General features: G+C 40.2%; 1 long non-coding RNA gene and 1 pseudogene across 1 annotated transcript; one reads left to right on the top strand and one right to left on the bottom strand.

Annotated features, from left to right (window-relative positions):
* The first annotated feature begins 4,794 nt into the window (after positions 1-4,794).
* LOC145516443 (casein kinase I pseudogene) lies at positions 4,795-5,446 on the top strand (annotated as a pseudogene).
* A 14,731-nt stretch (positions 5,447-20,177) lies between these two features.
* On the bottom strand, positions 20,178-33,267 carry LOC145538894 (uncharacterized). The gene is made up of 3 exons (XR_014077315.1): positions 32,884-33,267; positions 30,096-30,183; positions 20,178-24,000 (listed from the first exon to the last, which is right to left on the bottom strand). It is a non-coding gene; the product is annotated as an uncharacterized LOC145538894 (long non-coding RNA).
* Positions 33,268-72,089: the final 38,822 nt, after the last annotated feature.

Genomic DNA, 72,089 nt, shown 5'->3' on the forward strand with positions numbered 1-72,089 from the left:
CGGTCTTATATATAAAACAGAAACTGAATCAATAATTAAAAACTTTTTCACAAGAAGAAATTTCAGGACTAGATGATCTTATCAATGAATTGTACTAAAAATTCAATGATGAAATTATATCAGATCTATACAACCTCTTCTAGAGAACAGAAAACAATAGACTACACCTGTATTTCTTTTATGAGAACAGTGTAACTTGATATTAACTCTGACAAAGACATTACAATAAAGGAAAACTATAAAACTATACCCCCCATAAAATAAATGCAAAAATACTCTACAAAAAAAATGGTAATCCAAGTAAAGTTACATTTAAAAACAATAGAAATCATAAAAAATTGAGGTTTTGTTAAGCCCGCATATGTTGGTCAATGTAGTTCATCACATTAATGGAAAGAAAGAGATGAATCAATATCATCATCCTGTGGTTCAGTCGCTAAGTCATGTCCGACTCTTTGAGACCCTATGGACCATCACCTGCCAGGTTCCTCTGTCCATGGGATTCTCCAGGCAAGAATACTGGAGTGGGTAGCCATTTCCTTCTCCAGGGGATCGGCCCGACCCAGGGATCGAACTCAGATCTCCTGCATTGCAGGAGAACTCTTTTACTGACTGAGCCTCCAGGGAAACCCAATCATCATCCTAATAGATACAAAAAGTGCATATAAAAAATTAAAAAAAAAAAAAAAGCAGAAAAACACATCTCCCAGCAGTCTAGTAATAGAAGGATATGTCCATATCTAATAAGTGGCATCTGTATATACCTCCATCAAATATCAAACTTAATTATAAAACATTAACAATCTTGCTCCTTTGAGATCCAGAGGAAACAAGGATCACTTGAATTTGATATTGTTCTTGAGGCCCTTACTCGTGCAATATGGCAAGAGAAAGAAATAAAATACATTTATAAATAAAATATATCTTACAAAAATATGAGAATTAGAAGACATTATTTGTACACATATGCTTAGTAAGTAGAAAAGATGAACCTACAAATAAATTATTAGAATTTATGTGTGCTTAGTAGGAATGCTGAATAAAAAGTCATTTGCATTACAATAAATCAGTAAAAGCTTAGTGAGAAAAATATTATAAATTTATCACAGTACAGTACTATATTATGTTAGTTGGGTACCTAGACTAACATTGTTGGACTTACAAACAAATTAAATGTATAAACATGCTCTTGCAACGGAACTCATTCATATGTAGGGGACTTACTGTACCAAGTTCTCTTCATCACTAAGAGTAAAATGACAGATCACAAAACAGCAGAAGATATTTGCAACATATGAAAACAAAATAGCACTCAGAATATATAAAGAACTTCTACAAATCAATTAAAAGCAACCAAATAGATAAATAGGAAAGTCACATGAAAAAAGTCACCAAAAAAAGAAGTCACATGAATATTCAAATGGCCAAGAAACCTTATTAATCTACAAGGAGACAAAAATTAAAACCCCAATGTGATACAAATATATACCTACATGAATTTTGAAATTATAAAGACTCACAAGTGAAAAGGATGTGGAGCAACTGGAACTCTGGTGGTGATGCAAATCAATTCAACCTCTTTGGAAAAAAGATTGAATTACCTAGTAAATTTGAAGGGTGACATATCATAAAACACAGCATTTTCACTCCTTGTAATGTACCCTAATGCTGATTGATGCCTATTATATGTCAGGAACTCTCCCAGGAGTTTTGTAAACCTTAATCCTAATACTTCCTATGAACCTATGAACTCTAATACTTCCTATGTTCCTTCATAGGAACCATGAATAATTCCTATGGTATTATTTTTCCCATATTTGGAGCAACTAATAACTAGCTTAAAGTTACATTGCTAACAGCAATAGAGGGGAGATTCCAACTTAAATCAACCCAAATTCAGACCTCAAGAATGAGCATATACTTCATTCCTTTGGTATGTATGTAATTATATGAAATAGTCACTATCCTAACAAACTGTATGTATGTCTCTGTCTTTTCTTAAGCATCTAGAGCTGCACACAGGAGAACTGTCTCTTGGTTTTCAGGTGAAACAGAGAAGCAGAGCCAAGAAGTTGAGGCCTTTCTGATCAGCCCTCAGCAATGTAATGGACGTTGGGGAATAAATATTATCTTTTCTTCATCTGGAGTAGATAACTTTAAGCTTGTTCCACATTATCTCTCTGAAGTCCTCAACAAAACTGAGTCCTGGCCTCCTGCTTTTCTCCCATCCCTGTCTCACTTCCTGCTCTCCTACTGGGCCTAACTGGGATCAACTTCTAAATAAACCACTTGCCCTGGGGTTCTTCTCTCCAAGTCTGTGTTGGAATTCAACTCAAAAAGCCAACCTTACATAAAGATAGTAACCAACTTCTTATATGGCGGCATTAATATCTTAAATTGCTGTGAATCATTTGATATTGATATTGTATATGCATGTGTCCATGTTAAGTTGCTCCACTATGTCTGACTCTTTGTGACCTTTTGGACCATAACCCACCAGACTCCTCTGTCTATGGAATTCTCTGGGAATAAATACTGGAGTGGGTTGCCATTTCCTCCTCCAGGGGATCTTCTGGACCCAGGAATTGAAGCTACCTTTCTTATGTCTCCTGCATTGGCAGGTAGGTTCTTTACCACTAGTGCCACCTGGGAAGCACTTAATGATATCAGGAACCACATTATTCATTAGGCATTGAAGGAATCAATCATTAATGACATTACGTCCCTTCTTTCCTAAAATATTCCTCCAGAAGTTTGCCAAATGTCTAAAATTTCTACTACTAAAATTTATTATTTTGGCATTAAAGGAATAGTTTTCAAATTACTGAAAGTAACACAGATCTTATAGCAGGAACGAATACAACTTTGTAAAACAACTATACTTCAGTTTAAAAAAAAGCAGAACCCCTATATATAATTAACAGAAAAATCAGGATTCTCTCTTGAAAAAGAATATGGGGGTTTCTGGATTTCATGCACTGGACTTTCACTCCCTTAATATTCCTCTAAAGAACATGTAAGCTCTAGTTTATAAAGTCAGAATAGCTCTGAGTTTTGCATTTAAATTCTCAAGAAATTTTTTTTCATGTCATGACATTTTTCATGTCACTTGTTAAACACAAAATTCCAAAGAAAGAGGAGAGAACTTTGACCACTGTGTTAATGGCATTTAACCAGGAGCTTTGTTCTTCCTCTGTAATGAATAATCCTGCAGAATCATTAACCAGTTATAGATAAAAAAACAACAACAACAAAAAAAGTGGCTCAGACTGGTAAAGAATCGGCTGCAATGCAGGAGACCCATGTTGGATCCCTAGGTCAAGAAGATCCCTTGGAAAAAGGAATGGCTAGCCAGTCCAGTATTCTTGCCTGGAGAATCCCATGGACAGAGGAGCCTGGTGGGTTATATCCATGGGGTCGCAAACAGTTGGACACGACTGGGTGACTAAGAGGGTTAAGAAACATGTCCCGATAACACGGGTGATAACGCAGGAGCTGAGATTTGTTTCTATTGTCTGTTATTTCAAAGTTCATATATTTTATATAATTCATTACAAGAAAGCCAGCTATTAGTGAAACCATGGGAAAAACAAGCAAAGTTACTGTTTTTATTAGAGTAATTGAGCAAAGATGGATCCAGAATGTTTCCACCAAGGAAAATGCTCCATGAAGTGAGAGTGAATATCCACAGGCATCCCTCCTCCTGTCTCTACCTCAGTCTCATGCTAGAAAGATTTCAAAGGCAAGTGATGAGAGCACAATAAGTTACATTTTCAGGTGTCTGCATTCGCCTGGTCTATGCATACCCATTCTGTACATCTTATCTACACCAGTCACTTGATCCTTAACATAACTTTCCCTGGTTGCAGTGTTTTGAATGAAAAGGCAAGAAGCAACAGAAAAAGCAGAGAGAGAAGTGGAAATACTAATTGCTACAGTCCAGGCAAGAGGCACTGATGGCTTGGATGTGAATGTGAAAATGGAGACAAAGGGGAAGAATTGAGATCTAATTTGGACCGAGAATTGAGAAGACATGATGATGAACTGGGTGGTAGTTGAGGCAAGGAAACACGGGTGATGTCAAGCTTCTGATTTAGTCAAGGAGGTGTATGACCATGTGGATGGGAAGGCCGAGATGAGTAGGTTAGGAAAAGAAAAGGTGAGGAGAGGTGAAAATCAGAGTTCTGTTGGTTTTTTTTTCCAGATGCCCCCAGCATGCAGGTAAAGACATCAGACAGTTGGCAGCAACTGCAGAGAAAGGAAGGTTAAGAGAGAGTTTGTTGTTAAGATGGATGATATCTAACCAGCAGAGGAGGGTAAATTGATAATGTGGGGGGAAAGGAAGTAATTGCTTGAGAAAAGCCTCTCAGGAGAAGTTGAGGGTTAGAGCAGCCAAAAGACAGGTGAGTTGAGGGAGTTACTTGTAGGTAAAAAGGCAAGATTATGAGCCTAAAATGAGGAGAGGCAGGTGAAGGTGACATCTGAGAACTCAGAAACCTAGAGGTGTGGAAAATCACTTTAAAAGCAGCAGAGCATTAACACTCGAGGAACTGGTTCTTCATCCTCTGGAGTTTTAATGGTTGTACCTAACTTTAGAGTTGGAAAAAAATGGATATGGGAATTTTGGAGAACTATAGTTAGGGAAAAATTTGTATACAAATGAATATGTGGCCATTAAATTGGAGCCCAGAGCACCACAGCTACATTTGACTGTATTCCAATTTCTACAAGCAGTTAGGATCTGGAGATGGTATACCTCAAGTTTATTATTTTGGCCCTTGTGGTAAATACAACACTATGGTGATGGAACTGCTGGGCCCTATTTTGGAAGATTGTTTGATTTGTGCGACAGAACATTTTCTCTTAAAAGGGTTCTCATGATAGCTATCCAACTGATTTCTCATGTGGAATATGTCCATTCAAAGAACTCGATACACAGAGATGTAAAACCTGAGAACTTCTTAACAGGTTGTCCAGGAAACAAAACCCAGCAAGTTATTCATTTTATAGATTTTGGTTTGGCAAAGGAATATATTGATCCAGAGACAAAGAAACATATACTATACAAAGAACACAAAAGTCTTACAGGAACAGCTAGATATATGAGCATAAACACACATTTAGGGAAAGAACGAAGTAGAAGGGATGACTTAGAAGCTTTAGGTCACATGCTCATGTATTTTCTGAGAGGCAGTCTTCCTTGGCAAGGTTTAAAGGCTGACACATTAAAAGAGAGGTATCAGAAAATTGGAGATACAAATGAGCCACACCAAGAGAAGTGTAATGTGAAAATTTTCCAGAAGAAATGGCAATGTAGCTTCGTTATATAAGAAGGCTAGATTTTTTAAAAAAACCAAATTATGACTACCTAAGAAAACTTTTTATTGACTTGTTTGATCGAAAAGGATATATGTTTTATCATGAATATGACTGGATTGGTAAATAGTTGCCTACTCTAGTGGGTGCATTCAGCAAGATCCTACTCTGTATATCAAACAGAGGAGCACATCCACACGGAGATAAGATACAATCCAAAAAGCAGGTTTGCTGTCCTTTTAGGTATGTAATGTCTTAATTTATTTCTGTATTATTTTCTCACTGTTTATAAGTGTATTTGGTGTTTTATCATGCCCAGATGACAGTTTTATATGTGCGTGCATTTGTGCATGTGTTTGCACATGTGCGTATACATACTTTTATATATATACTGAATGATTGAAATACGTATCCTTTTCTTCTATAAAACAGACTGTATACAGACATATTAAGGATAAAAATGCACATATTTTCAATAGATAGGCTATTTTCCCTAATGTTCACATTAAAATTGTTTAACCATAAATCTTGATTAGTGGTGTTAGTATAAACTTTGAGAATATTGTTCTGTTAGAATGGAAGTGTTTGGATACCCTGTTGTAATGAATTGTAATAGTAGTTGTTCTTTCTAACTGTAGTCTAGTTTAGTGTAATAAATTATCTACTGAGTTCTGTTATTTGAAAGCTACTGCCCTCCACATTGCAGAAATGCAGAAGTAAGGAAAAACATATACCCTGTGAGAAATGACTTTGTAATGAGTGGTTAAGAGCTCGCTAAGCCTCTGGAATCAATCAGACCTGGATATGCAAGGTTACTCATTCACTCAAAACCTCAGTTCTCATCTATAAAATAGAAATAATGTGTGTTAATTCCTAGCATATAGTAAGCTTTCATTAAGTCTCAACTTTTGTGGCTGGTGTTCCTGTTATCATTATTACAATAAATTCACAAATAACTACATAACAATGCAGAATAAACTCTACCATGGGAGATACATTAATAAAATGCCATGAAGTATCATTGGAATGTGTAGGATCTATAAAGATTTTATGCGAAGGTGGTTTTTGAGAGGAGCATGAAGAAAAAATGGAATTTTTAAAGGCAGGCTAAAGAATAAGAGAATTCTGGAGAGAGTGAGCATTAAAAAAATATAAAGCAAAAGTTTAAAAATGTGGAATATGTTTCAGGAGAAATAAGCAGTTGGTTTGGAGCAGAGAGCAGGGTCAAGACAAGATATAGAAGATTCATTGAAGAGTTTGTATTTCCTGGGTAAGATAAATTGGAAGCTCTTGAATTTTTGAGCAACATTTTCACTCTCTTCATTTTGTATAAAGAAACCTTACTGAATCCATATTTGAAACATAATTATTGCTGTCATCTTGAATTAAACATGATTGCAGCCATGAAATTAAAAGACGCTTACTCCTTGGAAGGAAGGTTATGGCCAACCTAGATAGCATATTTAAAAGCAGAGACATTACTTTGCCAACAAAAGTCCGTCTAGTCAAGGCTATGGTTTTTCCAGTGGTCATGTATGGATGTGAGAGTTGGACGGTGAAGAAAGCTGAGCACCGCAGAATTGATGCTTTTGAACTGTGGTGTTGGAGAAGACTCTTGAGAGTCCCTTGGACTGCAAGGAGATCCAATCAGTCCATCCTAAAAGAGATCAATCCTGGGTGTTCATTGGAAGGACTGATGTTGAAGCTGAAACTCCAATACTTTGGCCACCTCATGTGAAGAGTTGACTCATTGGAAAAGACCCTAATGCTGGGTGGGATTGGGGGCAGGAGGAGAAGGGGACGACAGAGGATGAGATGGTTGGATGGCATCACTGACTCGATGGACATGGGTTTGGGTAGACTCCAGGAGTTGGTGATGGACAGAGAGGCCTGGTGTGCTGCAATTCATGGGGTCACAAAGAGTCGGACACGACTAAGCGACTGAACTGAACTGAACTGAATTAAACAGTATCTTTAGAATTTTTGGTTATAACCCTTTTTGGAGAGGGGTAGTGTGCTATATTTTTTGTAGCCCCTCAGGGTTGAGGTGGATGTTAAAAAAATGAAATCAAAGAAGAAACACAACTTACTAAAAATCATAGTCAAATAAAATGCCACATTTAGGAAGTATTTATAATACTATGCTTTAAAGTATAGACAATTTAAAAAAGATTAGTTTTATAATTTTGCCTTAGAAAAACTGGGCAGTAAAGGGTCTTATACATAAATTACTTCAAGTATAAATTAAAAGACATTTATAGCTTGAGTACTCTGATAAGATGCTGTATGTGGAAAGAAATGGGAGAAGTGAAGACTTGGAGTATGTGTTTTATAAATCAGTTAATTTCTCAAATGTATGTAGAACAAGACCAGTAATTCATGTTCTATGAAGATCTCCACTTGAGCTATTAGGTATTGTAATAAATGAAGCTCTTCTTTTACTGTTGAATTAAATTATTCTTGAAATAAATTTAAATATTTTAAAGTTTAAAATAAAGAAAGAAAGAAAAGCAGCAGAGCACATATCCTAGGGTTTGCCGTAGAATGGCTCCGTAGTCTGAGAACTCACTTGAAATTTGCAGTCAATTTAAAAGTGGTTTGGTTTTTCTCACAAGCCCAGATTAATTGGATGCATGTTTGGAACAACTGGACCATTGACCCTTACATAGAAGCGTGGAGGAACTGAACTCAAGGTGTCATTCAGAAGTGATTGAAATGATGCATATTTTGGTGCGGATTTGTGGATGATAAAGAAAGGGGAATTGAAACGAGGGAAGAGGGCAGGACACAAGATTTAAAAGAATTACATACATATGTACCCCAATGTTCACTGCAGCACTATTTACAATAGCCAGGACATGGAACCAACATTTTGTAGCTGTCTATCTACAAATGGGTTAATAAAGAAATCATGGTACATATATACAATGGAATATTACTCAGCCATAAAAAAACAACGAATTTGAGTCCACTGTAGTGAAATGGATGAAACTGGATCCTGTTATACAGAGTGAAGTAACTCAAAAAGAGAAAAACAAATATTGCGTATTAGCACATATATGTGGAATCTAGGAAAATGATATTGATGAACCTATTTGCAGGGAAGGAATGCAGATGATGTAGTAGAGAATGGACTGTGGACACAGTTGGAGAAGGAGATAGTGGGACAAACGGAGAAAATAGAATCGACATATATACACTACCACGTGCAAAATACATAGCTGATGAGAAGTTGCTATATAACACTGGGATCCAAGCCTGGCACTCTGTGATGACCTAAAATGGTAGGATGGGGGAAGGGAGGAAGGCTCAAGAAGGAAGGGACACGCGTATAGTTATGATGGATTCATGTTGTTGTACGGCAGAAACCAACAGAACATTGTAAAGTGATTTTCCTCCAATTAAAAAATAAAATAAAATAAAAAAAGAATGACATAGCCTGAGGACACAACATATACTGATTAGAACCAAATAGGTGCAAGATGGCAGACCAGCTGACTTCCACTAGACCTTTAGCCTTAGGATAAGCTCAACTTAACACATCAACAAACCAAATGGCACATCCATCAGCAACATGACAGTTCTGAGGCCAAATATCAAAGATCAAAAAGTGGTCAGTGACCCAATTTCTGGAAACCCCTACCTCTTCCCCCAAATTGCTGGAATAACCATTGCACTCATCAGTCTATGAAATTATCCAGCTCATAAAAACTAACCACACCATATTTTGAGGTTGCTCTTGCCTTCTGAGATAGCCAACACCCTGCCTTTGGGGAGTGTTTCTCTCTAAATAAATCTGCTTACCTATCACTTTATCTCTCATTAAATTCTTTCTGCAATGGGACATCAAGAAACTGAGTTTCATTAAGTCCTGAAACCAAGTGTGTGATCTTAGTTAAAAGGCGATGGGTTCAAGTCCCAAACTGAGTTACATGGTTTCAGTAAGTCCATGCATTGGAAATCCAAATGAGACTTAAGAACTGCTAGCGGAGTTAATTAGGATAAGTGAGCTGGAAGACTAGGAAGCAACAGAGTGAAAAGGGATCGCAGCTCTGCTCTAAGACATGGTGACCTGATAGTGGGAGGTGTAATTCTGGGAAGGAGGTGTTGAGTGGGAGAAGAGGCACTCTACCACTGCTGCATGGGCCAGCAACCCAAGGCTGAGGCTACGAAGGATGGTGGCCAGGGTATCATGAACAAGGAGACATTGGGAGAGGGGGACTACTCCATCCATTCCTCTGGCTTTCCCATCCCACCTCCTCCTCCAGTCTTCTTATTACATGATACTCAAACCTCTTTCCTTCTGAAACCACATCATGAATATCCTCATGAATGAAATCCTACCAAAGCTTTGCCTCTCCCTGGATTTCCGGACTTTCTCACCGGCTTCATTTCTCTGGATTTGCCACAAAATCACACATTCTCTCCTCCTGAAGTTCCCCAGTGACACTGACCTCCTCACTGTTCCCAAATGTACCCTCTATTCTTCAACATTCTGAACTCAACCCATCTTTCTATTAGATGCAGAAGCCTGAAGAAGCATCTACTTCCACAGGCCTGCTTTTGAGATGAGTGGCCTCTGTGTTCTTTGATCTACATTAGCAAAGTGCACATATTAGGATGTGTATGAGCAAGATTACATAGATTTGTACACAGTTCACTTCTCCATGTTCATTATGACTGCAGAAAGCACTCAGCACAGGTCCTATCTGATTTATAGGTATAGATTTGAAAGACTTTAGTATTTCCAGACAAACAATCCTGAAGAATTAACAAATCCAGGTACCCTGTGGCCTGGCATGGCCCCAGCTATATGAGAAGGCCACACCAGTCAAGGCCCTTGATCATATGAGGAGGGGGAGCATCTCTTATATAGACCTCTGGAATTAAGTCAGAATGAGAGAACAACTAGGTCGTGAGTTGTTATATACAAATAAAGAGAAATAGAAGTCTAACTGGACGTAAATAGCAACTGATAACAAATATGTCAACTTTGATTTCCTGGGAAACATTATACTTTTTATATGCCGTTTATTGTTTGCTCCAAAATGCACACTTAAAGACATTCTTAAAGGGAATTTTTTTGTGTAGTCTGAACAATGTAAAACTGAATATGTTCTATTTTTGAACCCCTACACATAGCTGCAACAGGAAAAAGCTTTCACATTAATCAGTAGGAGTCTTCCAGATTCTACAAGAAACTTGGTTGCTCTTTCTATGGACTGTTTTTTATAGCCCACAGCTTACTAGTTATGTGGGATACGAGAATGGTGGTCCACACCCTGACAAAACATCACAATGCTGGCAGCAAGAACTCTCATGTCTCAAGTCCGTCTTCACCTATTGTAATGAGACAGTGATGCAGCTTTTCTCAGTGCATGGGGGCCAAACCCATTGAACTTGGTACATCCTCTTGTCCTTGCCTGCTGTGTCTGAGGTACTAGCTAGACTTATGCTGTTTATCAGAACTTAACCCTTGGTATTAACTATGAGCAAACTCAGTGAGATGGCCAGGGAAGCCTGGCATGCTGCAGTTCATGGGGTCACAAAGAATCGGACATGACTTAGCGATTAAACAACAACCACCCTTGGTATCAACAACCTAAGGAATCCTGAGAGCCCCCTCCTCACATTAGTATGGAATTCTCATTCATTCTGAGCAGAGGAACCAATACCACCTCCAAATGGCACAGTGTGATCAAACTCTGAACTTTATCTCTCTCCATCAAAAAAAAAAAAGGCAAAAGCAAACATGTGTAGCTTCATGGATCAGAAATGGGTCAGAAACACCGTCAGAAGTTTGGGGCCTGAAACTGAAAGCTGCAACCACAGGCCAGTAGACTTCAGAGATAGAAATAGACTGGTATTCTCTTACACTCAGTATGTGTTGGAGGGCTAGAGCCAGGCTTACTGCTTAACTCTAGCCCTGTGATGAGGGGCTGCTGAGCCTGGTGTAAAAGCCACACCTGGGTGAGTCAGCTACTTGGCAATCACATGCATCTTGCCAGGACCTGGACAAGCCAGGTTGCCTTAGGAATCTGATTTTATAAACTGATGATGTAACCCCAGGGAAGGAACCCCAAGCTATGCCTGTGGCAACTGTGGCCCATATGAAGCCACGGACAGTGAAAGTGATAACAAAACTGCTACAATAGTGAATAAACAGAAAAAACTAAAATTTGCTATTCAAGATGCGTTTCCCACCTAAAGTTCAGAGCACACAACAGAAATTAATACTAATCAAGGAAACAACTATTAGAATGTTCACTCCTGACTAATGAAGTAGTGAGTGAGTGAAGTCTCTCAGTCATGTCCGACTCTTTGAGATCCCATGGACTGTAGCCTACTAGGCCCCTCCGTCCATGGGAATTTCCAGGCAAGAATACTGGAGTGGGTTGCCATTTCCTTCTCCAGGGGATCTTCCTGACCCAGGGATTGAACCCAGGTCTTCAACATTGTAGGCAGATGTTTTACCGTCTGAGCCACCAGGGAAGTCTAAAATAGCTACCATGTTTATATCTTTGGAGAGCTAAAGGAAGGTGGGTCAGCACTAAAAAACAAGTACTTAGAAGGAAAACACGGGGAACATGTGTACATTAAAAGAAACAAACAAAAACAGTTTGAAATCTTAGAAATGACAGATGTGTTAGCTGCTCAGCCATGTCTGACTCTTTGCAACTTCATGGACTATAGCCTGCCAGGCTCCTCTGTCCATGGAATTCTCCAGGCAAGAATGCTGGAGGGGTTGCCCTTTCCTTCTCCAGGAATCAAACCTGGGTCTCCTCCATTGCAGGTGGCTTCTTTACTATCTGAGCCACCAAGGAAACCCAATACAGACACTGACATTTTAAAAAACTTTTGAAGGATAGGACAGACATTACTCAACTCTTTCTTTCTTTGGAAGAGAATGGAGTAAATAAGAAGATAAAACTAAATAGCTCCTGTCTAGAACACAGGGCAGAGAGAGAGACAACTGAAAATATTAATTCATAGTTGAAAAGCCTGCTGATTAATTTCCAGATAGGAGGAAGAACTAAATAACAGAATCATTAGAAATTAGTCTATTCATACTGGGGTGAAACTGAATAATATCAAAGGTAAAAAGAAAGCTTAAAAAATTACCAGAGAAGACAGACCAACAAAAAGCTGATAATTAGATGATAGATTTTAAAATTAGTAGTAACAGATGCCCGAAGACAATGAAATAACTTTTGTCTTAAAATCATAACTTGAAATCTAGAATTCTGTGTGTTGAGTAGAAAGCATTAGTCAGAAAGGAAATCTTTGAATAGGAAAAAGGAAAATACATCAAGATAAGATATTTAAAATTGATAGCTAAAATACATAAATTCAGGAAAACCTAATCTTGGATAAAGGCCCCCACTGGCTCAGCAGATAGACAATCCGCCTGCTATGCAGGAGACACAGGTTCAATCCCTGGGTCAGGAAGATCCCCTGGAGGAGGAAAAAGCAACCCACTCCATTATTCTTGCCTGGAAAATCCCATGGACAGAGGAGCCGAGTGGGCTATGGTCCAAAAGGTTGAAAGAAGTCAGACACGACTGAGCATGCACAAGTCCTATCTTGGAAAAGATGGAAAACACAAGAAAAGCTGGACAGAATTGGGAAGTAGCTTCCATTTCTTTAAGCCCCACCCCCACCTAAGAACACAGGAACATCTGACAAATCTTCATTACCTCTTACTTGACTTTGATTTGATAATTGCCCCCCTCACCTTAGTGTAAAAGTATTATAATAGGCAAATCCACATTCAAATGAACCAGACAATAACTGGGAATTAAACTGTAATCTGGAGAAAGGTACAGAGGGAAATTTGAAAGGATTTCTTTTATAGACCCAGAAGAAAGTTGTGTAATATATGTAGCAAAAGGGGTTATTTTGATTTTCAGTACTTGCAAAAGGCAGATTGGCTCACCAACTTCATGTCTGGAAGAAAATCTCAGGGCTCAGGATTAGGAAAATCCACTTTCCTTATTCTGAGGCTCTATGCAGGATTTGGGGCCTTCCCTGGTGGCTCAGATAGTAAAGAATCCTCTTGCAATGCAGGAGACCCTGGTTTGATCCCTTGGTAGGGAAGATCTCTTGGAGAAGGGAATGGCTATCCACTCCAGTATTCTTGCCTGGAGAATCCCATGAACAGAGGAGCCTGGTGGGCTACAGTTCATGCAGTTGTAAAGAGTCAGACATGACTGAGAAACTAAGCACACACATGCAGAATTCAGAGAAATCCAAACAGCTTATTTTAGAGATTTCTTTCAGGGATCACCCAGAAGCGCAGTGGAGAGCATCAAATCTATACCCAGCTAAGTTATCATTCAATAATAGGGGTAAAACTTAGACATTTTCAAAAGTGCAAAGTAATTTACCATTCAGAACCGTTTTCTTAAAATGGGGTGGGAAATACCTAGAGAGACAGAAGAAACACTAGTAAGCTAAACAACTATAAACGTGCTTATAAAATCTAATGGATTATTACAGGTAAGAAAAGTAATAGCTAGAATCTTTTCTTCTTAAAGAAGGAGTAAAATTAAAATATTATGCAGTAATAAGACACATGGGAACAGGAGATTTAGAGGGTAGTAAAAGCACTTAAAGATTCTTATTTTGTTTAGAGAATGCACAATGTGAAGACCAGATTGTGAACTTAACAAAATCAATTCTTATATGACGGTGATTTCTAAAAGGTTTCACATTTGTGTGTGCTCAGTTGTGGCAGACTCTTTGTGATCCCACGGGCTGTAGCCTGCCAGGCTCCTCTGTCCATGGAATTTTACAGGTAGGAATACTGGAGTGTGTTGCCATTACCTCCTTCAGGGGATCTTCCCAACCCAGGGATCAAACCCATGTCACTTGTACCCACTGCACTACCTGAGAAGTTTGATTCAAAACTAAATAAATAAGACTAATTGTATTGAGTTTAATACAGGACAAGTTTTCAATTTTATTTTTCTATGATCATGAGTTGATTAACAGAAAAGTAGCTGGAAGAATAGCAAGAGCGTTGGGAACTTCAGGGATCCCTATTTATCAATTTATTTGACGGGATATATTATGGGCTTCCCTCATAGCTCAGTTGGTAAAGAATCCACCTGCAATTCAGGAGACCCTGCTTCGATTCCTGGGTCGGGAAGATCCTCTGGAGAAGGAAAGTCTACCCACTCCAGTATTCTGGCCTAGAAAAGTAGCTGGAAGAATAGCAAGAGTATTGGGGTCTTCGGGGATCCCTATTTATTAGTTTATTTGATAGAATATATTATACCCTATTTTTGTGCCCAAAGGTGGATGTGATCACAATTGTTTAAAGATAAAAGAAGCAAGCTTAAAGACAGTGGGGAGGGGAGTTTTGGAGATTTGGGGAGCAAGAAGAATAAGTTGTCTCAGAAAGAGGGAGAAAAGACCGATGACAGATTCCTGGCAACCTGGCTAGACAGGTTGAAGAGTCCACCTGACAATGGAGAGAACAAAGTGAAAATACTGCTAAATATCATGGGTGTGTGCTCTGCTCTGGTCCTGTTCAACTGCTTGCATTTTGCCACTAACTAAGCAGATTTTTTAACCACAGCTTAGGTTTCAAGAACAGGTATACTATTGGGAGAAATGGACAAGAACAGTGAGATTATGGAGGTATGATATGATAGTTAATAGCCTGAAGGGCTCCATTGTTGAACTAGAGAAAATCGACTGGGATACCAAGAGGTGGTGGTGAGGGAATAAGAGGCTCACAATCAAGACTTTGAAGGAAATGCTGCTGTTGACAATGATCAATTCTAGAATTTAAGCATGGGAGTGAGCTTCTGAAGTGACTTGATAGAAAAGAGCATCAGTAGGAAGGTGTAGGAGTGAAGGGGACCCTGGGTGTAGGGTGCATTGGTCCACATGAATGTTGAAGTCACCAAATATGGTGACAGAACTGATGGAGAAAATGCAGGAAGCCAGATACTAAACTTTTCCAGGAATAATAGGGAGCACTTTAGTTATGAAGAGGGCAGAAGATTTTAGGTAATGAGCTTCAAAGTTGGGGGAAGTGGTTAGTGAAGAAGGAGGAACGGTAGTCATGAAGTCATAATAAGGAACAAGAAGACAGATTTTCCACTTCTAGTCTTGAGGTAAAGGAGTGTGGAAAAAGTGGCTATACTTCAGATGGCAGCTAAAACACTATCCTTAAGGAAAAAATTATTTTCAGTTAGAAAGTAAATGACTGACTGAGAGGAGAGAGATGTCGTTCTAACCACAGTCTCTATAGGACGCAATTGGAAGACTTGGGGAAGCTGGAAAGACCTCTAATGACCACCAGGTTGGATGTGGGGTGAGACCTGAGGCTGCAGACCATTATGAAATCAATAATAATATTCTGTTAGGAGTATTTGGGTCAGTTGTTCTAATGATGGTGTCTTTTGAGAAACTAGGCTACATTGTACAGGATATCATGAGCAGAGGAGGTGTTTGGGTGAATTAGTGGAAACCAGGGTAGAGCCCATGTTGAGGAGGCAGAAGCAGGGAGAGCATGTGGCAGTCATTATAGACTCAGTCCTCAGCTAAAGGGACTGACAGAGGCCTAGAGGGTCACAAATGCCAGCGCAGCTGACTTGGCAAGAAGAATGATGAGCGTGTGATAGATACAAAGCATGCAATTACCTGCTGTGTATATTCCTCAGAATCTAGGATAATATTAACTAGGTCAAGAGTTTGATGTTTGTCATATAGAAATCTTACTTTCCCTTGGGAGACATAATCAGCCCTGAGGTCTTTAGCTTCACATCTTCTTTAAGTTACGTCACGAGTGGTATGACTGATGCCCAGTCTAAAAGTTGCTTTTATTCCAGTGCCGTCACTTAAGCTATGGCCCCTTACCTCCTTTCAGTCGCTGCTGGGAAATGATGGAAGGCCAGAATAATTGGGAGCCACAAGATAACCCTGGATGAGTCAATAAGCATGCAATACCTCAAGGCCAACAAATGATCAATTCATGGAATCATTGGGTAGATTTTACTGTGGGCTTCACACATCTAAGCTATAAGAAATCCATTTGTAGAATACTCTGGATTACTACTAATACCTCACTTCACATCTTAAACCACTGATCTGAACTACCCTGGCACAAGAAATCATGTATGCATTCATCAGTTCAACACATCTCCATGCATGTCATTTTTCACTAGTAAGTCAAAAACTGTGACATACATGGGGAATGTTTTCAAAGAGCTCAAAGTTAAGATGGGGGACAAGTTATCCTATCATCTTTCTAGTGCTGCAAAGAAAGAACATCAGAGCCTTTGCAGTGACCTAGAATGTGAGGCGCAGACAATCTGAAAACTGCATGGCTGGAGACAGCAAACCAATGTCAATTGTTCATTTAAAGGCTTATTTCCTCACTCTCAGTTGAATTGACTAACAGGAAATCTCTCCATATTTTTCCTTATCTTCTCTGTGCCCATTAAATATGTAAAAGTTCGTTTAGAATGTGTGCTCTCTGAACTTGCATGCTGCTGAGAACACATCCAAACCCCTGGAACATTCCAGACACTTTTGCTGACCTGGCTAGAGAGCTCATAGTCTCTAAAGTACGTCATATGAAGCAAAACTTATGCTCAGTGATTTCGTTTATCATTTTGCTCAGTTCCTAGAGATTGAACATGCATATCAAATTAACAGAGATGCTTAAGATTTGATGAATTCCTCCTTCCTTTGGTTGACTTTTTTTTTTTCCAAAAAGACATAACATGTGTGAGACTTTTTATTCTTAGCTCTCCAAATCACTGTCTTACAGCTTTTGCGTTTTCCTGTCTAATCCTTTCACTGGATTTAGGAAGGTGTCACTTATTTGGTTGAAATGCTAATAATTATCTTGCATGATGCAGATTTCATGATGTGTTAAAAATTTCTCTTTGACCTGTCAACAGCTCTCTACGTCTTTTGACATCAGCTGCAGTGCATGGCGCACAATGAGTATGTATATGGAATTCTCTCTCTTTCTCTGCTCCCCTCTCCTCTTCTCTCTGACATATACATGCACGCATGTATGCATCAAAGCTAACATAAGCATGGACATATTTTTGTGACAGATAATTACACAAGAAATTGTGCAAGTCTCTTTGAAACTGGAAACAAAGGAAACAATTGAGAGAGTAGCAGAGAAAGGATGTTGATCATTTGTATATGATATGATCTAGGAAGGAAAGAGATAACAACATCAAACAAGAAAGTGTAAATGTTTTCAACACATCTGTGTTAGGGTAATCAATGCAGGGTTTGGGGAAATCAATGCAGAAGAGTGGGTTGTTGTTGGTTAGTCGCTAAGTCCTGTCTGACTCTTTGAGACCTCGTGGACTGTAGCCCACCAAGCTCCTCTGTCCATGGGATTTTCCCAAGCAAGAATACTGGAGTGGGTTACCATTCCCTTCTCCAGGGGATCTTCCCAAGCCAGGAATCAAACCCTTATTTCCTGATTTGAAGGTAGATTCTTTGCCACTGATCCACCAGGGAAGCCTTAGAAGAGTGGGTGCCCTGGCGTTAACAGCTGAGGAAACAATAGGAGGGGTTAGTTGGCATCGCCTGCTATCCAGTGAGGATGATTGTTAGGAGAAGCCTGCCTGACAGGGCTTGTACTAGCAGGAGTGGGGCACGGAAAGCCTGCAGTTGAGGCAGCCATAAAGACTCAGCTCCAGCCATCAGGGGCTCCTCATTCTGCCACCCTTTGATGACACCTGACAGGGAGTAGGGGGAAAGGGAGCCTCCTGGTACTCAGAGAGAGAGAAAAGGATCCACAGTGACAGGGGTGATGCTAAGCACACTTCCTCTGCTCAGGGATGGTGTTCTATTGTAAAAGTTAGTTATTTATTAATACTATATTACCCTGATCTGGCTCTAAGAAGATTATGATGTACTTGGTGCATTCAGATGGAATAACACGCCAGGTTACGGTCACCTGAAGAAGCAAGTTTACAAAAGAGAATTCCTGCCTCTCTCCACTATACTCAGAGAATCAGATCTGCTAGTAACGCTAGCCATTTCAATAGCATGAAACGCCTAATACCCAAACACATTAGTCTTCTGGTCTCCCATTTGGTACATCCAAACTCAGGATAGAAATAATAGATGTTCCCAGCATAGTGCTGTCTTATTTCCAGCTGCATTACTTAGTACAAAGACATACCATCTGGCTATTCATACACACACTCACTCACGGTCCCATCACTTAAGTTATTTCCCTGGTTACTGAAAATAAGACCCAGGGCACTAGAAACTCTACAATAGCTAGAAAAATACTGAGTATATATTGAAACTGTTTCACCTCTGTTAAAAAAAAAAAAACAAAACAGATTCCTGAAAGTAACCTCCCCTGTGTTCGAAAATTAGTTCAAAGCCTGAGAAGACCCTAAAAGTGATTTTTCTCTTTGTACCTAAGAAGTTTGCACTCCCTAGGAAGAAATTGGCTTTAGGTTGGCAACATGTTAAGGGGTGATAGAAAGGTTATTTGTTCATTGCTTCACTTTTCTGCCATAAATGCATTAATTTTGAAGACGTGCCAAATCTCACTTTGAATCAAAACAGCAAAGACTGAATTAAAACAAACTGAAGCCAGAAATGTTATAGCTGCATCCAGTCCTGGGATCAGAGTGAAAAAATAAAGAACCTTCATTTGGGGTAATCTTCCCCGTACCAAAGAATGGGAGCAGGGGTGAAAACCTCAGGAGGGTCCTTCTGGCTAATGAGTCTAGATGAGCAATTTTCAAAGTAGGTTCCATCTGTTAATAGTCATGCCAACAGAAGTTACATAAGAAAAGGGAACCATATTCAGACAGGTTTGAGAAATGTAACATTCTATGATATTAAAATTAATTACTTTAATTGAGAACTGTGTGAATCCCTGAGAGAATGACATGGTACACATAAAATTGTTCAAATTCATTTGACAATGGAGTCCTTTTCTTTAATTTTTTATAATTACTTTAATTGAGAACTGTGTGAATCCCTGAGAGAATGACATGGTACACATAAAATTGTTCAAATTCATTTGACAATGGAGTCTTTTTCTTTAATTTTTTATAAAACCTTTAGGAAGGAAAAATGTTCCCTGAAACGTATTTTGAAAAATAACTGTAATCTGATTCTTCTCAGATCCCCAATATGTGTGTTAAAAGACTGCTTTTCAGAGACAACCAAGATACAGAAACCAGAACTGTTTGTAGAGCTAAAGGTAATGCTATCAGAATCAACTTCTCAGAATAGCTGAGACATAAGCATTTTGAAAGATGTCATTTCCTATTGTAGGATTTTTTTCACTTAAAGAAGATCCTTTAACACTTCTCATAAAGTCAGTTTACTATTGATGAACTTTGAACTTTTTCAGTTTTTGCTTGTCTGAGTATCTTTATCTCTCAGAAGGTACACTCCAGGTTACAGTCACCTGCAGAAGCAAATTTATAAGAGGATTCTTGACTTTCTCTACTATTATTAAGAACTATTAGAATTGAAGAATCTCCTTCAATTCTAAATAATAGCCTTGCTGAGTAGAATATACTGTGTTGCAGGTTTTCTTTCAGTACATTAAATATATTATGCCATTTCCTTCTAGCCTGTTTTTAGGAGTTTCTCTTTATCTTTAATTTTTGCCATTTTAATTATGATATGTCTTACTGTGGGTCTCTTTGGGGTCATCTTGTTTGGAAATCTCTATGCTTTCTGTACCTTGATATATGTTTCCTTCCTACAATTTTGGCAGTTTTCATCCATAATTTTATCAAATACATTTTCTACCCCTTTCTATTTCTCTTCTTCTGGAAGGGCTATAATGCCAATGTTAGATATCCTAGGTATTGTCCAAATGATCCCTTAAACAGTTTTTATTTTTTAATTTATTTTTCTTTTTGCTGTTCTAAGTGGGTGATTTCTAATTTTCTGTCCCCCAGATTGTTTCTATATTCTTCTGTAGTACCTAACCTGCTGATAATTCCCTCTGGATATTTTTCTTTTTTTAATTTCAGTTATTGTATTGTTCATCTCTAACTGGTTCTTTTTTATATTTCTAGTTCTCTGTTAATATTTTCACTGTGTTCATCTGCTCTTTTTCCCAATTCAGTTAACATTCTTCTTACTATTGCTTTGAACTCTCCATCAGGTAGGTTATCTCTTTTTCATTAGACTTTTTTTAAGGGTCCTTTCCTTTTTCTTTCATTTGAAACATATTCTCACCTATTTTCTCATTTAGTTTAACTTCCTCTGTCTTTATGAAATTGGGTGAAGCAGTTACCTGTCCTAATCTTGAGTGCATGTCTTTGTATGAGAGCATCCTCATGCAGTGTGGATGCACCCAGTGACTTTGGTGGGAGTCACTTTGAATCTGAAGTGAGCACAGGCTATATCTTCCCTTGAGAAGTGCTGGCAGTCACCACCTTGATAAGAGGTAGGGCTGGAGTTGAAGGGGCTAGAGACAGAGTCAGTTTCATGCTGGGGCTTCTCCTAGGTTCAATGACTGTCACTGCTCTACTGGAAAAAGGGTCAGGACCCAGTGGGCTGAAGCTGAAGCCCTTAGGGAGTTGGATTTCTCCCATGTATGTGATGATGGTTTCTGCCTTGCTGAAGTCGTAGTAGGGATCTGAGGGCTAGGGCCTGCACTTCTGTTTTAGTTTTACTTATTCCCCCTTTGTGCATGCCTTGGTTAGAGTCTGGGTCAGTGCTGCATGCTAAGCTGGCCCTGCCCCTTCCCAACTCTGCACAGGGACATTCCTGCTGGCAATGACTACTTCAGCCTCCACCCTAGTGGAAGAGCAGCACTGGAGCCAGACAGGCTGAAGAAGGGGCCCAGTGCAAGCCTAGGGGCATGCGGGGCCAGTCCTGGCTAGCCAGCCAGAGCCCCAGGCAGTTTTCAATCAGCTGCCTCTGTGCAGTAACCAGGAGTAAGCAAGACTGGGCACATGCTTCTTAAGTCCGGAGTCTCTCCTTTGTATCATCCTTCAGTAAACCCCATTGATTTTCAAACTGGCTAAAGTAGTTTTTCTTCTTGGTGTTGGACCTCAAGCCTGAGGTGCCTAGTATGTGGTTTGAACCTCTGGCTCCCCAAGGAGGATCAAGTCTGGGATATCCCCTTCTTCTTCTATGCACCCACTAGTGGTGCAGACCCCAATCATAATGCTTCTCCTCCCTTCCTAACAGACTCCATGTGGATCTTTCTTTACAGTCCTGGTTGTAGAAGACTTGTTTTGCTAGTTCCCAGGTCAACATCAGTGACAGTCCCTCTATATACAGTTGTAGTTTTGATGTGTTCTTGAGAAGAGGTAAGCCCAAAATCCTCCTACTCTGCCATCTTGATTGCAAATATTTTGAATGAATTAAAATATTGACAGCAGATCAGCTTCATTCTAAAACAAATCTGCATCAGCATCAGAGTTATCAGGAAGTGCCTTGTGCACGTAGGCAGTCCTGTGTGCCTCTGGGTGTTGAATTCCCCATATTCATCAAGCTCTCCTCAGGAATAGCTGAGAGCCTATCACCCTCAGATGAAGAACCCTCAGACTACTTCAGCAGGTGGGAAACCCACACTTGCTCAGAGCTCTGCCCCTACCTACCAAACCTTGCTTTGTCTGGTATCTCCTCAATCCTGTCCTCCTCTCCCCCCACACTCCCTACCATGGGCCTTGCAGTCATTGCTACATGTGCTTCCCAATCTCAAGTCTTCCTAAATCAATGGTGTATCCAGTCACAAAGAGTAAGCTAAGAACAGTCAGTTTAGTCGCTCAGTCACGTTCAACTCTTTGCAATCCTGTGGACTACAGCACGCCAGGCTTCCCTGTCCATCACCAATTCCCAGAACTTACTCAAATTCATGTCCATCGAGTTGGTGATGCCATCCAACCATCTTATCCTCTGTCGTCCCCTTCTCCTCCCTCCTTCAATCTTTCCCAGCATCAGAGTCTTTTGCAATGAGTCACTTATTCGCATCAGGTGGCCAAAGTGCTGGAGTTTCAGCTCCAGCATCAGTTCTTCCAATGAATATTCAGGACTGATTTCCCTTAGGATTGACTGATTGGATCTCCTTGCAGTCCAAGGACCTCTCAAGAGTCTTCTCCTACACCACGGTTCAAAAACGTCAATTCTTTGGCTCTCAGCTTTCTTTATAGTAAAACTCTCACATCCATACATGACTACAGGAAAAACCATAGCTTTGACTAGATGGACCTTTGTTGGCGAAGTAATGTCTCTGCTTTTTAATAGGCTGTCTACTTTGGTCATAGTTTTTCTTCCAAGGAGTAAGCGTCTTTTAATTTCGTGGATGCAGTCACCATCTGCAGTGATTTTGGAGCCCCCAAAAATAAAGTCTCTCATTGTTTCCACTGTTTCCCCGTCTATTTGCCATGAAGTGATGGGACCAGATGCCATGATCTTAGTTTTCTGAATGTTGAGCTTTAAGCCAACTTTTTCACTCTCCTCTTTCACTTTCGTCAAGAGGCTCTTTAGTTCTTCATCACTTTCTGACATAAGAGTGGTGTCATCTGCTTATCTGAGATTATTGATATTTCTCCTAGCAATCTTGATTCCAGCTTGTGCTTCATCCAGCCCAGCATTTCTCATGATGTACTCTGTATATAAGTTAAATAAGCACGGTGACAATATATGGTTTTGACATACTCCCTTCCCAATTTGGAACCAGTCTGTTGTTCCATGTTCAGTTCTAATTGTTGCTTCTTGACCTGCATACAGATTTCTCAGGAGGCAGGTCAGGTGGTCTGGTATTCCCATCTCTTTAAGAATTTTCCACAGCTTGTTGTGATCCATATAGTCAAAGGCTTTAGCGTAGTCAATAAAGCAGAAATAGATGTTTTTCTGAAACTCTCTTGCTTTTTCAATGATACAGCAGATGTTGGCAGTTTGATCTCTGGTTCCTCTGCCTTTTCTAAATCCATCTTGAACATCTGGAAGTTCATGGTTCACATACTGTTGAAGCCTGGCTTGGAGAATTTTGAACATTACTTTGCTAGTGTGTGTGATGGGTGCAACTGTGTGGCAGTCTGAGCATTCTTTGGCATTGCCTTTCTTTGGGATTGGAATTAAAACTGACCTTTTCCAGTCCTGTGGCCACTGCTGAGTTTTGCAAATTTTGCTGGCATATTGAGTGCAAGCAAGCTAAGGACATTGCATTGTATTTTTAATTTTAGAAAAATAGAGGATTTAGAGAATATTAATTTTCATTGTTTATAAAAATCTGAGGCTTAGTAGGTAAAGATATGTGATGAAAATATCTTTAGAACATTCTTTCCTGAAGCCTCAGTGACTTTCACTCTTGGAAGGCCTGCACGGAAATTTCCTTTATAGGCCTGCAAATGCCCCTCCTTCTCTTCAGCACCTGTGATTGACCAGCTACTGGTAATGGACAAAGGGCTTCAAAATCTCATAACACATGGGCAGCAGATGAGAAGCATGTGGAATGCTTTAGAATGCTTTGCTTGGAACTCTAATTTCACTTGAAATTATGTTTGCTTGTTCTTTGTACTTCTGTTGAGACATTTCTCGGGGTCCTGAATGAGGCTGGGGCTCTTCATGGAGGCTCTTAATCCAGTTCGAAGAGAGTCACCTCCGGGCCTGCATTAGTGGGCAACTGAAGACCCTCACCTTTTGGCAAGTGCTATAACGAAGGATGTGGCATGTTCATATCGTTTAGCAATGCAACTGTAAGGAATAAAGGCACAATATAATAATAAAGGTTGGCATAATAAATATAAAAATAAATATAAAATTAAAAATCATGTAACTTCTTTTCTATCTCTTGCTATCTGAATATATATTTTGCTATAATAAAAATAATCAGAGTAAGGTACACAGAGAGAATATGAAACATTTTGGCAGATCTCAAGATAGAAGTGAATCTCTGCAATCTGTAAAAATAATGGATTTTTGGATTTGGAGATTTGGTCATTTTTCCAGAATTTATATGCCCCGTACTTTATGTGCCAGGCTTTATTGGGTGCAAAAGAAAAGAATTAGACAAAGGTTGGCCCTCATTCACTGTCCAATCTAAGAAGAGAGAAGGATGTAAATATGAAATCACAACATATTATTAAGAAGGGTTATATAGAAAATGTGGTGAGAACACAGCACAAAATGAAGGAGTGAGAAAGTTAGCATTGAGTGATGGGTAAGAATTCCTGAAAATGTGAGCTTTTAAATACAGCAGAAAGAGTCCTTAGCATTTCATAAGGCTGAGGGAAGGCAGATGCACCTCCGAGAGTGCAGAGAATATAGGTCATGGGGTGAGAAATGATGGAGAAAAGGGAAGGAAGGCAACCGAAGAAAAAGTGTACAATAAAACCAGCTTCCCACAGAGCAGCTGGAGTGAATTCTGCCAGGAGCCTGGAAATGATGAGGAACACACACTGTGAAATGAGGGAGCCAGGGTATTTGTACAGTCCTGGGCTACATGCTGCTGGAGTGTGTCGTGGAGCCTGGGCTACCAGTGGAAGGGCAGAAAAGTCTTTGGCTTGGCTTTGGAGAATTCTTGCAGCCTGAAACAGGCAGGAGGCCCCAAATATTTTGGCAGTGTGAAATCAGGTTCTGCTACAGAGGGATGTTGGAGGAACAGTTCCAAAGACTTCATCAGATGATCCAGATGAAAGAGTCAACTAGCGAGAATGTGGAAAAAGAGAAGGAGGTGGTGACAAAAAGTCTAACTGAAGTGGGTAGTGCTTGTATAGCCAGAGACTCCAGAGAAAGAAGCAAGTTTAAAGAAATGAAAAGATGAGTGAAGTTTTGGACTTTTGTGACTATGCTAAAACTGAATGGTTATGTCTAGTAATCAATTTGAATGATGAAATGGCAGCTGAGGTCTTAAGTTTTTACAAAGTCACAGAGCCCAAAATGAGAAGAGAAGAAGAAAGTCAAAAACATTCATACTAGTATTTCTATTGTCAAACAAAATTTTCTGTAGTAGCTCCGTGACTGAACAGAGATAGACACATATTAAGCAGAGAAATCGTGGCTCACTGGTAAAGAAACTGCCTGCAATGAAGGAGACCTGGTTTCGATCCCTGAGTTGGGAAGATCCTCTAGAGAAGGGAAAGGCTACCCACTCCAGTATTCTAGCTTGGAGAATTCCATGGATTGGGTAGTCCATGGGGTTACAAAGAGTCGGACATGACTGAGCGACTTTTAGTTTCACTTTCAAGCAGAGAAAAAAAAAAATAACAAGATTGAGCAGCATGCCATAGAGCATCACTCTACATCATGGAGATGTTTGTTGGACTGACAGGAAATGAAGCTGTTCTGATTTCAAGAGGAAGAGAAGCTGTTCTGATTCCAAAGCTGTTCTACTTTTAAATTTGTTTTCTGGGAGATTCATGTTACGTTGCTAATCAACAGTCCTGTTTTGACAGTTTTCATTTCCTATAAATATAAATCCCAAAAAGAATGTCCAATGTTTCCTGACTCAAATCCAGAAGGAGCAGGTGTGTTCACTGGGTGAGTCATGCCATTAGCAGCCAAGACTGGGACATGGCTGCAGAGGCCCTTAAGGGAATAAAAGCAAGCTCAGAGGAGGGCCAGGCTTCTGGAATCACAGTTGTTTGGAATTTGGGGATTCTGATAGGCGTGGTTCTCATTTTTCATTTCTGCTGAAAGCAGTAGCATCATCTGATGTTCCAAGGAAAATTTCTACATAAATAGATGAATATGATTTTTATCTATTCATCTGTTGATAGATATAAACTGTTTCCATGATTGACTATGGATTAAAAAAAAAAACATGAGATACAGACAATGAAAAATTACTCTGTTTTAAAAGGAAAGAAATTCTACCACATGTGACCACATGAATGAACCTCGAGGACATTGTGATAAGTGAGATAAGCCAAACACAGGATGAGTATTTTATGAGTCCCCTTATATGAGAAGCAGAGTGGCATAGTGGTTGCCACGGAATGGAGGAGGGGGAATGGGTTGTTACTGTTAGATGGATATAAAATATCTGTTATGCAAGATGAATGAGCCCTAGCCATCCACTGTGCAACACTGTGTGTGTGATTAATAATACTGTACCATGCCCTTAAACATCTATTAAATGGGTAGATCTTATTTTAGCTGTTTTTACCATAATCAAATAAAATAAATAGATGAATCAGTAGATCAATCTCAAAACGTTTCTCATTTCCTTTAAATTCACAAGATACATGTGCACTGAGATGATGTCCTTACCAATTTCCCAAGTCAAAATACCCACTTTACCCAAAGCATCTCAGAGGAAGCTCTTTCATAAAGTAACACATACATATAACTATATTAAGTACACTTCACTTCATTCTAAATAAATACACTGACAATTAAATTAGTTATCATAATGATGAAACACATGTAATATCACATGTTTTATTTGAAGGTCTCCTTCTCAAAACAGTGATGCAATACGGTCAAAATATTGAATACATTTGGAGATAATAGAAGTTTCTGGTGCTAAGTTCCATATTCATCAATCTTGTAAATCACAAAGTCTTGTTTAGACAATTAAAACAGAGGTGCTACAGTGGTAGACCTAGAAATGGAAAGAGGAATTTTGTACTCCTTTCTCAAATTATTTTTTTCATTAATAAGAACATACTCATATAACAGGAAAATAGGCTGTACATCCTAATTTAGAAAACTGTTAGAGTTATATTCTGTCATTTTAATATTGTTAAATCTGACTAAAATGCTAAATAAAATAGGAGATCTTTTTAAAACTACCACTAAAACCCCACTTAGAGGCAACACCACAGTAAGGATCTATGCTACATGAAACACTGAGTCATGTTTGTGGGAAGTACAAATGTGGTTTCATGTTCAGAGGATCGTATTAGTCATCACTCTTCTGGATTCTCTCCTACCTCCTGAATAATTTTTCTTCCCCTGTCCCTCGGCCCTGCCTTTCCCACAGGGTCCCTGGCACCAGGCACATGACACGTGAGGCTACTGGGCTGATGGCCCCTGTGCAGCAGCTGTTCTTGCCTCAAAGAAAAGGAGGCCATAGGTTGCATCAGGATGGATGAGTGCAAGTCACTCTAAAACAGCAGAGCTGATGTCATTCTCCCCGCAAAAAAAGTCCCTGGAGACATAGTAAGATGACAGCAGCTTTCAGAGGATGATATGACAGACAGTTTTCCCTGTCCACATGTCCCTGTTATACATCAGAAAGCAAGCTTGTTCATCCAGATGGACTCAGGATATAGAAAATGATAATCATTCATTCCAATTATTCCTAGCTCTTTTTACTGTGTGACTGCGGCTTTCACTCATTCTTTTTCTTCTATGTGCATGTCACTCTAAGAGAATCTCTGAGACTAGTTGACCTTTAATGAAGATCTTAGAAAGCTGTATTAGATATCAATATCATTATTATACAATAATGTGCATCATAATGTATCATTTATGGTAATCAAACTGTTCATGAAAAGCTGCAAACTAAACGGTTATATGACTTTTGTTGGGAGATTGTTCTATTGCTCAGAAAATATTCATTTCCTTTGTCATTTCCAATCTGCCCCTGGAAGATGGATATTCTTGTCCCATGAGTGATGGAATGACTTGCTCGGTTTATTGAGATGAGAGTGTGAGAGTGGAGGTAGATTCTCCTGGCTGTGCAAAGACATAAACATACGTGCTTGTTTTGGCTCATTCTGTGTGCTCCTGCTGTCTGTCCCAGATAGTGGTTCTTCCTTCAGTGTGAAAATGCACAAGAATCAGTTATCTGCCTACGTGCAGCCTGTAGGGTAACTGGCACAGCCTACCTGCAAACTAAGGAGTGAGAAGTAAAGAAATGCTGCCTGCTTTAAGTCACAGAAAAAAGGAGCTTTTGTTGCCACAGCAAAAGCTAATACACTTACCTGTTTGCACAATGATCTACAATATCATTTCAGAGTGTACCTTTTGTTTGAATAATCCTCAGTTGACAGTTATCAGCTAGTTATTGCCACAATAAGGCTGCATGACAAACGACCACCAAATTTCAGAAGCATACAAAATTTTAGGTATCTCTGGCATTTGTGTATTGACTTGGGCTTGACTGGGTGAATCAGCTGGGGTAGCTCTGTACCATGTGCCTGACATCCAGTTCCTGAACCGGGAGTTTATCCCATGTGTGAGAGCCCAAATGTGCAACCACGCTTCAAGCCTCTGCTCTGTCATGAGTGCTAAATCCCAAGTCACATGACCAAACTGATAACAACAGAACAGGGAGGTACACTCTTTCTTGGATGTATAGAGAAAAGACGGAATATTTCTAAAATTAATCTAATTTACCACACTTGTTAGTCCTAATATTTCAAGAAAGGTGTTTGCTTTTCCTTTTACATTCTGCTTTCCTTTTCCATATTTGAGTCAAAGGAAATATAATATAAAGACATATTCGAAACCAGCATACAGTGCCTTCAAAAGACTTCTGCCGTTGAGCCCTTATCTGTAATGACCTATAAGCTAATTAACTGATCATACCCATGTTATCTATTTAGTATTGATCAAGCAGAGTGGAACATACTGAACAGCAAACTTGGGACTATGACATGAATCCCTGTCGTCCAATATGGTGCCATAAGTCACACTTGGCTACTGAGCATTTGAAAAGCTTTATTAGTGTAAAATACACATCAGACTTTGAAGACTTTCTGTAAAAGTGTAAAACATATCATTAGCAATTTCTATATTGATTATATATTAAAATAAAAGTATTGGATATACTGGGTTAAATAAAGAAGAGTATTAATCTCAGAAATAAAGGGGTTTCTGATGAAGTCTCTCTCCTTGGCTTGCAGAAATCTGCTTTCCCACTGTGCTTTCACATGGCCCCTTATCTGCACATACATACAGAGAAATCTCTGGTGTCTCTTCTCAGAGACACCGGTCCTGTCAGACAGAGCCCCACTCTTAAGACCTCATTTAACCTTAATTATCTCCTTAAAGGCTCTATCTCCAAATGCAGTCACATTTGATATTTTAATTGGGTGGGAGGGGTGAGGGACACAGTTCAGTCTGTCACAGGAGGTCAACAAAGATTGCACTCTTGGGAAAAGACATGGAAACATGACGTAAGGACTGAGATAGTGGCGGCATCACTAATGTTCTTTCTAATCTAGTTTGAAATGATATCAGGGTGTGTTATTGTAACTAGTACTATTAAAGAAAAAGTTACAGGAAAGGAATTATATTTCATAATTATAATGATATAAATTTAAGGGATAAAGTTTCAATCCATCTTCTTTATGGAAGAAAGAATTCAGTAGCACATTCAGAAAGCTGTGAAATTTTAAAATATTAGGGATGGAAGGAACTCTGAGGTCATCTGGTAAAAAAGTAGCCAGATTCATAAGGTTCCCTGGTAGCCCCTCAAACTTCTCTTGTTTCCTCTGAAAATGGAGCCGTTATTCCTTGTATTCATATTGAGGTGTAGTGAAAATTAATGAGGATATTCAAATTGACCAAGAAAAGAATTATAAGCAAAAGTCCAGAAAATGTGCCACTAATTTGAGGGGAAAAAAAAACAGAATTTATCAGAGATAGCTAAAGAAGATTATATTTCAAAAACTATGCCCACATTTTTGAGTTGTTTAAATGAAAGGCGAAGGTAACTGTCATTGTTAAAAGTTGACTAAAATCCCCCAAACAGAAAAATCTAATAGTACCTAGGCAAAACCCTCAAAGTACATGGTTCTCAAACTCCAAATTTACGCAAATATTCACATCTCCACCCCCCGTAGTCTGACACATTAACCACGTGTAAATATTTCTAGACATTATGCTCATGTTACCTGCAGACTTCACGTAGGAGGCAAAGAGCCTCAAAATATGTCTTTACAATGTTCGTGATCTGTAAGTCTTCAAAGCAGCAACCCTAGCCTAGAAAAGAAAAGGAAAGATCACAAGTAACCCGTCTTCAAATTATCACTTGAATCCCTTCTCTGAGCCTTAGATTAAGGGATGCTGCTGTCTGGATGTTCGATGGCTTCCAATAATGAATGAAGTCATCAAGAAGCTTAAATTGGAACTTAGCTTCACTATTCCCCTTGGAGGAAAGAGAACTAGTTGCTTATCAGATATGCCATCAAGAATAAGAATGCATCCTGCATATGCATAAAATACCCAAAACCTTTCTGATAATATTATGAAGCATTGGTATTCTGCAGTAGTGAAAGTTGCTCAGGTTTGTCCAACTCTTTGCAACAACATGGACTGTAGTCCATGGAATTCTCAAGGCCAGAATACTGGAGTGGGTAGCCTTTCCCTTCTCCAGGGAATCTTCTCAACCCAGGAATCGAACAGGGGTCTCCTGCATTGCAGGTGGATTCCTTACCAACTGAGCTATCAGGGAAGCTCTGCAGTACTGAAAACTTCAGTGTCAATTTGCAGTAGATGTAGAGCTTTGCTCCAGAGTCAGTGACAAAAATCTGAGGTTGGCAAATTGCAGGTCATGGCCCAAATTCACTGCAGCCTGTTTGAGCATGGTCTGTGAGCTAAGAATGATTTTCAAATTTTTAAATAAATTTTAAAAAAATACTATAAGAAAAAGAATATTTCATGACACATAAAAAATACATGAAAGCCAAACTGCAGTCTCCTTAAAGATTTGTTAAAATACATATGGATAATGGTCATTTGTTATGGGTCATCTGTGGCTGGGAGAAGGCAATGGCAACCCACTCCAGTGTTCTTGCCTGGAGAATCCCAGGGACAGAGGAGCCTGGTGGGCTGCCGTCTATGGGGTCGCACAGAGTCAGACATGACTGAAGCAACTTAGCAGCAGCAGCAGCAGCATCTGTGGCTTCCTCCGGGATACAAAGGCAAGGCTGAATGGTTTCAACAGAGACAGTATAGCTCTCAAAGCTGACAATAGATGTCTGGCCCTTTCCAGAAAGAAAGGTGGCTGCCACGTGAGGCAGACCGTGGTCCTCTACCCTGGCTGGACAATATATGATCATTCTGAGAGTCTTTAAAAGAATCATGCTCAGGCTTTCCAGAAAGAGCTTTATTTACACAAATTGGTAAGGGTTTCCAAACTGATTGGTCTGGAAGCCTGAGCCAGGTTGTTTCATGAGCTCTCAGAGGGTCCTACCTCATCATGAATTTGCAGTTTCAAGTTGCCGATTCTTCTTCCTGACCTCTGGTCCTAAACCTCCCATGACTTTTGGCATCATGTCTGGTGTGAATGTCTTCTAAGAAATGACACACCACACATGTTCACATACATATATGTGTATACACACAATGTACAGCTTTCTCTCACATGCACACATGTGCACATGCGCATTCACAAACAAATACATACGCGTGCACACACATATGTATGATTCTCAGAGCTCAAAAGAGTGGGAAATTGATTTTACTAAATCAAGGATGCAGATTCCTCATTTAAATAACACATGTACCCTTTCCCCGACTGGAACCCCTCTAGCCCTTGATTTGGAAAAATCAGCAGTTGCTCTTGGAGCAGAGATCGTTGGTAAATTAAGATCTCAAGGGGGTTTCATTCTTCCATCTGCTTCTTCCAAGCTGAGCCTCTGGGTGGCAGCAGAAACTCACAGTTGAATATCTGATTAAGTAAGTGTGTGTGTCTGGTATGTGTGTGATGCATGTACATCTGTGTGTAGGTTGTATGTGTCTTGTGTCTGTGTCTTTATATGTGTGATCATACATGTCTGTGTAGTGTGTGTCTCTGTGGTATGTGTATTTTTTGTCTGTATGTGTGTACCTGTATATGTGAGGTATGTATGTGTGATGTGTGTATGTGTCTGGTGTGTGGGTATTTATATGTGTAAGTATATGTATCTGTGCAGAGTGTGTGTGGTTTGTGTGTATTTCTATCTGTATGTGTGTATGCATGTGTGTGAGGTATGTAGGTGTGTATGTGTGTATATGAGATATGTGTGTATATATGCATGTGAGCTATGTATGTGTGTGTGTGCATGTGAGGTGTGTGTGTGTGTGTGTCTGTCTATGTGAGGTATGTATGTGAATGTGTGTGATGTATGTGTGTATGTGAAGCATGTGTGTGTGTATGTGTGTGTATGTGTGTATTGTGTATATATGTATGTGAGGTATGCATGTGTATGGGTGTATATGTATATGTAAGTTACATATGTGTGTGAGATGTGTGTGTGCCTGTGTGTATGTGGATGTGTGTGTATGTGTGTGTGACGTGTGTGTATGTGAGGTGTGTATGTGTGTAAAGGTGTGTGTGATTTATGTGTGTATGTGAAGTATGTACGTGTGTATGTATGTGTTTGTGTGTATATTGTGTATATATGTATTGAGGTATGTATGTGTATGTGTATATGTTTATGTGAGGTATGTGTGAGGTATGTGTGTGTGCATGTGTGTGTATGTGTGTATATGTGTATGTGAAATATATATGTGTGGGTGTGAAGTGCATGTGTGTATGTCTGTGTGTGTGTATGTCTGCATGTGCAGGAAGCACAACTGCTTTAGATGGCCAGCTGCCCCGGAGATGCCTCTCCAAAGAAGACTGTTTTGGGGAAGACAGGCCACATTCTGTGCTGCTCACAGAGGAGGAGGGATAATCACAGAGACCGTCCTACTCACCTGTTGACCAGGACCAAGCAGCAAGGAGACAGCTGCGCACCCGGAGATCCCAGCTCCACCTCCACCGTGCTCCAGGCGTGGACTCAAGTGCTGCCACTGGGTCACGGCTGTGGGGCAGGTGCCTCCTGGAACCGCACCTTCTTTCTGTAGGAACTTCCCTCCATTGTCTGTTTTGCTCCACTAGGCTCCTTTGCCTTTGCCATCTGTCCTGGCCAAGGGGCGCTGTGTTCTGCCTTTTAAATCTATTTGTACAGATTCCTGCTGACTGAGTAAGGGAGGGGACCACACACTCACAGCAGCCTACCTCAGATGTGGTGGGTGAAAATGCCTCGTTCTTTCCAGTCTCTTTGCACAGCTGTCCTCAGCCTGGACACCCTCTCTGCTAGTAGCCAGGGTTAGTTATCATGACTTCACTGAACTTCCTCTGAAGTGATGAGGAGAACTCTGGCCCTATCTTCTCTGCCTGGGGCATGTGATAAGAAGGTGACGTGAGGGGAAATTGGTATTTAATTCTTCCTGATTAAAATATGTTTGCAGACACAAAATGAGTTTGCAGACACAAAAGCCTGGAAACAAAGGAAGGATATGGATGCACACAGATCTCTAGTGAGAGGGTCTGGTGCCTTCCCCAAAAGACCTAACCTACTGCTTACCAGTCTCTCTAAGCCCAAGTTGCCTCATCTGTAAAATGGGACACGTTGCCTCCCCTATCATTACCAACTCAGGAGATTAAATGAGACAGTATGTTCAGGAAGGCTTTATAAACTAAAGCCACAAATACAGTTTCCGGATCCAATATCAATGACACCGTTTCCATGTGGACGGTGACTGGACGTCTCAGAACTGCAGCTCAGGTGCCTCATCCTGGCTGACTCCTGGCTCTTGTCCTTGCCCTACATGAGCCACCTAGGAGCTGGGCCTGCGCTCCATAAGCCCCGGGTCTTTCTGTTGATTGCATCATCGAGGACTAGGTGAAATACAGAGCAAATGTGAGGCTCCCAGCCCCAACAGCCCCCGTGTAGCCATCCTGTGGGCTGGTGGGGCTGGAGCCCTGGGATTGCAGCTCTGGCAGAACCAGGTGTCATCTCTGAACTGCACTCTGATGGGAACACAGAGGAACTTGCCCCGGGGTGGCCTCAGCATCCTTTTTGCTGCCTTTGTTTATTTGGGTGCCTGGGAGACGAGCTCCCTGCTCACTCACCCACATTCTGGGCCAGGGCCACTGTACCCACATGTTGCCCTTTTACCTCGGAATAGGCCTTCTGATGCCAGTGTTCCTTCCATTGTGAAAGATGCCAGCTTCTCAGCCCCGTGGATGCAGCTTTCTTCACTCTCCAGCCAGACCCAGAGCCAAAGCTGAAAATAGGGACCCCGCCACGGCTCTGACCTGCCCCATGCTGCTCCCAGGGAACACGACCTTGGTCCTTAATTATTTGTGTCATGTTCACAGTCTCTACATATCCAGTTCCCTTTTCCCTAGGCTCAGGCTGTAGGTGAAATCCTCCAGTTTGGACACATCTACAGGCACTGAAGAATTCTTATGAGACTCTAGACATTGTTTTTAGTGGAAAAGGAACTTGGTCTCCCAGAAAAGCTGCTCCTGACATTTCATCCCCTCTCCTGCCCTGAGGCTGCCCATATTCAGGTCAGCATGCTGGTTCTCTTTAAGATAGACCCCTGTCTACAGACCCTGCCCTCACCCCACTTCTCTGCCCTGATCAGGAGCCAGACAGAGGCAGGCCTGCCACAGCTCTAAGCTCAGAGAGAGCACTAGAGTCAGACGTTGTGCAAAACCAGCAGGTAGTGCCCACTGCAGAGATCTGCGTCTCCTTCAAGGTGACCCTTGAAGGAGAACACTATTGAGCAAAGTCGGATCTATTTTCTCCACTCATTCAGAGGAAAGTTATTGTCACAAAGGCACTTTCCCTGCAGGATCTAGGAGTAAAGGTTGATATAAAGTGAGATATAGGGTTTTCAATAGCTCTGAGATAACTTGCTGTGTGAGTGTGTGTGCACACGCATGTTTGTGCTGGTCCAAAGGCACACAGGGCAGCTTACAAATGATCTGTGCTCTTTCTCAGACAAATCAGAACAATATTGTAAGACTATTAAACAGAAAAAACCTGTGTCCTTTTTTCTTGTTGATTTTTTTCCTGCCTGTTCAAATAGTAATAGTGTGTTAGCAATAACAGTGTTCATGTCACTTAGTTCCAGCAAACCAACCAAAGCAAAGATGGCCAAGATGATCCCCAAACCCACAGCTGCTGTGTGCTCACCAACCCTCTCCAGGGATGCTCCAGAATGCCCTCTAGATCAGCAAGTGTTCAGAGCCCTGGGCTTCTGGTTTCACAGAGCACAGAGGGAGCTGTATGTATCCAAATGTACTCAGAAGACATGGGCAGATTTGGCTTGATTTGAAGGCATTTCGGTTCGGTGTTTGACACTCAAAGAGAACACTGACCTTGCCCGGGGAGTAGTCCTCACTGTAACTAATAATTACCATAAAAACAGGTATAAGTGCAAAATTTCCCAGGCATTGACTAAGACCAGGAGAGCCTTTGTCCACAGACGTCTCTGTAAGCACCCACAGGTAGTGGCTTGGAGGCAGAAGAGAAGGACCTCTGGGGTGCTGGTAGCACCTGTCAGGCTTGTATTGGCCACAGAGAGAGTGGCGGCCAAGAGAAGACATTCCCGGCTGCTGGCTTAGTGATTTGTGAATAATGAGCTCCTGGTGGGAAGCCTGTGTGTTTCAGAGCATATGCTCTGACAGATGGGATGGACATCAGCAGGTTTGTGGGTACACTCTGGGGACCTGCCAATCACCAGCATCCAGCTCCTGGGAGGGAACCTGCCTTCGGAAAAGGATAGAGGCATTAGATAGCAGCTTCAAACACATTTCATTGCAGGCTGACCTTGACCACAGTGATCTTTCTGCACAACCCCCCTTCCCCTGGAGCGCAGAGAGCCCCAGATAGACTTCAGATCAGTGTGGGGATGCTTCATGTGGGGAATAGTAACTACATCTGCGGTTCTCCAAGTGGAGTCACTGGACCAGCGGCAGCTAGAATCCAGGCAGATGTTTTTGGAGGGAATAGAAAAAGAAAGGAAGGGACTCTGATATAATTTTGACTTCACTCCTCAAATTTGGTTTCAGATTGAAAAGCGGAAATTCCAAGCAAAGAGCTCCTGAGAGTGGGTTTATTTTACACCCTCTTTCAGGAGCAAGATGCAGTGCCTTAGGTCAGAGCCCGTTCCTACCAGACTCCAGGAAAAGTAGCTTCTGCAGAAAAATGTAGGACTAAGGTCCACCCAGTCTTGAATCTGGGACTATTCCATTTGAAACAATAGGAAACACCTGCAGTGCTTTGGACCTTGCCCTTTAAAAAGTGAAGCAAAACAAAAACCAAACAAAAGAAGCTACTGAAGAAGCTCTGGCCAAACCTCCGGATCAGCAGTGATCAAGGATCATCCATCAGTGATGCTCCCAGCTGAGATGTGGAGAGGTTGCTACTCAAAGACTGCACAGCATTCTTGGGTCTAGACATGGAAGAGACTTCCAGCAGAGACCTGGTGCAAACCCAGTGCCAGGGAGCTCCTGCCACCCCCAGCAGGGCAGGTGTCCACTCCTGTCAGCAAAGCTGAGAGAGTGGAACAAGAATGATATTTTGTTAGGCAAAGAATTTCTCCAAGTCACTTACACTGACTGAGCTTTCAGTTTTTTCATTGGCAAAATGGATCTATTAATATCTTCCTCAATAACGTTTTGTGGGTGTTAAATGAGTCGTGCCCAGCATCTAGCATCTGGTACCTGTTTATGCAGTGGTTTGGAAATCTGAGTTGCCACCCATTAGAGAGAAGGACAATCAGTTCAGTAAGTCATGATTTTAAATGATTTATGGGGGACTTGAAATTAAATCTTTTCAAAGTCATACTTGATATTAATCTTTTTTTGTATTTTTCTTTATCAAACATAGTAAGCTTTTTTCACTAAACTTTTGTTTCAGTTGTATCTGTCATATACATGAAGTACAAAGTGAAACGTATTTCTCTTTTTTTGAGTTCCTCTGATATTTATTGATGAATGGGACAGTAAGTATAGTGCATATATACACTGATACATTTGCTTTTGATTTAGAATGCAGGAATTTTTTATAGTTGTTCTATTAGAATTTTTTAATGTTTTTAATATTTTAAATAACAACAATAAAATACTAGTTTTTTTAAAGGTAAAATGTTTCTTACTTAGAATTGTAAACTCAAAATTGGAAAGCATTGCATTAGCTAATCAATAGGTATTAGTCGCTTTCCTTCTTCCTCCTTTGTCACTTCATCCATCCCTTGGAAAAGCAAGGTGGCTACCTTCAATCATCTGAGTATCTGAAGGGGTTCTGCATCCAATTCTGATGTGTGTGTGTGGGGGGGGGGTGTCTGAAGGTGTAGGGGGTATCCTGTACTGCCAAGCACCTCTATCCTGACACTGTCTCCCTGGAGATAGCATCAGGTCACACAGGTGAAGGGCTAAGTCCTGCAAGACTTGCCCACCACCTCTGCACTCCAGATGCCAGTCCCCAAGTCCAAGCTGTCACCTGAGCTTTGGGGCAGTGGATCAGAGGTTCCAATGACCTGCTGCTTGGGTCTGATTAATTTGCTGGATCAGTTCATAGAACTCAACCATTTTACTTATTAGACTGTCAGTTTATTAAGAGAAGGGTATAACTTGGGAACAGCCAGATGGAAGAGAAGCACAGGACAAGGCATGGGGGAAGGGCATGGAGCTTCTACACCCTCTCTGTGCTTGTCATTCTCCCCACACCTCCACGTGTTCACCAACCCAGAAGCTCTCTGAACCCCATCCTTTTGACTCTTCTATGGAGGCTTCATTGCCTAGGCATGACTGATAAATCATTGACTATTGATCATTGATTCAGCCTCCACAATCTCTAGCTCCTCTCAGCCTTTCTAGAGATCCAGGATGGGAGTGAAAGTTCCCACCCTCTAATTCCATAGTTGGTTCTCCAAGCAACCAGCAGGCAATGTTAGGTGCTTTCCAGAAGTCACCTCATTAACATAACAAAAGACACCTTGGTCCTTTTAATTGTGAGGAAATTCTAAGTTTTAGGAGCTCTGTGCCAGAAATTACCAAATGTATATATAAATCATATAGGAGGGGCTGATTATTTTTTTAAACTGGGGTATAATTGCTTTACAGTGCTGTATTAGTTTCTGCTGTATATATTTTTTATTATAAATCAGAATATCACAATGTCAACACTACTGGTCACCACAGTTGAAGCAGAGGAACAGGGTACAGACCACTACTTCAGCACGTGGTGTGACCTGCGTAGGAGGTTCTGTCATACCGCAAACACCTCTATCCTGACACTGTCTCCCTAGAGATAGCATCAGGTCACACAGCTGAAGGGCTCAGTCCTTCAAGACTCGCCCATCACCTCTGCACTTCAGATGCCAGTCCCCAAGTCCAGGTTGTCACCTGAGCTTTGGGAGACAAAGCTCTCTGGAAGGGAACTCCTCATCCAGCAGGGTTTTCCTGCATTCAGCAAGCCCTAGAAGAGCCAGTGGGATGCCAGGGATACTGCAGGGCCAAATCGGGGTCTGAGGCAGCTTGTGAATAAAAAAGAGAGCACTCTCCTTGCTGACTCTTCTTGCCCTGAAGGTAATTAGAGAAGCCAAAACTCAGAGATCATCAGGAGGTAGGGGGGAGTGTGTGTTGTGAGCAGAGAGAGACAGAGGCATGCAGCCATGTAGGAAGCACGGGGGCAGTTCCCAGCCAGAGCTACTCCTGTCCTAGTGTTTGAAGAAAAAACAAATCTAAGTGACCCAATGCCTGGTTGCCTGCTGGGGCCAAGCTCGCCCACCCTACCCAGCTGGGCTGCTGTGGTGAAACACACGTATGGAGACACAGGCTTAGCCAGTGCAGGACAGTAACAGCCGCTCCGCTGAACAATGACCTGACTCCTCAGGGAGCACAGCCGCATGGATTTACTGTGTGGCTTCTGTAGGCAGACATCCTGCATGGATACCCTGCCTGGACACCCTGCCTGAAGACACAGCTCTCCACCATCTCTCCTCTTTTCAATTCAGACACCCCTCTGCTCTCTCATTGGGTTTCTGAGCAGAAGAGCTCAGAGATACAGGACAGCAAGGGTGTTGCCAGCTCATCTTCTGCTGGCCCACGGTGCAATTTCCCAAGCCTCTTTCCCAAGAGCTGGAAGGTTCTGGCCTGAGATTCTGGGAGGGAAGCCTGCCTTCTGCAAGCTCCAGAACACTGTCAGATTTCCTTCCCTCTGGGGCCCTGCTGAGAGGCAAGACAGTGATGGGGTGTGAACAGCTGGCAAGGTGGCCTCTGAGTTAAGAGGCACTCTGACCTCTGGCCTCAGGTCAAGCCGAAGTTTAGGACCAAGCACTCTCCTGAGGGAAATATTGGAAACCCTGCCCAGAAGTTCCTCCCTGCTCTCTTCAGGGGGGCCGGGGGCACTTCCAGAGACTCTGCATCACCCCTTCTAGTTGCCACCAAAACCTGGGAGATGCAAGAGGTCTCAGCAGATAGGGACAATGCATGTCTTGTTTCCTTTTCAATATTATTTTTCTTTTTTGGCTATTTGGAATTCAACAGAAATATCTTGCTGTTCATCTAAAGATGAGGTCTTACCCAATAGATAAGGTAAAGACTCAAAGATCTCTACCAAGGTATTCTGAGAAACAATTTTAGGGGAAAATAAAACACCGAGCTGTGATAGGTTTACATTAAGCATTTTTTAAAAATTATCTTAGTGAGTTAGATTCATATTTTTTAACCAGTGCTTTCCCTTTTTTCAAACCCATCAAATGCATGCAGGATGTATTGGCAGCAAACTGACTTAGACTTTGGATTGGAAAATAAAGCTGGAAGGAAACCTTGCTTTTAGCGTTGTGGGTAGCATGCTGATATTATTCTACTTCTAGAAATCCATTGTCAAAGTACCTTCAGCTTTCACTTCAGAAACATGAATTTTTTTGAGTGACGTTCAAAATCTTTTCATTGACTTCCCTGGTGGCTCAGACGATAAAGCGTCTGTCTACAATGCAGGAGACCCAGGTTCGATCTCTGGGTGGGGAAGATCTCCTGCAGAAGGAAATGGCAATCCACTCCAGCATTCTTGCCTGGAAAATCCCATGGACAGAGGAGCCTGGGGTCGCAAAGAGTCAGACATGACTGAGCAACTTCAATGAAATCTTTTCATTCTGCATTCACCCATCCAACAAATATGCAGAGTGCCTTTGTCCATTGGAATGACAGCCAGCCTCTCTTCTCTGCAATGTGATGAAGGCTGTAGCACGTGGGCTTACACAACCTTGGCTGCACAACCAAACAGTCTAGAAAGTCACTTAATCTCAGTGTATATGAACTCTCACTGCTGAATATTTACCCAACAAAATTGAAAGCAGGGACCCTATAGGTTTTCATACACTCATGTTCACAGCCATATTATTCACAATAAACAAAAGGTAGAAATAAATGTCAACAAATAAATGGAAAAACAAATGATTATATATACACACACAATGGAATATTATTCAGCCTTAAACAGGAATGTAATTCTGACACATGATACAACATGAATGAAACTTGAAGATGTTATACAGAGTGAAATGGACCAATCACAAAAAAGACAAACATGTATGATTCTACTTGCATGAGGTACCTGCCTTGAGTAGTCAAAGTCATAGAGACAGAAAACAGAATAGTGGTTGTCAGGTCCTGGAGAAGAGGGGAATGAGTTCTTGAACTGGTATAAAATTTCAGTTTTTCAAGATGAAAAAGTTCTGAGGATGGATAATGAGAGTTGCACAAAAATGTGAATGTATCTAATGCCACTGAACTGTCCACTTTGGTTAAAACAGTAAATTTTATGTATATTTTACCAAAAAAAATAAATTCTCAATGTTTAGACACTGTATCAGTTTAGACACTGTATCATGAATCAGAATAGTATTCATGGAAGCAGGTCCCTGATATCAGGCTCCAATGTGCAGCCCAGACTGAGCTGGTGTTTTAGATGATTCCAATGCCAAGGCTGTCAGCAGATTTCTCTAAGGGATCCATGGATTGGCCTATGCTCATTTGAAGAAGCTGATGTGCTGAAAACATGGGAAAGAGACACATTTTGATCACTTGTCGAGATTACAGAAGTATTGAGATTCTCTTTGGGGCCCACTTATATTAAACACATCTGAATTCATATGGATATCCAAGCTCAGTTACTAGCCCTCACTTCACTTAATGTGCTGATAGAACCTGTATGCAAGAATTCTGCTAGGTGTAGGGCCACAACAGTGAATGAAGCTTCTACCCAATCAAGGAGATGGACACATTTAATAAATATTCAAAATTTGTATAGTGTATCTGAATGTGGTAACTGCTAACAGAGCAAAGTAAAAGAGGATTAAGAAGATGGGAATGGAGTTGTAATAATGGGGGTTACCATTTTTAAAAGTATCTGTCTGACTGGATACTATCAAAAAGAAAAACATAAAACGATAAAGACAAACAAAAATACATAAGGACTGTATTCTGGCTGGGGGAATTTTCTCCTCACAGGAATAGCAGTTAGCAATTTTGGAACTATTTTTAAAAATTGAAGTATAGTTGATGTGAAATATTATATAACTTACAGGTGTACAACAGTGATCCACAATTTTTACAGGTTATATTTCACTTATAGTTATTGTAAAATATTGGCTATATTCCTTGTATTTTACAAAATATACTTTTAGCTCATTTTATACATAGCAGTATATGTATAAAATATATACATACACCTATGTGGTTCCCCCAGCTCCTCAAACTAGTTGGAGATCTAGCTTGTTTTCTATTTATCTGTGAGTCTTTTTCTTTTTTATTACATTCACTAGTTTTACTTTTTAGGTTCCACATCTAAGTGGTATCAAACAGCATTTGTCTTTTCCTGTCTGATTTATTTCACTTGGCATAATGCCCTCCAAGTCTACCCACATTGTTGCAAATGGCAAAATGTCATTCTTTTTATGACGAGTAATATTCCATTGTGTGTGTATGTGTATCACTTCTTTCTTATCCATTCATCTGTTGATGCACACTTAGTATATATGTATATGTATGTGTGTGTGTGTGTGTGTGTGTGCGTGTGTGTGTATAAACGAAAAACTAAATTAAAAATGGTCAGAAGACCTGAATAGACATTTTTTCAAAGAGGACATACAGATGGCTAACAGGCAAGTGAAAAGATGTTCAACATCACTAGTCATCAGGGAAATGCTGATAAAAACCACAATAAGACATCATCTCGCACATACAAGAATGGCTACCATCAAAAAACAAAACAAAACACAAATAGCAAGTGCTGGTGAAGATACAGAGAAAAAGGAACCCTCATGCACTATCAGTGGGAATCTAAGTTGGTGAAGTCAGTGTGGAAAAGAGCACGAAGATTTTTCTAAAAATTAAAAATGGAACTACCATATGATCCAATTTCACCCCTGGGTATATATATCTGAAAAAATGAAAGCAGCAAATAAAAAAGATACATGTATTCCAATGTATACAATAGAATACAACTCAACCATAAACAAGGAAATTTCAGAACTACTTTACTTATGTATACTAGGATTGAACAAATATGAATTTGGGGAGAATGCCATAAAGGTGACATGTCTGTGTCATCTCATCATATCAAGGGGTACACAATTTCGCTATCACTTGTCATCTGTGGTATCCACTTGATCATCTGATTAAGATGGTATCTGACAGTGCTCTCGATTGTAATATCACTACCTTGCATTTTCTTCGTGTGCTTAATCGCTCAGTCATGCCTGACTCCATGGACTGCAGCCCACCAGGCTCCTCTGTCCATGGGGATTCTCCAAGCAAGAACACTAGAATGGGTTGTCACGCCCTTCTCCAGGGGATCTTCCCAGTACAGAGATGGAATCCAGGTCTCCCACGTTGCAGGCAGATTCTTTACTGTCTGAGCCACTAGGAAAGCCCAAAGATACTGGAGTGGGTAGCCTATCCCTTTTCCAGGGAACCTTCCCAATCCAAGAATCAAACAAGGGTCTCCTGCATTGCAGGTAGATTCTTACCACCTGAGATACCAGGGAAGCCGTGCACTTTCTTTAGAGGAAGGCAATTCAGTTTCACTTCCTGGAGGGAGGAATTTATGGACATATGCTAAAACCAGTAAGTAACTTGGAAATGTTTGGGAGTAGATATTTGAGATTTTTTAGATATACACTGTAGAGACCCAAGTTTCTCACCGACAGAGCAAGAATTGAAAAATAAGCTATGGAGAGGATACAGAGGAGAGGCATTAACCCTATCTTTTTGGATTATACTGAGAGATATCAACAAGAACTGCTTATTTTAACACATGCACCATTTAATAGACACAGAAATGAATATACATAATGTGTGTATTTGTATTTACATAGGTTAATATAGATAAGGGCTTCCTTGGTGACTCAGATAGTAAAGAATCTTCCTGCAATGTGGGAGACCTGGGTTTGATCCCTGGGTTGGGAAGATCCCCTGGAGAAGGGTATGGCATGGAGAGAGGAGCAAAGTCCATGGGTTTGCAAAGAGTCAGACATTACTGAGCGGCTAAGTATAGCACAATATATTTCTGCCTGCTGAGAAGACCTCAATGCTGTGACACCCTAGTAGCCATAAACACACACACCAACTAGGACTTGGTTTCTAACACCTTTTTTTTTTTTCCAAAAAAGGAGCCAGGACTCCTTGGAAAAATGGCTGATTCCAAGGCTGGGACATGGAAAGCATAAGATAAGGCTATGGCATCTTGTGGTGCCAGAAAGTAAGGAAGTGATTTTAAAGATGGGAGGTGGGATTAGGAGTATGTCAAAAAGAACCAACATGAAACAGCTAACAATTGTCAAACCTGGAATAATTTAAGCACCCAAAATAAATAATGAAGTGTTTGATTATACCCCAAAGAATAGAATAAATAGCCATGAATCTATACTGATATAATAAATGGTTGAATACATAATCAAAGTGGGAGTGAAAGAGCATATCTTCCTTACAGAATAATTCCAGTCAATAAATGCAGAAGGACTGAGGGAAACAGAAATCATTATGAGAAAACTACAAGAATAGTAGCTGCCAGCAAGGTCAAAATTTTGAGGAGACACTAACATGGCCTCAAAGTATCTACCCTAAACTATTTCCAAATTACTTGTTAGTTTTAACATATTCCATAAATTTTTCAACATTCCTCCCTCCAGGAAATGAAGCTGAATTGCCCTCCTTCAAGGAAAGGGGAAAATGTGATGTTATAATGGAGAGCCCTGGCAGATACTGCCTTAGCCAAGTGGCCAATGTGGACACCACAGGTGACAAGTCATGGTGATATCGTGTTCTCTTTTATATGATGAGATGATACAAACACATCACCTCTATGGCATTCTCTTCAAATCCATCACTTCTGTGTAATCATGAGAAAACACCAAACAAACCCAGTTTGAAGGAAATTCTACAAAATGCTTGACTAGGATTCTTCAAAAAGTGCCAAGATCTTCAAAAAAAAACACTGAGAGAATGTCACAGATGGGAGGAGATTTAAAGATACGTGACACCTAATGCAACATGGTAGCCTGCCTGGAATCCTGGTAGAAAGAAAGACTGCTAGAAATCTGGTGAAATCTGGAGTCTATGGCTCAGTTAATAGTACTGCCTTGTGTGTCTGGGCTTCCCTAGTGGCTCAGTGGTAAAGAGCCCACCTGACTATAGGAGACACAGGTTCAATTTTAGACTGGGGAGCTCCTCTAGAGAAGGAAATGGCAACCCACTCCAGTGTTCGTACCTGGAAAATCTCATGGAGATAGCAGCCTGACTGGCTAAAGTCCATGGGGTTGCAAAGAGTTGGACACAAATGAACGACAAAACAACAGCAACATTATGTGTCTATAACTATACCCATGGTAAATACACCGTGGTTTTGTGAGATGTTGACTTTAGAGGAAGCTAGTTGAAGAAACTCATGGTATTAGTTTTGCAACTGTTATGTAAATTTAAAATTAAGTCAAAATAAAAAAAATTAAATTAAAAAAAGGTGTCACTGGCCTTTTAGGCTTTCAGATGCCAAAGTTTAACAGTGGCCCAGACTTTCCAAATGTGAAAGCACAAAGGCTTGATTCTGGATGGTCTACAGTGAGGCCAGATCAGCCTGACCACATCTTGGTGGTTCTTAGGGACAAAGGCTGACCACTGTCCTTATAGTGAGAGTGAGAGAAATGGAGGTTGAGGAGCAGATTTCTTTCATGTCTTAAAGCTGAATTACAGCTGGATCATGGCTTTTTCCACTAGTGCATTTCAACCGGAAAAGAGTCAGCTCAGACTGGAGCCACCTGCTAAAGACACGCTGATTACAGATGAGAACCAGCTGGTTCTAGACCCGTGAAACTGTTGCTGTGGTTTGCAGTTTGGTCTTGGTGTCTTAATTTTCATTTGTCCCTGAGTCAGTCTCTGCACACCAGTCAGAAAGATCTTTTACAAAGTAAAGAGCACACCAAGATGCATACTGTCCACTGGTAGAGAGATGCCCTCACTCAAGACAGAAAACAGAACAGCAACAGAGAACTGCTATTCTGCTTCAATGTGGTCTGCATAATCAGTGTTAAGGTTGATCATCAATTTATCTATATAAATTTTATGTACAAACGACATTGCAGAATGACCTTGTGGGGGAAAGGAGCCAAGTTAGGGTTGGGGGCAGGGGAAGACTGGCTTCTGTGACCTTTAAAGAGACACACTGATGATTCTACAATTTGGCAAGTTTTCCTCTTTCTTCTTCCCTCCAAAGAGATCGGTAGTGTGTGTGTGTGTGTGTGTGTGTGTGTGTGTGTGTGTGTGTGGAGTATGACACAGACATTAACATCAGTACCTACAATGGAAAGAATCCAGGACCAATAAGTAACCAAGGTATCTGGTTCTAGTCCTAACTTTACTGCAAACTGTGTCTGAATAAACACCTGAAACTCTCTGCTCTCGTGTATATGTGCTGTCACTGCAGTTGTGTCCAACTCTGTGTGACCCTATGGACCATAGCCCACCAGGCTCTTCTGTCCTCTCCAGGCAAGAATACTGGAGCGGGTTGTGATGCCCCACTCCAGAGGATCTGCCTGACCCAGGGATTGAACTCGCATCTCTTACATCTCCTGCATTGGCGGGCAGGCTCTTTACCACTAGCGCCTGGCAAGCCCTCTCTACTCTCATCTCCTCACATATTAACCATGGAATTTGAAAAATACTAATGTCTAGGGCTTTTATCCTGTTAGCTCAGGTACAATCTCAGGAAGATTGACCCAACTCTGTAATGTTACAAGTAGAACATTGTCAAGTATTATGGAGTCTGTCTAGCACCATTCTACCTGAATTAGCTCATACACAAATGCAAAATGGAGAAGAGATTACTTTTAAGTGTTCTCTCCAAGTAAAATTTCTCAACATGCCCTAGATAAAATTCAACCAAATGTCTGTATGTTTCCAAGTGATGTCAACAGCCACCCATTTCATAAAATGGAAATCTGTGCTTTGAACCACGAGTAGGTCAATTTATTGCTGTCTGACAATATAGTAAGACTAACTTCACAGAAGAACTACACAAAAAAGATTTTCACAACCTAGATAATCATGATGGTGTGATCACTCACCTAGAGCTAGACATCCTGGAATGTGAAGTCAAGTGGGCCTCAGGAAGCATCACTATGAACAAAGCTAGAGGAGGTGATGGAATTCCAGTTGAGCTATTTCAAACCCTAAAAGATGATGCTGTGACGGTGCTGCACTCAATATGTCAGCAAACTTGGAAAACTCAGCAGTGGCCACAGGACTGGAAAAGGTCAGTTTTCATTCCAATCCCAAAGAAAGGCAATGCTAAAGAATGCTCAAACTACCACACAATTGCACTCATCTCACATGCTAGTAAAGTAATGCTCAAAATTCTCCAAGCCAGACTTCAGCAACATATGAACCATGAACTTCCAGATGTTCAAGCTGGTTTTAGAAAAGGCAGAGGAACCAGAGATCAAATTGTCAACATCTGATGGATCATCAAAAAAGCAAGAGAGTTTCAGAAAAACATCTATTTCTACCTTATTGACTATGCCAAAGCCTTTGACTGTGTGGATCACAATAAACTGTGGAAAATTCTGAATGAGATGGGAATACCAGACCACTTGACCTGTCTCTTGAGAAACCTGTATGCAGGTCAGGAAGCAACAGTTAGAACTGAACATGGAACAACAGACTGGTTCCAAATAGGAAAAGGAGTCCGTCAAGGCTGTATGTTGTCACCCTGCTTATTTAACTTATATGCAGAGTACATCATGAGAAATGCTGGGCTGGAGGAAGCAAAAGCTGGAATCAAGATTGCTGGGAGAAATATCAATAACCTCAGATATGTAGATGACAGCACCCTTATGGCAGAAAGTGAAGAACAACTAAACAGCCTCTCAATGAAAGTGAAAGAGGAGACTGTAAAAGTTGGCTTAAAGCTCAACATTCAGAAAACTAAGATCATGGCATCTGGTCCCATCACTTCATCGGAAATGGATAGGGAAACAGTGGAAACAGTGTCAGACTTTATTTTGGGGGGCTCTAAAATCACTGCAGATGGTGATTTCAGCCATGAAATTAAAAGACGCTTACTCCTTGGAAGGAAAGTTATGACCAACCTAGACAGCATATTAAAAAGCAGAGACATTACTTTGTCAGCAAAGATCTGTCTAGTCCAGGCTATGGTTTTTCCAGTAGTCATGTACGGATGTGAGAGTTAGACTATAAAGAAAGCTGAGCGTAGAAGAATTGATGCTTTTGAAATGTGTTGTTGGAGAAGACTCTTGAGAGTCCCTTTGGACTGCAAGGAGATCCAATCAGTCCATCCTAAAGGAGATCAGTCCTGGGTGTTCATTGGAAGGACTGATGTTGAAGCTGAAACTCCAATATTTTGGCCACCTGATGCGAAGAGCTGACTCATTTGAAAAGACCCTGTTGTTGGAAAAGATTGAAGACAGGAGGAGAAGGGGACGACAGAGGATGAGATGGTTGGATGGCATCACCAACTCAATGGACATGAGTTTGCGTAAACTCTGGGAGTTGGTGATGGACAGGGAGGCCTGGCGTGCTGCGGTTCATGGGGTCACAAAGAGTCGGACACGACTGAGTGACTGAAATGAACTAAACTGAACTTTGCTATGAGCAATGTCAAACCTCTGATTTCAAAGAATGTGGTTCCAAACTGAAATGATCAGCCATGCTCTCCTTTCTTTTCTAAGACAAGAGAGAGTCCTCCAATTATAGCAGACCACAATAAGAAGATCTGTAACTAATTCAGGTGAAAATTAATTAGGTACCTCTTCCCAGGATAGGCAATAAAAGCCTTACTCTCTGGTAACGAACCCCTTCCCTGAAGGCTTGAGGGGGATAAGCCCCCAAAGGCATGTCCTGCTGAGTTGTGTTGCCACACAGTGCCGCAAGGGCTGGAACGACTTCAGTGGAATCAACAGACGTGAAGTACAAGAGTCCAGCTTGAACCACATAGCGGGGCTCAGCCCAGCTGTTAGCTGAAAAGTGCTCTATGCAAAGCAGCAGGGCAACTCAACTGAAATCAGTACAAACTCAAAAGATACTCTCTTAGTCACCTGGTTTACCCTCCTCACAACATGAATTTTTGCTACCAAGGGTCTCAAGGGTATTCTTGGACATCAAACACTGCTCAGTCAGCAAAACCACATTTTGACAAATTTAAGGAGAAGCAAACCAAAACCGTTCATGGGTGCAATTGCTCATAAAATGCAGATGCATTGAAAAGCTTAAGAGGGAAAATATCTGGGCAAAACAAACTTGGAGTTAGTAAACACAACACATGCAAAAACTACTTGAGATTTTGAGAACAAAGCTTCTAGGGTCAGATGACCCAGCCCTGTTATTAAATCTCACATCTCAGCTTAGACAGCCAATGGCAGTATGAGACCCATACAAGGCACTATATACTGCCCATCTAATGAAATAAGCCCCAGATCCAGGCTGCCACGTGGCAGCAAGGCCTTCCAGAAGCACAGTGCACTGTACACAGAGCTCTTTCAAATATGCCAGCAACAGATGTTTACAGCCCAGCACACCTATAAAATATCTGTGCTGGCGGAATTTCTATTGGTTTATGGCCTTTATAATCAGGATAGATAGATAGATAGGTGATATTATATCTATATAGATAGATAGAGATATCAATCTACATATATAAATTGGACAGGACCCAGTGACTTTTAGCCTGAAATCAAAATTGGGTAATAAAGGTGAATACCTGGATTTGAAGCTCACCCTCCAAATACACCTCTTTTGAAAAATTGGTGGCCATCTTAAACATTGTCCATTGTTTCTTAACATCTGAATTTGTAATTTCAAATTCATTTACTGGAGCTTACTTTCCTTTATCAATATTTTAGTCATTCTGAAAATAGAATTTGGAGGGCATTTTCCCTCCAAATTTGGAGGGCAATATCCTTCAAGGCATATTTTATCAATTTTTCACTCAGAGTAATTAAACCAAGAAGTCACAGTCCTTCATCTGTTTAATCCTGGTTAACAACAAATGCACAGATTCATTTTGGAATGATGTTTCAAACTACGTATTGGAGAAAACTTGAACACACCGTTATTAGCAACCTCAATATTTACTCTTGACAAATCCCATGCCCTCTTTAACTTTTCAGATTAAACTATATGGTGGCCTAAGTTTGCAAATAATTTGATTGTTTTGTTAATGTTTTCCTGCAACAAGAACAAACAGATATATAAAAATGATGTTCAATATATAATAGTAGTCTGAAAACTAATCTAAAAGTAAGTTAAGTGCAGCTCAACTGTATTTGATATAAACAGTGTCCTCACTATTTGCTCTGTAATTTGAATTGCCCTCTGTTAGCATCTGTCAGCAATGAGGTAGCTTACGGAAACTATAAACCAACAGGATGGTGTTTAAGATAATCACAATCTCTCCGCAGTAACACACACACACATTATTTTCTATTCTTCTTAGTAAATCTCATGTATTTATTCTACTGTATGGACTAAAATTATTTTTATTCAGGGCTTCCCCATCTCCCTGACACAGAAACTTAACAAGAGTTTAAGGTTCTGACTTAAATTTCAGTTGACCCTAATGATCAGCATATGAAAATGTATGCTAAAATCCAATGTTCAGATTGATGCCAACAGTTTTATCTCCCTTTACATATTCCACCTCCCACCATTCTCCTCCCTCTACTTTTTAAAAGATATTTCTTATAGTGCAAGAAGTAGTTCAATATTTGCCTCTTCTCAGAACATTTTGATGGTTCTTTTATCACCTTATTCTGTTAAGACTTTTCTCATGTGCTCATATGGAATCTGGGCTTCCCAGGTGGTGCTAGTGGTCAAGAACTCACCTCCTAGTGCAGGAGACATAAGAGACTCAGGGTTTGATCCCTGGGTTAGGAAGACCTCCTGGAGGAGGGCACGGCAATCCATTCCAGTATTGTTGCCTGGAGAATCCCATGGACAGAAGAGTCTGGTGGGCTACAGTCCATAGGGTCGCAAAGAGTTAGACGTGACTGAAGCAACTTAGCACGCACACATATAGAATCTAGTGCTTACCTCTATGCCAATGCTCACGTAATTTTGTAATTGACAAATTGTCTATCTGCCCACTAATTTCAGTGGAAGTTTAAAACTAGGTCATTTCCTGGAAATTAATGTATATGAATAGCTCAATTCCTTTGACCAGTAGACGAAAAGCCTCACGAAGTCAGACCTCTTCTCTGCTTACCGTGTTGTCGTATATCCTGACACTTGATAGACACTTAATACATTTTTTTCCAGTGAATTATTTAAGTTTCAATTTAGTGGAATAAAAATATATACTTAGTAACTGATGCTGGCAAAATCATACAAGTCCCTGAGAAAAAAAGCTGCTTCTCTAAAGCAGACACAGGCAAACCACAGCCCACTGCCTGCTTTTGCACGCCCACCAGCTAAGAATGGCTTTTACATTTTCAAAATGTTTTGCTTAAAAGAAGACTACCATTCCATGAGATGTGAAAATTATACGGGAAATTCACATTTCAGTGTTCACAAATGAAATTTTTATTGGAAAATCAGCCATGTTTATTCTGGCATGTACTGCCAATGGCTGCCTTCACCCTACAACTATAAACTGAACTAGTAGCACTGTGACTAGCTATGTGTTCTCCTTACTTAGGACTCTATTGCACTACAAATTGCAAGATTGCCATTGTAATTCGATGGTTTTCCCAATACAACTTGTACTTGCTGCACAGCAAGATTTTATTTATTTAATTTCACTTCACTTCATCACATCAATCAAGAGAGGGGTCAAAAAGTGAGCACTGAATATCTAGCTTTCAAGGCATGGTAGAGAGTGGGATTATTTACCTTCACATTAGATGGCAAAGCGTGTCTTCATTATGCAATGACACTATAACTATGCTAAAGAATACAATACACATTGGCATTGCCAGACTAAGCGTTCATTACCAGAGTCTCAACTTTAGGCAGAAATATTAGAAAATTTGAAATGGAACACCTAATCACAGCAGAATTTTCCACAAATTTTGTATCTCTGTATCTATCTATTTGGGCTTCTCAGGTGGCACTAGTGGTAAAGAACCTGCCTCCCAGTGCAGGAGATGCAGGAGATGTGGGTTTGATCCCTGGGCTGGAAAGATCCCCTGGAGGAGGGCATGGCAACCCATTCTAGTACTTTTACCTGGAGAATCTCATGGACAGAGAGGCATGGCAGGATACAGTCCATAGGGTTGCAAAGAGTCAGATATGACTGAAGTGACTTAGCTTGCACACATCTATCTACCTATCTATCTCTATCTATCTATCTACTTATATTTGTCAAGAGATAGACATGGCTACAACCAAAATAAGTTTCCAAGTAGTTCACTTGCTAACTAAGCAAACAAAACCATTTACTGATGTTTAGTTATATATATATAGTTTTATTGCAGCAGTTGAAGAAGTATGTCCAGAGAAAATAAACTTCTTTAAGGTTATTCATTTCTTATCAAGAACACTTGTTTGAAGAGATGAGGACATTAGGAGGAGCCTCAGTAGTCGATTTAAAAGCAAAATTATTATACACAGTTATAAAAGGCAAAATTATAATTCATTAGATAATTGTATAAGTTATCTTTAGGGCATCCCTGGTAGCTCAACTGGTAAAAACCCACCTGCAATGCAGGAGACCCCGGTTAGATTCCTGGGTTGGGAAGATCCCCTGGAGAAGGGATAGGCTAACCCACTCCCGTAATCTTGGGTTTCCCTGGTGGCTAGGATGGTAAAGAATCCGCCTGCAATGCAGGAGACCTGGGTTTGATCCCTGGGTTGGGAAGATCTCCTGGAGGAGGGCATGGCAACCTACTCCAGTATTCTTGCCTGGAGAATTCCTATGGATAAAGGAGCTGGATGGGCTACAGTTCATGGGGTCGCAAAGATACGACTGAGTGACTAAACACAGAAGTTATCTTTATCACTTTGGGAATGGGAAAAAGTTTTAAACAAAGCTAAAGTATAACAAACCCATAAAGGGAAAGATTTAACATTTCTACTTCATTAAATTAAAATTTCAGTTCAGTTCAGTTCAGTCACTCAGTCGTGTCTGACTCTTTGCGACCCCATGAATCGCAGCACGCCAGGCCTCCCTATCCATCACCAACTCCCGGAGCTTACCCAAACTCATGTCCATCAAGTCGGTGATGCCATCCAGCCATCTCATCCTCTGTTGTCCCTTTCTCCTCCTGCCCTCAATCCTACCCAGCATTAGGGTCTTTTCCAATGAGTTAACCCTTCCCATGAGGTGGCCAAAGTATTGGAGTTTCAGCTTCAACATCAGTCCTTCCAATGAACACCCAGGACTGATCTCCTTTAAGATGGACTGGTTGGATCTCCTTGCAGCCCAAGGGACTCTCAAGAGTCTTCTCCAATACCACATTTCAAAAGCATCAATTCTTCGGTGCTCAGCTTTCTTCACAGTCCAACTCTCACATCCGTACATGACTACTGGGAAAACCATAGCCTTGACTAAAGATATCATAATCTCATAATGAAAGAATCCAAATTGAAATTGCACCTCTTAGATGGGCAAAAATCCAGAAATGTTTATCTCAACAAGATGGCAAGATGAGGAAGGAATATATCTCTCTTTCACTACTGATGGGGAAGTAAATTGTTCTAGCCAACTCACTTTGTAAAGTGAATTTCACAATATATATAAATAACTTGCAGCATTTCCATTTCTTGGATTTTAGCCCTTGGTAATATGCATAAAAATTATCTACTTTACATTTTTTACAGTAGTAGAAATTTTAAACAACCTGGACATTCACCCTGAGGGGACTCATAAAATGAATTAAAGTACACACACAATATGAAAAATAAGTGCAATTATAAAAGTTTGTTAAGCACTTTATGAACAAAAATAAGTAGAGTTATATATAACCCTTTCTTTACTCTCAGTTAAGTGAATAAAAAACAAGGTGAGGAAACATTCATATAGTATGTCCACAACTGAAAAAAAGCACAAGAAATAAATACTATAGCCACATTGTTTTTATATGTATTAAAATATCTGGAAAAATACAAGAGAAACTGAGAGTGATTACCCTTTTGCTTTTTAATTTCTTTGAAGATCTCCTGTCTAGCTGAGTAGTGCTTGGAAGTAAAATTTTAACTGTTTAATTTGAGTCTGTGAATTATGTGACTAGATTGCAAGTTTAAAATACAGAATTTTTAAAAATCTAAGCCTTTAAGTTCAAAACTATAATGATTTTTTAAGGTACATTAATGAAAATTGGGAAGATAAATCACTTTAAGTGATGTTCCTGACAATACATATAAATGACAAATTATTGTTACTCAGAATGTATACCGTGATTAGTCACTCAGTTGTGTCCAACTCTTTGCAACCCTATGAACTGTAGCCTGCCAGGCTCCTCAGTCCATGGGGATTCTCCAGGCAAGAATACTGGAGTAGGTTGCCATGCCCTCCTCCAGGGGATCTTCCCAGCCCAGAGATCGAACCCAGGTCTCCCACATTACAGGTAGATTCTTTATCATCTGAGCCACCAGGGAAGCCCAAGAATACTGGAATGGGTAGCCTATCCCTTCTCCAGGGGAATCTTCTTGACTCAGGAATTGAACTGGGGTCTCCTGCATTGCAGGTGGATTCTTTACCAGCTGAGCTGTCGCTGTTGTTGCTGTTAAGTCGCTTCAGTCGTGTCTGACTCTGTGCGACCCCATAGAAGGCAGCCCACCAGGCTCCCCTGTCCCTGGGATTCTCCAGGCAAGAATACTGGAGTGGGTTGCCATTTCCCTGTCCAATGTATGAAAGTGAAAAGCGAAAAGTGAAGTTGCTCAGTCGCGTCCGGCTCTTAGCAACCCCATGGACTGCAGCATACCAGGGTCCTCTGTCCATGGGATTTTCCAGGCAAGACTACTGGAGTGGGGTGCCATTGCCTTCTCCAACCAGCTGAGCTACCTAACTGAAAATTAATTATTGGACAAAGAAAACTAAGTTGCACTGCAGAAATGGCCAAAAGACTGGAGCATCATTAAATATTAGACTCTCATTATTAGAGGAAGCTAGAAGTGTCAAATTTCTAAATAACCTTAATCCCATTAAAAATCTGAAACATGGAAATCAACATCAAAAAGAGATTAAAATTTCCTACCCATCCAATTGGAAGCGAGTTCAGAGTCTGATAAAATCAAATGTCGGTTAAGGATGTGGAGCTACAGGAGCTCTTACATAACTGCTGTTGAGAGTCAAATTGGTGCAACCACTGTGCTTTGGGAAACAAATTCCACTTCTTAATATACCCTTGAGAAATGTGTGTGGCAGAATATATGAAAACAATGTTCATAGAGCATGGCTTATAATGGCAAGATACTGGATGCAGCTAAATTTTCAATAAGAGCAGAATGGATAAATGAATTGAGGTAATTTTTATTTAGTGGATTTCTATACAGCAGTAAAAATAATTGAAAAACATTTACAAGCAGCAACACAGATGAATTTCACAAATACAATGCTTAGTATTTGTCATATGAAGTATGTAGTATGAAAGTGAGTCACACTACTGTAGCATTGCATTTAGGTAAAATTTTAAACATTCAAGAGTAAACATGGAAGGTCACTCAGTCATAAAAAAAAAGAATGAAATAATGTCATTTGCAGCAACATGGATGGACCTAGAGATGATCATACTAAGTGAAGTAAGTCACTGAAAGACAAATATCATATGGTATCACTTAGATATGAAATCTAGAAAATGATACCAATTAACTTATCTACAAAGCAGAAATAGACTCACAGATATAGAAAATAAACTTATGGTTACCAAAGGGGAAAGGTAGTGGAGGGAGGGACAAATTCCGAGTTTGAGATTAACAAATACACACTACTGTATAGAAGATAGATAAACAATAAAGACCTACTATATAGCACAGGAAACTAGATTCAGTGTCTTGTAATAATCTATAACGGGAATCTGAAAAAGAATATATATGTATAACTGAATCACTTAGCTGTACACCTGAAACTAACAAAACATTGTAAATCAGCTATATTTCAATTGAAAAAAAAATGAAACACTATGGTTTTTAGGAATACATACATGTATGTGTTCAGTCACTCAGTCATGTCCAAGTCTTTACTTCCTCATGGACTGTAGCCCACCAAGCTCCTCTGTCCATGAAATTTTCCAGGCAAGAATACTGGAGCGGGTTGTCATTTCCTATTCCAGAGGATCTTCCCACCCCAGGGATCAAACTCACATCTCCCACATCTCCTGATCTGCAGGCAGATTCATTATCACAGCCACCTGGGAAGCCCTAAGTGTACAGTAAATACATGACTCAAAAGAAATGAAAAACAAAAAATAATTAGGATAGCGGTTAGCTTTGAGGAAAGAGGAAATGGGAAGAAACATGCTTAGGTAAGGGTGGGATTAGAGCAATACAGGCAGGATCCCAAAATTTAATTGCAGTTATAAGATGCTTACTCCTTGGAAGGAAGGTTATGGCCAACCTAGATAGCATATTTAAAAGCAGAGACATTACTTTGCCAACAAAAGTCCATCTAGTCAAGGCTATGGTTTTTCCAGTGATCATGTATGGATGTGAGAGTTGGACGGTGAAGAAAGCTGAGCGCCGCAGAATTGATGCTTTTGAACTGAGGTGTTGGAGAAGACTCTTGAGAGTCCCTTGGACTGCAAGAAGATCCAACCAGTCCATCCTAAAGGAGATCAGTCCTGGGTGTTCATTGGAAGGACTGATGTTGAAGCTGAAACTCCAATACTTTGGCCACCTCATGCGAAGTGTTGACTCACTGGGAAAGACCCTGATTCTGGGAAGGATTGAGGGCAGGAGAAGAAGGGGACAACAGAGGATGAGATGGCTGGATGGCATCACTGACTCAATGGACATGGGTTTCGGTGGACTCTGGGAGTTGGTGATGGACAGGGAAGCCTGGCGTGCTGCGATTCATGGGGTCGCAAAGAGTCAGACACGACTGAGTGACTGAACTGAACTGAACTGAATCTTAAACTGATTGATGGGTACAAGTTGTAGATTGTATTATTACTCTTTATATATTAAACAATTGTTCTAAATATTTCTATTTAAGCCATTATTTATTAAAATCACTGAATTTTCAGTTTCCTAATCTAGCACTTTGGAATAAAATTCATTTGTCTATGGAGAATTATTATTTTAATACACCATCATATTCTATATTTTTTTATTTAATGTAGAATTCTGGAACCAGTATTCAAAACTAAAATATGATCTTTACTTTTTCTATTTCAGTATTGTCTTGGTTTTAAGATTATTCCTGACTTCACAAAACCAGCTGAGTTTTCAATACTTTTGTAGTCTGAAACTGCTTAGGTACACAGGCATTATCTGCTTTTTGTTTGTTTTCTTTCTTTCTTTCTTTTTTTAATTATCTATTTTAAACATTCTTTTGTTCTAAAATATAAGTAGAAGCAAAGGGATAGTCAAGTAGTTTAGGAATCTTTTAATTCTGTTTTTAAAATGTAGGCATTTTCAACCACTTGTCTCCCTGATTATATAAATCAATTTGCTTTTGAAAAAGAATCAGGGCATGGCGTCAAACTTTAAGGCCATTTAGGCATTCCATTGTTACTTAATGGACTTGGACAAGTAATTCATGTGGAACTTTCCCAGCTATCCTTTGGAAAGAACTCAGCTCACAATTAGGGCACTCTTCACATAGTGAATTACAGAGTAGCTTAGTTCACTTACTGAGTGATCCTAGGTAATGTGAGAGAATATCTTGGTATAATGGGTTGGATGATGATTCCCAAAGTGGTGGATCTGCATTTGGATCCCTGGAATCCAAGAGTTAAAGTTACTGGTAAAAGGGTCTTGGAAAATGTATTGAAATTAGTGATCTTGAGATAAGAAGTTCATCCTAGTTGCTGAGGTGGACCTTAAATTCAATTAAAAGTGTCCTTATAAAAAAACAGAAGTACAGAAGACATAGACCTCGACACACAGAACTGAAGGTGATGTGAAGACAAGAGTAGTAATTAGAATGATGTGGCCGCAACCATAGAAGCCAGAAACCAATAGCAGCTGAAAAGGGCAAGGAACTGAAATCTTCCCTGGAGCCTCTAGGGAGAGCAAGGATCTGCTGACTCTTCGATTTATTACGTGGCTTCCAGGACTGTGGGAGAATAAAATTCTATTGTTTTAAGACACTCAGTTTGTGGCAATTTATTCCAAGAGCCACAAGAAACTAATAAAGATTTCTGTATGATGAAGTGAGTTGCTCTGTAACTACTACTTAAAAATGTGGAAGTGATTTTGGATTTGGGCAACAGACAGTGACCAGATGAATTTTGAGGCATATGCTAATAAAAAAAAAAGTCTAGATTTTTCTTGAAAAGACTGTTGGTAGAAGAAAGGGTGCTAATATTCTGCAAGTGAGGGCTCAGGAGAAAGTGAGGAACACAATAGAGAATGCTTCTATCATCTCAAAAAATGCATATGTTGTCATGAACTGAATGCTGCCAAAAACATGAACACTAAACTTGCTTTGATGGAAACTTAGAAGGAAGAACATGCTTTTGGAAACTGGAGGAAGGGTAATCCTTATATTCAGCGCAGAAGATTTAGCTGAGTTATGTCCTGCAATTGTGTAGAAAGCAGAACTTTTAAGCAATGAGCTTGAATGTTTAGCTGAAGATAATTTTTCAAATAAAGTGTTTAAGGTGTGATCCGGTTTCTCATTTCTGTTTATAGTAAAATGCAAGAGGAAAGTGATACTTGAGGGGGGAAAAATGTTGGGAGAAAAGGAATCAAAAAAAGAACACTTGAAAAATTGCAATAGATGCTAATACTAGGAGATTAACTCTTAAGAAAGTATACTCTGGAGAGAAGTCCAAGGGTATACATGGACAATCTTTCACTGAAAGCATTCTGTGTGTCTTGTGGATCCACTTGGCCATCTCAGCAAAGTGAAGAATTGATGTGAGCCTCCATGACATACACAGGAGATCTATAAGGCTTTTTGACAATGTTATATCAGCAGAAAAAAACAGCCAGCTTGCAATGAAGGAGACAGAAAGAGGGTAAAATGAGGGAAGGCTGTTGGATCTCTGAAATTCTGCTGGTAGGAAATGAACTGATAGAGTTACTCAGCTGCAAACACATGCTAGTCTTCAAGAAAAGGAAGATAACTCTGAGAACAGAGTCTTAGGCCCAGAGGATGGAGCTTTGGGGACATAGAACAGATTATCAAGCAATAGAGTGTTATTCCCAGCATTAAAAACTAATGAGATTTTCCCTTATGCTTTTGGATGTTACTTGGGACTGGAGACTTGGTTCTGCTTTACATTTTCTCTTTTAGAATAAGAATGGCTATAAACTATTATACTATGATTGCTTCATCATTGTATTTCGTTTTCTAGTTTAACAGGTTAACAGATGGAGAGAAATTTTGCCCCAGCCAGAGCCAAACACATTTGTGATTTACATGGTTAGATGATGAAATTTGGGACTATTGAGCTAATAATATTTAGATACAATTTTAGACTTAAGAGTTGTTTCTTTGGGTGATATTCTGATGAGGTGCATATATTTTGCAGGCTGGACAGACATTAATTTGGGGTGGCCAATGGGCAACCTATAGAGTTGAATGGTAGCCCTCAAAAAGATATTACCTGAAACCTGTACATGTTGGCTTATTTGGAAGGCGGGTTTTTGCAGATGTAATTAAGAATCTTGATATGAGAACAGCATCCTCAGTTAAACAGGTAGGCCCTAATTTCAATAACAAGCATCCTTATAGATACACACAGATGAGAAGGCAAAATGAAGGAGGAGGCAGAAATTGGAGTGGTGTGGTCCCAAGTCATGAAATCTGATGAATATCAGAAGCTGGAAGAGTAAGAAACAGAATTTTCCCTAGAACCTCTGGAGGAAGCATAGCTCTCCTAACATGTTGACTTAAGACTTATAACTTACAGAGTTGTGAGAGAATACATTTGTGTTGTTCTAAGCCTCCAAAGGTGTAGTAATCTTTATGGAAGCTCCAAGGAACTGAGATGTTTTGGAAATGCCATCAAGCCTCAGATAAGAGATCCATGGATTGTTAAGGCATTGACCCTGGGAAGAAAGCAGCACATAACAGCCTCTCTAATGCTGTAAACCTGGGTTTCCCAGCTACCAGTTAACAGTTATAGAAGTATTTCCAGTGCATAATAAGAAACTTCTTCATTTAACTAGTAGCTTAATTAGCTTGCCCTCAAGCATATTCAAGAAATGAATTAAAATTTAGTTGTAGGTACTAAGAAGTAGGAAAAATTAAAATTCACCATTTTGGACTAATTTCTTCTTTAATTATTTGAATATTAATTTATGTGCATCTATATATTAGATAAAATACTTTGGCAGTTTATCTTTTGGTACCAGAACCTATAATGAATTTTTTTCTTTTTTTAATTAAATGAAAAATAAAGATAAACTCTGTTTTTAAACTTTTAAAAGATTGTTTCTTTTATTTTTTAGCCCTAAGAAAGCTGAAATAATTTGCTGTGGGGAATCAAAATCTTTAGAAATTGTTAGCTTTCATCTGCAGAGACACAGAGACGACCATATGGCTTACTGTAAGAAACAAGATGATTAATTAATTCTCTTCCAAAAATTCATAACTTGTTAGTGAATGATGGGTTTAAATGAGGCTGTTATAGAAGATACACAGACATTGTACATTAGCAAATACTCATGAAAATAACAATAACACAGCAATAATAGTTAAAATGCTCTGGGCTGTTACATAGCTAAGCATTTCACAGTGGTGTGTAAAGTGGTTGACTGTGCTTTCTTGAGGCTTACCACTCTCCGCTGTATGTCACAGCCTTCCCCGTCTTGCAAGTCTTGAGCTTAATGGGACTGACGGAGACAGTGTCTGGCTTTCTTTTATCTTCATTATCTGACAGTAGTGTTTGCCCGGAGGTGAAAAAAGAAAGTGAGTGCACAGGCAAAGATAAAACATAACATCTGAAGAGGATGAAAATGTGGATGAAACAGACAAACTGGTAATTTTACATATAATGTGATGCTCAAAATCATCCTCTAAAATTGGTACTATTATAATCATCATTGTAAGTAAGGCATTTGATATTTAATCCCTTTTCGGTCTACAGCTTATGTTAGCACCCCTCAGCGCTGATATCCAGGACAAGGGCCTTCTTAAAGCAGCAGCTTTTGTGCATGTACCAGATTCACTGCTCCAGTGGAGGGGCAGTCCCACTTTCTCCTTGAGTCACCTCAGCAATTATATACAAAGCAGCAGAATCCACAAAACTCGAAGAAGAATGCACCCCACCCCCACCTTGTAAAAGAAGACATTTGTATCAATGTTTTAGATCTTGATTTGTTGTGGGCAATAAATTTTAATCACAGAACATTAAGAAAGAAATTTGCTGTCTATTAAGAAACCAAATAGCTCTTCCTTTCAAGTAGGAAAATTAGGCCTGCTACTTCCATTAAGGGTAGGATCTTGGTGTTTTATTGGCTTTTAGAGTCTCTTGCAGTTCTAATTCCACCATTTTATCATTCAGAGTCACTTCTGTAAAGTTGAAGGTTATCACAGGACAAGCCTCTAAACCAGCCTGCCTGTGGACTACCCCCTATAGAAGGAAACACCCAAACCGAAAAGAAACTGTGGGGACTCCCCTAGGTGACAGGATCTGCTGGTGTGGAGCTTCCGATGTTGGCCCAAAGGTGAGGCAGCCAGGCTCTGCGTTAGGAGGATAAAGTAGAAAGGGAGCTGAGGGGTTTTCCCCTTTTGCTCTGCACTGCTGCTGTCTTGAGACATTGTACCTCAGTTTCAGAGAAATTTTTCTGCTTGGGAGGAGTTCCAGGAGAGAAAGAGTGGATGGGCCAGAAAAGAGCTGAAAGAAGTACTGGCTGTAACGTTTCCAGAAATGATGTAGAGCAGGGGGTCCTGCTGTGAAGGTGCTGTAGGAATGCCTTATCCTGTACATTTGCTTGTATTTTCTTTTTATTTGTATGAGCATGCTGCGGCTGCTGCTAAGTCGCTTCAGTCGTGTCCGACTCTGTGCAACCCCATAGACGGCAGCCCACCAGGCTTCCCCGTCCCTGGGATTCTCCAGGCAAGAATACTGGAGTGGGTTGCCATTTCCTTCTCCAGTGCATGAAAGGGAAAAGTGAAAGTGAAGTCACTCAGTCATCTGACTCTTAGCAACCCCATGGACTGTAGCCTACCAGGCTCCTCCGTTCATGGGATTTTCCAGGCAAGTACTATTACACAAAAACTCCACATGTTGAAAGAGGCCTAAATAAAAGATTTCTACCAGCAGATTTAAAATAAATTATCTAAGTGATCAAAAGCACAGTGGCATCCTGCAACTTTTATCCTTTCTTTGTAATTCTTAAAACAATGGTGCATCCTTCAATCAATGACAGCTTAGCTTTTATTAAATTTAACTTCTCTATTTGAAGTATGTATATGTATATAAAGCCTACAATAATTTGGGTTGGGTTCAGTTCAGTTCAGTCGCCTAGTCATGCCTGACTCTTTGCAACCCCACGAACTGCAGCACGCCAGGCCTCCCTGTCCATCAACAACTTCCATTTATACACATATAGAGATAGAGACAGGAAATAAAATTCCAAGTTTATTATTCTATGAGGCTATAATAACTTGGATACTAAAAATAGATGAGTAGTACACAAAAACACAATATATAGGCAAACTCTACTTTTTAAAACTTATGCAAAAATCCTAAACTAGATGTAACAACAATAACAACAACAGCAAATTAGCAACATAGTAAAATATTCAAATGACATAACCGAAAGGGTTTATCCTGGGAAATGAAAATGCCTCATCATTAGGAACTTTAGTAATAAAATCCACTATCAATAAGTCAGTTCAGTCTTTCAGTCGTGTCCGACTCTTCACAACTCCATGGACTTCAGCACACCAGGCTTCTCTGTCCATCACCAACTCCCGGAGCCTACCAACCATCTCATCCTCTGTTGTCCCCTTCTCCTCCCACCTTCAATCTTTCCCAGCATCAGGGTCTTTCCCAATGAGTCAGTTCTTCACATCAGGTGGCCAAAGTATTGGAGTTTCTCAGCATCAGTCCTATTAAGAGATAATAACATCTTAACGTATACAAAGAAGGAAATGGATAAAATGTACTAGCTATAGCTATTGTATACACAAACTGTCAAAGTGATACAAGATATGGATGCTATAAACATTTGAAGAATTAACATCAACCCTTCTCAAATTTTCCCAAAAAATTTAAGAGAAGGGAACACTCCCAAGCTCATTTTGTAAGATGAGCACTGCCCTGACACCCAAGCCACGTGGGAACAGCACAGGGAAAGAAAACTACGGGTCAATATAACTGATGAATACAGATGTATTCTCAACAAAAACTAGCAAACTTAACTCAGAAGCACGTTAAGATGATCATGCATCAGGATCAAGTGGGATTTGTTCCTGGGATGAAAGTCTGGTTCAACATACACAAAACAGTAAATGTGATACATCGCAATAATAGAATGAAAGGTAAAAATCATATAGCTGTCTCAAAAATGCAGAAAAAACATTTGACAAAATGCAACATTCTTCCATGAAAAAATGATTTAAAAAATGCTCAGTGGGTTGGATATGGATATTTCAACACAATGAGGGCCGTGTATGATAGGACAACTGATGGCATAATACTCAGTGGTGAAGGCTGAAAGTTTTCCTTTAAAATCAGGAGCAAGACAAGGTGTCAGAAGATGAGATGACTGGATGGCAACACTGATGCAATGGACATGAACTTGGGTAAACTCCAGGAGATGGTGAGGGGTAAGGAGGCCTGGTGTGCTGCAGTCCATGGGGTCACAAAGAGTTGGACATGACTGAGTGACTGAACAACAACAACAGTTGGGGGGATAGTTTGAGAAAGATAAATGTTAACTCTTCTCTAAATGTTTGATAGAATTTGTGTATGAAGCCATCTGAGCCTGTATTTCTGTTTATTGTAAGTCTTTTAACCACGGTTTCAATTTCAGTACTTGTGATTGATCCATTCATAGTCTTGGAACAGTCATTGATATTTTTCAGTCTTGGAAGGTTGTACCTTTCTAAGTATTTATCCATTTCTTCTGGATTGTCTGTTTTATTGGCATATAGTTACTTGTAGTAGGCTCTTATGATCCTTTGTATTTCTGTGGTGTCAACTGTAACTTCTCCTGTGTCATTTCTAATTTTATTGGTTTGAGTCCTCTCCCCCTTTTTTTGATGAATCTGGCTGAAGGGTTATTGATTTTGTTTATTTTCTCAAAGGACCAGCTTTTAGTTTCATTGATCTTTTCTATCATTTTCTTCATCTCTATTTCATTTACTTCTGCTTTGATCTTTATGATTTCTTTCCTCCTATTGACTAGGTTTTCTTTGCTCTTTTTTCTCTAGTTGCTTTACGTATAAGATTAGGTTGTTTATTCTTTCTTTAATGTTTAAACTTTAGTTATAATGTGTCTTAGTATGAGTCGCTTGTGGTTCTTCTTATTTGGTATTCTGTGCCTTCTGGACTTGAATGTTTATTTCCCTAAATTAGGGAAAATTTCAGTCATTATTTTTTCAAATAGAGTTTCTGTCCCTTTCTCTCTGTCTCTTTTCCTTCTCAGCTCCCTGTATTTTCCCAGGAGTCCCTTAAGCTTAATCCTCATTTTTTATATTATCTTTTCTTTTTTGATTGGGTGATTTTTACTACCTTGTGTTCCAGACTTCTATTCTTCTGCTTCCTGTAATCTGGTGTTGATTTCTTTTTGTGTATTTTTCATTTCAATTATTGAGTCTTTCAGTTGTAATTATTTATTTTTACATTTTTTGTCTCCTTGTTAAAGTTCTCATTGAATTATTTATTCTTCTCCTGAGTTGAGCATCTTTCTGACCAATGAAGTCTTTATCTGACAAATTGCTTATAGCTGTTTCATTCAGTTGCTTTGGGGGGAGTTTGACCTTGTTCTTTCATTTGAAAGGTTTTCCTCTGTTTCTTCATTTTGCCTACTACTAAGTCGCTTCAGTCGTGTCCGACTCTGTGCGACCCCATAGATGGCAGCCCACCAGGCTCCGCCGTCCCTGGGATTCTCCAGGCAAGAACACTGGAGTGGGTTGCCATTTCCTTCTCCAATGCGTGAAAGTCAAAAGTGAAAGTGAAGTCGCTCAATCGTGTCTGACTCTTCGCGACCCCATGGACTGCAGCCTACCAGGCTTCTCCATCTGTGGGATTGTCCAGGCAAGAGTACTGGAGTGGGGTGCCATTGCCTTCTCCGATTAAGAAACAGCAGTTTTTCCAATAACATACTATATACTGGAACTCACTTCAGATGTAAAAAGTAAGCTCTCTATCTAAGTCTCTTCTACATGATAGCTTAGAGCTACCCAAGCAAAGGGCTTTCCTAGTGGCTCAGGAGTAAAGAATCCTCCTGCCAATGCAAAAGACGTGGGTTTTGTCTAATTATCTGCATATATTTTTATTAGGTATATCAACTACATCTCCTGGTCTTGAAAGAATGATCTATGTAGAAGGTGTCCTGTGGGGCCCAGTGACAAAATCACTCCTTATCACCAGAGTGCTCTAAGGGTATCCTTTGTGGGGCTGCCTGTGCCTTCCTGCTGTCCTCAAGCTGCAATTGCTGCAGGCACTAGTGGGTAGAACTGGCCCCTGATGGCAGACACCCTGGTGGGAAGGGGTGGTTCCCAGCCTGGCTGTCCACCAGGCCTGGTTTCAGCTACTGTGAGCAAGCTGGTATGCATTTCTAGCCCCTAATATGGCTAGCTACAAAGCCTGGCTGAGATTGTTGTGGATATGCTGGTGTACAGGGCTTGCCTCTGGGAGAAGGAGCTGCTTTAGAGGGATGCTGGTCCTGGCTGAATCTGCCTGTTGTGTGGGAGGGGCTGGCCACCTGGAACTACTTTGGAGGGGAGCTGATGCTGGACAACACTGCCTGCCAGTTTGGATACGGTTGGAAGTGTGTTGGAGGGGCCCAGTGGGGAAGGTGAGTTAGGCTGGGTAAGTTCTTAGGGGAACATAGGGGCAGTGCTCATGGCATTAGGTAGGTTGATTACGAATGACAGAAATATCGTTTGCCAGAGCTAAGCCAACTAGATGAAGCGAGGGTAAAAAATAAATAAACAGATGGCTCTTGCTAGTACTCTATTCCCAGAGAAAGTTCTATCAGATTCCTGTCCCTCCAGTACTCACCTTAGTATTAGGCAATGTACCTCCTTCTCAAATGGCTCAGGTACTTTCCAGGCTGTTGCCTTTGCCCTGGGACTGGGAGTGAGTGCTTGTGTGTGAGTCCTATAAGAGTGGAGACTTGGTTTCCCACAGCCTTCCATCTCCCCCAGATGTAAGCCTCACTGGTTTGCAAAGCCAGACATATGGGGACTCATCTTCCCAGTGGAGGTCCCCTAGGCTGGGATCCTAATGTGGGGCTCAGATCTCCCCACTTCTCAGGGGAGCCTCTATAATTGTGGGTTGTCACATCGAGAGCATGAACTGTGATTAGGTTGCATCCTGTCCCTCCTGCCTATCTCAGTGTGTCTTTTCCTTTATATCTTTAGTTGTAGAAACTCTATCCTGCTAGTCGTCAGGTCATTCTCAAAGGGAGTTGTTCTCTCTGTAACTGTAATTTCAGAATGTCCAAAGAAGAAGGTGATCTCAAAATTTGGCTCTTCTGCCATCCTGAATCGTACTCCACAAACTGTAAATTTCTCATGGAAAGTCAACATTTTCTGTGAGAGTATGACCTTTGAGTGTTACTGAGAAAAGCAAGTAAATGTTAGCTTTTGTGGCAGGAAAGGTAGGAGGAAACAAAGAATTCGAGGGAGAAATAGCATGAGTGTAAAAGAAGTCAAGCTTTTGGAGGTGAAAATAACAGATATATAGACAGCATATTAAAAAGCAGAGACATTACTTTGCTGACAAAGGTACATCTAGTCAAAGCTATGGTTTTTCCAGTAATCATGTATGGATGTGAGAGTTGGACTATAAAGAAAGCTGAGCACGAAAGAATTGATGCTTTTGAACTGTGGTGTTGGAAAAGACTCTTGAGAGTCCCTCGGACTGTAAGGAGATCCAACCAGTCCATCTTAAAGGAAATCAGTTGTGAATATTTATTTGAAGGACTGATGCTGAACCCGAAACTCCAATACTTTGGCCACCTGCTGTGAAGAACTGACTCATTGGAAAAGACCCTGATGCTGAGAAAGATTGAAGGCAGGAGAAGAAGGAGATGACAGAGGATGAGATGATTGGATGGTATCACCGACTCAATGGACATGAGTTTGAGCAAGCTCCGGGAGTTGGTGATGGACAGGGAAGTCTGGCGTGCTGCAGTCCATGGCATCGCAGAGTCAGACACAACTGAGTGACTGAACCGAACTGATAGATTTTCAGTGATAGAAGGGATCTTGGTAATTGTTTGGGCACCTTTTATTCCTTAGATGAAAACATTTGGTCAAATGATTACAGTACATCTTATGATTATTCAATAGAAGGCCCACTAGAATCTAATGAATCTTGACTTCTAATTCAAGATTTTTTTTTTCCAATTAAGGGAACTGTACAATTTTTCCCAAGGAAACATCTTTCATTGGCTACAACTTTTTTTTATTTTCATCATTCAAAGCCATGTCAAAGCTCTGTGTTCCGAGATTTTGCCTCTTCTCCTTCTGTCTCACTGTACTGCCTGGGGGAAATTATATTTTTCAGAGACAGACTAAGCAGCATTCTGTTGTGAACTGAATGTGTCCCGTTAAAGTTGATATTTTGAAGCCATAAATCCCAGTGTGGCTGCTTTGGGAGATGTGACCTGTAAGAGAGTAATTAAGATTAATGAGGTAGTAAGAGTGGGGCCCACATTCTGTGGCTTTAGTATCCTTATAAAAACAGACACCTGAGAGCCTTCTCTCCATGCACATGTATTGAAGAAAGGCCACGCAAGGACACAGAGAAAAGGCAGCCATCTGCATGCCAAGAAGAGAGTACTTGCCAGAAACTAAATCGGCCAGAACCTTGATCTTGGACTTCTAACCTCCAGAACTGTGAGTAATAAATTTTAGTTGTTTAATCCAACCAATCTGTGGTCTTTTTTATGGTGGCTCAAACAGACTGATATGTGTCACATCCCACAGTCCTTTCTACTTTCTCATTAAAATGGGATATAACTATCTCCCCCTGAAGCTAGACTGACCTTAGGAACTTGCTTGTAACCAATAGAATGTGGTAGCAAGAATGCACCAGAGACATTTGCAGTTATGTGCTGTGAGATTCCTGAAGTCTGGTCAGAAGAGGCCATGCGTTTCAGACACTTATCTCTAAACACTGGCTCTCTACATGCATCCTCTTGAAGACTTCTGTTTCAGAACCCAGCTTTCATGCTGTGAGGAACCCAAGCCACTTGCTGAGGCTGTGTGTGGGCACAAGGGCACAACTGAGTCCAGCCTTCAAGTCATTCCATTCTGGCTGCCAGACGATTCCAGATGGTTCCAGCTCTAAGCCAATCAAGCCACCCTCAAGGGTTTAGATCCTCCCAGCTGAAGCCCTGGAGCTCTGAGTTCTAGAGCAATGTCTGAATTTCTGATTATAGAGTCTGCAAGCATAGTAAAATGGCTGATTTAAGCCATTAATTTGGGTGTGTGTGTGCATTTATGGATAAGTGGAACATGGAATTTCTTGCTGTAAAATATCTTCAGCGGTAGTTGTCTGACTAGTCCTTGCATTCTACTCCTTATGACTTGTAAGATGGAGGAAGAGACAAGATGAACACGGGACAGAAATCTTCCCATAAGTAAGCTAAAGACAACTTTTGAAATAGTCCAGAATCTTTGTTACTTAGCTTCCTTTGCCCAACATTATACTTGATGCTGAAAGATTAAAAATTGCTGACTTTAAATACAAGTGTCTCTGAGCTTCTGACATTTGGTTATTTATGTTCAAGACTAGTTTAATCATCATAGCTATATTAAAAGTTGAAATTCTCAAAATGATCAAGCTGCTCCATGCTGGGTTAAACCAGCCTGGGTAGTCAATCATTCTTACTAGACAGAAATCGGGATGCCTACTAGAGAGGAAATACATAAGGTAAAACTAAGGTAGATTTGGTCTCCACTTAGATAACTAGGGATCAGAAACATTCTTGCAACTAACTCCTTGCCTGTTAATAAGTTGATTACAGTCTGGTTAATTGCCCAGACTGAAAAAGTGATGCTATTCATAATTACACTGCAACAATAGACGTGCATCCTACATGATTGCATTACAAAATGCAAAATTCCTAGCAACTGAAAGCACTAGAGACAGTGACTGAAAGTATTAAGTGTTTGCCTGGAGATGGGGAGGAGGGGTAATTACAAGGGTCACAAAGAGACTTTTGGGGATAAATGGATGTGTCCATTATCTTGATGTGGTAATGGTTTCATAGATATACACATATGCCAAAACTTTTCCAGCTGTACACTTTAAATGGGCTGTGCTTAGTCACTCAGTCATGTCCTATTCTTTGCCATCCCATGGATGATAGCCTGCCAGGCTGCTCTGTCCATGGGGATTCTCCAGGCAAGAATACTGGAGTGGGTTGCCATGCCCTCCTCCAGGAGATCTCTCCAACTCAGGGATCGAACCCAGGTCTCCCACATTGCAGGTGGATTCTTTGCCATCTGAGGCACCAGGGAAGCCCACACTTTAAATATATGCAAGTTATTATAAGCCAGTTTTCTCTATAAAGCTGTTTTAAAAATTTCCGTCGTAGCCAAGATCGTAGCATTGAACTTTCTGCTGTTTTTTTTTGTTGCTGTTGTTTTTAAGAAAAGAAAGTATTGCAGAAATATCCCTCTTACTCCCTCCACCTTTGTCATTTTCCCAAAGCAAACACTATCAGGATGTCAATGTATTTACTGTGCAAGATTTTATACATTATCTCTGAGTATGTCCATTAAATTTATTTTCTTTCATGAGTTCAAAATATTTGCATAAATATTATCATATTTGGATAAGTACCTATTTGTGATCATCGAAAGGGAAAAAGAAATTCTTTCCTTTTCCACCTTTCTTTCAGACTTAATGTATAAGTTCCCAGCCTTGGATTACTTTGCATGCACCCTTTGCTTATGATCATTATTTATTAAATGCTATGTTTTCTCTTTTGTTGGATTCTTTTTATGTTTGTTTTTCTATGTTATGTTCTCAATGAACCTTATTTTATGAAAGGTAGTTGGATAAGAAACAAACTTTCCAGTCTTTCTTTGCATGTCTAAAGGTGTCTTTTTAATTTTGTATTCATGTTTGATGGATAGCTTGGCGGGGAATAGAATTTTAACTTCCAAATTATTTTCCTAAGAAAATTCAAGCATCGCTCCATCACATTCTAAAAACTGGTGATACAGATGAAAATTCCTCTGCCAAACTTGATCTTCTTTCATTGTAGTTCACATGTCTTTTGCTTCTAGAACCCTTTAGTATCTGTCTTTTGTTCTTAGTTTTCTGAAATGTTTTTTCTCTCATACTTCTTAACTCTTTTTACTGGGAAATTTCAGCAAATCTTTCTTTTAATTAGTTCTACTAAATGGTTTTATTCAGGTATCATGTTTTTAATTCCATGAATTGACTCCATTTTTTATTTTTTTTCCTTTTGAATAGTAGTCTATTCTTAGGTTATAGATGTAATTTTTTTCTCTGCTAAGTCAGTCTAGAGATTTTAAATATCTCATTTTTTCTCTGAATTATCTTAGTTTCCTCTTTGTCAATTCTGTTTGTTCATCCTTCCTTGACTCCTCTGTTTTCCCTTCTTTTCTCATTTTGATTTTTTCCTGGCGTGTGTATTTATAAATAATTCACAGCGTTGGTTAATTAGACAGTTCACAAGAATTTACTCAATTATTCATGCATTGCTTCTCCTCAGAACTTGAGGACTTCTTACAAGCTTGAATATAGGTGAAATATGTCACCTGGCAGATTTCTTTAAGTATATAAACAATGGTGTGAAAATTGGCAAGCATCCCGAAGTCACAAAGGGATCCTGTCTATTATTTTAGGAAACTTATCCTCTCCTACTCAGGTATTTCTGCCTTCACTCTGGGAATAAACATAGGTTCTGGGGAAGAAAGTTGGGAAAAGCCTAACATGACCCCTAGCCTATTCTCAACATTGCTATAAATTTATTCTGCTTTATATATATCTCAGTCTCAGGAGTATGACTCATGTAAACTGCATACATTAAAATCTGTTATTGGGTCTACTTGGAAGTGAACCTAAACTAAGTTAATCTCCTGAATTCAACACTTAACCCTAGAATCTGAAGATTTATTTTCTTTGATTCATCAACTATGTTCTTGTAAAGATTTTACCCTTAACTTTGTATTTTTACAGGAAACTAGATGTAGATTTTAGTGCTGCCAGAGCCACTACTACCTATTTTGTGACATGTTTTAAGGTAGACATATTTACTTAGCTTGAATTACAGTCTTCCTTCTTGAATCTTCCATGCATCAGTCCTAAACCTTCCCTCCACAGATCCAGAAAAAGTAATTCCATGATCTAATAAAGTTAATTACCTTTGATCTCTGGACAGCTCAAAATTTTGTGAAAGTTTTTCCCTCTATTCTCCAAAAATCGGCTAATCAGATACACGATTTGATCTATCCATCTAATTAAACATTAATGAGTGACTGACCTTCTACTTGATGCCAGGCAGTTTAGGAGATATAAAAAATCCATAATCATAGGGCATATTATCACAAAGATTACAGTCTACTAAGAAATACACATAAACAACAATTGTGCTTTGTGAGATAGAGACTATGGGAGTAGAGTACAGAGCCCCATTACAGCCCATGGGAGAATCAGTTGCTGGTAACTGTCTATAGCAACAGGGAGCATTCCTGAGAGGCAACAATCCTGTTCCGAATCTTAAAGGGTGGGAAATAGAGCTTTGCTAGTCAAAGGGACCAGGTGTTTCAAGCAGAGAGAACAGCGTTTGTGAAACATCCCATCTCATCTGCTAGACCCATAGTTTTCAATAAATTTTGTAACGGGAGCAGAAAACTTTCTTAAACAAGAATCTTTGTGGGATACCAAGTATGCTCTAGGATTCCAAGAGAGACAACTTTCAATTCAAGGTTTCTACTGGCTCTAACATAACGTCTTCTCCCCATTCCAGGCAGGCCCCACACAGGGATGACCCATGGTACGATGAGTTTACATGATGCTTATACAGCTCCATAAATAAAAGGAAATCATTCCTATTACAGGCTTCTCTGGTGTCTCAGACAGTAAAGAATCTGCCAGCAATGCAAGAGACACAGGTTCAATCCCTAGGTCAGGAAGACCCCCTGGAGAAGGGAATGGCAACCCACTCCAGTATTCTTGCCCAGAGAATCCCATGGACAGAGGAACTTAGTGGGCTACAGTCCGTGAGGTTGCAAAGAGTCAGACACGACTGAGTCACTAACTCACATACACATTCTTACTACAGATTCTTATGAGATGGACCACTCTAAAATAGAAAGAACTTCAGTGGCAGG

The sequence above is a fragment of the Giraffa tippelskirchi genome, chromosome 1 (genome assembly GCF_054371585.1).
Source record: "Giraffa tippelskirchi isolate mGirTip1 chromosome 1, T2T-mGirTip1v1.2.pri, whole genome shotgun sequence".
NCBI classification, from domain to species: domain Eukaryota; kingdom Metazoa; phylum Chordata; class Mammalia; order Artiodactyla; family Giraffidae; genus Giraffa; species Giraffa tippelskirchi.